This window comes from Echiichthys vipera (assembly GCF_963691815.1).
Source record: "Echiichthys vipera genome assembly, chromosome: 4".
NCBI classification, from domain to species: Eukaryota; Metazoa; Chordata; class Actinopteri; order Perciformes; family Trachinidae; genus Echiichthys; species Echiichthys vipera.
Window position 1 is genome coordinate 2400482 of NC_139829.1, and position 72089 is coordinate 2472570.

Consider the following 72089-nt stretch of genomic DNA (forward strand, 5'->3'; position numbering starts at 1 on the left):
AAAACAAAACAGCAAATAGGAAAACAAAACAGCAAATAAGAAAACAAAACAGCAAATAGTAAAACAAAACGGCAAATAAGAAAACAAAACGGCAAATAGGAAAACAAAACAGCAAATAGGAAAACAAAACGGCAAATGAGAAAACAAAACAGCAAATAGGATAACAAAACAGCAAATAAGTAAACAAAACGGCAAATAAGAAAACAAAACAGCAAATAGGAAAACAAAACGGCAAATGAGAAAACAAAACAGCAAATAGGATAACAAAACAGCAAATAAGTAAACAAAACGGCAAATAAGAAAACAAAACAGCAAATAGGAAAACAAAACGGCAAATAGGAAAACAAAACAGTAAATAGGATAACAAAACAGCAAATAAGTAAACAAAACTGCAAATAAGAAAACAAAACAGCAAATAGGGAAACAAAACGGCAAATAGGAAAACAAAACAGCAAATAAGAAAACAAAACAGCAAATAGTAAAACAAAACGGCAAATAAGAAAACAAAACGGCAAATAGGAAAAAAAAACAGCAAATAGGAAAACAAAACGGCAAATGAGAAAACAAAACAGCAAATAGGATAACAAAACAGCAAATAAGTAAACAAAACGGCAAATAAGAAAACAAAACAGCAAATAGGAAAACAAATCGGCAAATAGGAAAACAAAACAGCAAATAGGATAACAAAACAGCAAATAAGTAAACAAAACGGCAAATAAGAAAACAAAACAGCAAATAGGAAAACAAAACGGCAAATAGGAAAACAAAACGGCAAATAAGAAAACAAAACAGCAAATAGTAAAACAAAACAGCAAATAAGAAAGACAAAACAGCAAATAGGGAAACAAAACAGCAAATAGGAAAACAAAACGGCAAATGAGAAAACAAAACAGCAAATAGGAAAACAAAACAGCAAATAAGAAAACAAAACAGCAAATAGGAGAAAAGAACGGCAAATAAGAAAACAAAACGGCAAATTAGAAAACAAAACAGCAAATAGTAAAACAAAACGGCAAATAAGAAAACAAAACGGCAAATAGTAAAAGAAAACGGCAAATAAGAAAACAAAACGGCAATTAGGAAAACAAAACAGCAATTCAATTCAATTCAATTCAATTTTATTTATAGTGTCAAATCATAACAAAAGCTATCTCAGGACACACAAAAGTTATCTCAGGACACAAATTAGGAATTAATCAATTAGGAAAACAAAACGGCAAATGAGAAAACAAAACAGCAAATAGGAAAACAAAACAGCAAATAGGAAAACAAAACAGCAAATAAGAAAACAAAACAGCAAATAGTAAAACAAAACGGCAAATAAGAAAACAAAACGGCAAATAGGAAAACAAAACAGCAAATAGGAAAACAAAACGGCAAATGAGAAAACAAAACAGCAAATAGGAAAACAAAACAGCAAATAGGAAAACAAAACAGCAAATAAGAAAACAAAACAGCAAATAGGAAAACAAAACAGCAAATAGGAAATCAAAACCGCAAATAAGAAAACAAAACAGCAAATAGGAAAACAAAACGGCAAATAAGAAAACCAAACTGCAAATGTTAGCCTGTATTAGCAATTAGCATCGGATTTTATCAAACTTACAGGTTGATCAGTAAAAATCTGTAAGGTCAGTTCACTAATGTTATTATCCTGAAGTGTAGGTACAGAGCGTTAGTTTGTGATTATGTTTGCACAGCTAATGTATTTATAATTTATGGTTGTAACGGACTGTTACTGCCTGCAGGTCCAGAGCTCACAGAGTCAGTTACAGAGATATCAGTTAAGTAACGTTAACAGTGATGTTGGTGTGTTAACGTTAGTTTCTAAGGTTTATGGAGAGACTGCCGGTAAAGTTAATGAAGGGACAGATGCACCTAAAGTTACAGAGCTACAGTGTAGATTCAGAGCAAAAACATTACAACATACATTTACTCTGATATCCAGCATGAACTGTGAGCTGTAAATGTTCTGTAGTAAACAGATATATCCACTCCACTTACATGATGTAACATTAGTGTAAAATAAGTATAATGCAGTCAGATACTAGTCACTCTGACCTCAATGATAATAGAATATAATAATCTCAATGACATATGTTATGAACTCATCTCAGATAAAACTGGACTTATAAACTCCTCAAATACAATTCAACTGCAGACTCATAAAAACAATAAAGTTCAATAATCTCTAAAACAGTATGAACAAACATTATAAACTCCATGCATATAGCATTCATCGCAGGGCTCTTGTGTCAGAGTGGCAATGATCCCCTAATCTACACAATATAAGAAAAATCTTTTTTCTTTTTTAGTTTTCTACACACTAGATTTTATTTGTATACTATATTGTCTTTACTTCTGTGTTTCTTCACAAATGTTCAAATTGTGAACTGCATAATCTGCTTTTTCTCCAGGCTTCTCTTGGCAGTCCTGCTTTTTAACCATGATGGCAGCTGAGAGGTTGATGGACCAGTGATGCTGACGTCTGATCACCCTTTCAATGAGAAGCTGAATCACTGAATGTGATCTAAAACCATGCGTTTGCTTCCTTCACATTGGCCCTAACATAGTCACAGAGAGAGGACGACATCACATCATCCTCTCATCAAAGACTGCTGTACCAGAGAGCTGTGCTGCCTTGCCCTTTCCACATCCTCCCAAAAGATCACCGTGTAAAAGTTCATCAGTGTGAAAGTTTACTGCTTAAGATTATTATTATAAGTCAAAGTCAGATCAAAGTCTACAATTCATATGAATCAAAGGAAGGAATAAATGGGTTTTGTTTTTTTACCTTTTTCATTGTTCACTTTTGCATATAAAAAATGTAGCATATACGTATACGTATATATGTATCTCATGACTGTCTATGTGTGCATTTTGATTTTAAACAATTAAAACACGTTTCTAATAATAAAATAGCTAATTTAGGATTGCACAGTTTAAGTGAGTGCTTTCTAGTTTTAATTGGTTACATCTTTTTCTTTTTCCTTTTGACCATTTGGCACATCCACATCCATATTTTTAAAAGTTCTATTCTTGTATTTTGAGTTTTGGTGGTGCAGTTAACAAACTACATTTGTATTGCAGAATGTTTCTTATTGTTTTAACAGCATTTCCTGAATAACAATACATTAATAGTTTGTACTGTATATTTAGGGATGTTGGTTCTTAGTTTTGTAACTTCTGTATGCAGGCCCAACCATTAATGCAGTAACTGATCTTAACTGCATAAACAGTATACTGTATTTTATACAGTAAGACACTTTGGGATTCATTCTGTAGATTGTCACCCAAATGAGACATTTCATAAACTAAATTCCTCCTCTTTCTGGAAACTGTCACCTGATGACAGAAGACGTTAAGGGAAGGATTTTGTAATGTGCCACAGGCCGAGTAGACGACCTGCATCTTAGCTGTGTAATGATGGTGCCTGGTGAAAGGGACACAAGATCTACAGTTAATTATATTAACATTAAAAGTAGATATAGGTAGTGATGATAGTGATAAAATAGCACAGAAAATAACCCAGATTCAGTTTACATATACTCTTCACTTTACTGTTTTATTTATAGAATATCTTTTTTTACTTTACTATTTATCTATTTAGTTTAAGTATTTGTAAGTTCAAAGAAGTAAAGTCAACCTTACATCTGAAACATTAGGTATGGTACAAAACCAATGAGTTCTGGGTTTTAAAAGATGCTTAACACTCAGCATCAGTGTTTATGTTAGATTCACTTGGTCTAGAAAATGTGATTACTGAAAGTAAAATATAATAAAGGATTTCTCTCTCAAACAGCCTCTCACTCTCTGTCTGAGCTCGCTCTCCTGCGGTTCGTTACAGCCCCATAAACGTAGTGTGGACTTTAGGGGTGACCCCGAATAGTCGAATCGTCGCAAAATGCACAAAATGCACAAAATGCACAAAATGCACAAAATGCGGTTCTGAAACAATGGATTATTCCATTCTGGATCTGGGGGTGCTGAATGTCTGATTTGACATATAGATGCTTGGTTTCTCCCAATAAACCATGACACATAGCCTAATTGGGTATAAATATAAGCCTATTAATAAATACAGTTGCTAAAAATGCTAAAATAACTCCTGTGCTAAACACCTCCCCTTTTAGACTAAGTTGTTCTATCCAGGATCCAGCACCATCAGAGCCCATCTTGGCTGGGATTTAAATCTATCTGGCCGTCAGAAAAACAACAGTCTGCTCCTGTTTAACCATCAGCATCATTTACTTTGAATATTTGCCCATTTGTTGTTTTTCATTATAGAGGTTCAGTCGGACACAGTCTGACACAACGTCGTGAAAGTGAAACTACAGTTCTAAATCTACCGTCAGCTACTATCAAAGAAAGATACAAACTAAACACATTTATGTTCTAACAACAAATACTTTTAATAAGATGCTCCTATCAGAAATCAGAAATCTCATCTCTCAGTAACCCTCTGCCTGACACGCATGACCATGCAGCGCTGGACTCACGTGCACCCGTCGCTGTCTGCTTCATGTCAATGGCTCCACCCCGGATCAGAGGGTTTTTCATGAGCAAAAAAACAAAACTGATTCGACGAGTAGTCGACTATAGGCAAGCCGTGACCAATCAGATTCGACTATGAACATTTTTAGTCATTTTAGTCAATCATTTTTAGCAAGATATGACTGATAACATCACATGAATTATTTTGATGCAGGGCATACGTACACGCACTTTGAAGTCACGTTTGAGAGAAGCAGGGTTGTACAGAAAGAAAAACGATTCACATCTAGATGAGGTGAGAAGTGTCGTCCTTACAGAGCTGCATGGACCAGAGCAGCTACTGGGCTATCTGCTGTGGCAAGTACTTTAACAAAGGTTGCGTTTAACACGTAGCTAGTTTTTGCTGAAGTACTTCCCACATAGTCCGATATACTCATCCCGATGTTTAGGTTGGTTGACAACATATCAACTATCACACTGTACGGATGCCCTGCATCAAAAATAATTCTTAATAATAGCAAAAGTATCTTTGGAAATACTCCTGTTTTGAAAATAAGCTTTTTTCGTGTTTTCCATCTCTCCTTCCTGTTAAAAGACAGACAGTCCGTCTGTCCAATCAGGAGGGTCCATCCTCTGATTAGATAAGCCTACCTTTTCAGGTAGAAGTTGATGTTATTGTGTTTTAGGATTTGTTGAAGTGTTTTCCTATTTGCTATTTTGATTTCCTATTTGCCGTTTTGTTCTTTTATTTGCTGTTGTGTTTTTCTATTTGCTGTTGTTTGCACTTGAGTGCCACCGTATTTTCCTCATCTATTTTCACACAATTAATCATAATCAAAAACAGATTTTTAGAAATTTTAACAAAAAAAAATAAAAATCATGTGAGAAAAAGTTTCTGCCCCCCTTACTCAGTACCCTGCTGAAGCACCTTTGGAAGTAATTCCAACCTGGATTCCTTTGGGTATGAAGCTGCAGGCTTTACACATCTATCAACTTCACCACACTTTTTAACTGATTTCCAGGGACCCTTAGGGCGCACTCACACTGTCCTTCCGCACTGGGTTTTTTGGGTAAAGTCTAGTGCGTTTGACCAGTGTGAGTGCAACCGCTCCGCGTCTAGCTGCGGCCACTTGGCCGTCCACAGCCCGTTTGAGAGAGGTTGGCTTTTGTAGAGCGCGTTTGCACATGTACGAGCATGAGCGTGTGCACATGTACGAGCACGAGCACGACGCCTACGTCATTTTATGTGCGCCTGTTTGGACATAGAAAAAAAAAAAGACGGACCATGCGCGGACATTTAACAACAACAACAATAGTGGCGAAAGGATCACGTTGGTGTGATGCGGAGGTGGACTGTTTACTGCAGATTTGGTTGATGAAAATATTCAAAAACAGTCGACAAGACGCACAAAAACTCAGAGGTCTATGGAAAGATTTGTAAACAAAGCGACGCATCGCAATGACGTCATCAATGCGGGTGACGTGTTACGGCGTAATGACGTAAGGTCAGGCAAGAAGCATTTGCGCGAGGCCCAGGCAGTGTGAGTACAAACGGGCTGGCCAGCGGGGGGAGAGGGAGGACAAGTACCCTAAAGCCCGGGGCGCTGTGCGGTAGGACAGTGTGAGTGCGCCCTTATAGATACTGAAACCTCTCTGCATGAATCTCTATGAGAATTGAGGGTGGGACTAGACTCAGATGTTAATGACACTGGTACAGTATGGAACAGGTGGTTGGATAAACAGCAGTGAATCATCAAGGATCTGATGGATGAAGTGAGCCTGAAACCATCACTGGGTCACTCTAAGGGCTGAATCTCTGGACTGATTTTCCTCTTCAACTCTAAGGAAGAATTAGTCAGGAGAAGAAACCTGGAAAGTGACCCACCCACCTCCACTGCAATTTGTATTGTAATGCAATGTATGCAATGTATTTCAGAGTTTCTCAGCAAAATGTGTAATCGGACACTTCTTAATCTAACTCTCCCAACATTTTCATCTTCTCTGGTAAATATGGCTAAATCTACTGCTTCTATTTGTCATTAGCTCAGGTGTTAGTTAATGCTTTTCTCCAAGAAGAAATGTTTCAGAGGCACATTTCCAGACTACAGGAGATGATGTGTTTTACTTAGCCTTTCAGTGGAGTATAACCTTTTGTGGCAAAATGCATTTGCTGAGCAGACAATTTGGGTCATGTTTTCTGAAAGTCTAAAAAAAAGGGCTCAGACTGATTTCTGGAGTCCAGTATGGAATTTGTAAGGCAGCTCACCTGGTTGTCTGTATTGTGCAGGTGCCTCACAAGGCTGCTCATGTATAACAGATACACGGGAAGAGAGCAGCTCTTGGATATTCTCCTTCTTTGCCAAGTCTAGTGCACTGAGGCCACCCACATTCCTGTCACAGACATTTGCCCCATGCTGGAGGAGAAGCTTCACTACCTACACAACACACATACATTTCTTGTTAGGAAGTCGGACCTCAATGCTTCTGTGTTCACTGAAGGCAGTCTTGTTCAATATAAGCATCCAACAAGGCAGATGAATGGTCGCCCTTTCATTACAAAATCCAGTAAGTGAAAAACATGATCAAAACCACAGCTGGCGGGGCGGCCAGTGGCACATTGGTTAGAGCAGTCCCCCTATCTAAAGAGGCTGAAGGTCCTCGAGGAAGCGACTGTGGATTCGACTCTGACTTGCAGATTTTTGCTGCATGTCTCCCCCTCTCTCTCTCACCCAATTTCCAGTCTGTCCTATACAATAAAAGGCTTGAAAACTGCCAAAAGAATTATCTTAAAAAAACAAAACAAACACAGTTGGCAACCACAATGGTATGTTCAAAGTCAAAAGGGACCTCTTGCCCATTCCAACTGATGCTAAGAACACACATAAAGTTGGTGGTTTGTGGATCTGCTTCGACTGGTTGACTGACGGTGTAGATTGGCTCACACACACTAGTCACCAACGCCTCTTTAGCTTCAGGAATTCTCGCATTTTGGTTGAAATCACCTACTGGGGCGGATGGCCATCCACGGTACGGGGGGGGGGGGGGGCGGTTGGTTGGTAGGTGGGCAAAGCGTGCTGGTGAACACCGGCTTTAGCTGGGAGACGTGGGATGAATCCTGAGGGAAGAAGGCTTTAGCCAGATCCGGGAAGTGAACTGGGGACCCCGGTTCGAGGCAATGTCCAGAGAAAATGAACCATCTTAGAAAATGGTCAACGATAGTCATAATAGTGTCTTTACCTTGGGAGACCGGCAGACCGGTAACAAAGTCAAACGCGATGTGCGACCAAGGACGACTAGGCACAGGAAGAGGACAGAGAAGGCCCGCTGGAGGATGATGAGATGCCTTGCCTCTAGCGCAGACGGTGCAGGCCTGGACAGAATCTCGGGGTATCTTTGGTCATGGTCTTCCACCAGAAATGACGGTGAAGGGCGGCCACAACGCAGTAAGAGGGTAAGATGTGGTCCGAACCAGACTCCACCTCTTCGTCTGGTCCAAACGGTCGGGACAGGGCATCTGGTTTAATGTTCTTGCTGCCTGGAATATAGGTCAGGGAGAAATCGCCCGAAGGAGAAAATCCACCCGGCTTGGCGAGAATACAGTCTCTTGGCCGTCTACCATAAATTCTTGTTGTTCAGACCGCGGTAATCAATACATGTTCATAAAGACTTGTCCTTCTTGGCCACAAAGAAAAAAACAGCTCCAAGTGGAGAGGATGAAGGACAAATGATCCTGGATTTGAGAGAATTATTGATATAAGTCTCCATAGACACACGCTCAGGTCCTGACAGGTTACATAGACGACTGGTAGGGAAGGTTGACCCGGGTAATAAATCAATAGAACAATCGTATGGACAGTGAGGTGGCAAGAATAGTGCCTTCATCTTGCTAAACACCTCGGCGAGGTCATGGTAAACTGGCGGCACGGAGGACAGATCAGGAGGTTCAGACAACAAGGGTCTGGGGTCATTAAGGCACCTAGCTGGGGCCGAACGAAGAAAGGATGAGTGACAACTACTGCTCCAGCTCACAACCCTGCCTGTTACCCAGTCAATTAAAGGATTGTGAGCAAAAAGCCAGGGGAGACCAAGAACTACGGGGGCATTAGCAGAAGGCATGACGTGAAAGGCTATGGTCTCAGTATGATTACCAGCTAGTGACAGGGTCATGGGAATCATCTCGGCAGAGATCTGAGCTAGCTCCTCACCACTGAGACCATTAACCACCAGCGGAGTATCTAAGGAAACAGTCGGCAACTGACTAGTACGTACCAACTCGAGTCAATAATGTTAGTATCCGCCCCTGAGTCACAGAACACAGAGACAGTGAGATACTTTCTACAGCTGCATTTCTAGTTGTGATGAAACGGCAAAAATAATGTTTTATTTCCCTGATTCACTGCTTTGTTCTGGATTACGGCCGGTGCGTCCTCTCCTTATTCATTGTATTGCTCGCTCGACCCTCTCTCTCCGTCTCTGAGCCCCGCAAGAACACAAGCAGACCGTCAACGTCATTTTGTGGCCCAGGGCTGAAATCAAACGCACCCTTTCTCCTATAGTGGAGTTGAATCGAGTTGAAAACATCGCCACTGAGCTTCCATAGCACTGTATTGATTTTCAATCAAGATTCCAGCATGGAGGCAGTTACTGTCACGCCGCGGTGAGGTTTGTCCTGTCTTTGGGTTTTTTGTCTTGTGAATTTCCTGTTTTATTTTGAAAGATAACTCTCCTCTCGTTCCAGGTCATTTGCCCTTCCTCTTGTGTCAACGGTCTGACGTCATTCCCTGATTCCCGATCGTTTCCACCTGTGACTGACCCTTCCCTCATGTTCCGTGCCAGTTTATTTCGTATCCAGCGATTTGTTCCACAGTCTTGTTCTTGCTTTTGAGTTCTTTGTTTCATCTTTCAGGTTTTTGTACTCCTTGTTTTGGTCCAAGTAAGTTTTCCCTTTTTGAATTCTCTTGTGACTTTGTTTTTTCCTCCTGGTTGGAGCGTCTTTTTTTATTTAATTAATTATTTTGTTCACTTCCTCTCCGGGAACCATCACCTTATCGTGGTGGAGAGGTTTGTGTGTCCCTGTGAACCTGAGGGCTGTGTTGTCTGGAGCTTAATGCTCCTGGTAGGGTCTCCCATGGAAAAGTGGTCTCAGGCAAGGGGCCGGACTAAGAATGGTTCACAAAGACTCAATGGACAAACAACGAAGAGGAAGAGAGACCCTGCCCGGAGAAAGCCCGGGGCCCCCGTCTGGAGCCAGGCCCAGACGGAGGGCTCGCCGGCGAGCGCCTATCTCCTGGATAGGGGTTGGACACTATTCTTCTCTGGAGTTGCCCAGGGTGTGAGGCGCCGGGCGGGTGTGGGGATACTCACAAACCCCCGGCTGAGCGCCGCGGTGTTGGAGTTCACCCCGGTGGACGAGAGGGTCGCCTCCTTACGCCTGCGGGTGGTAGGGGGGAAAACTCTGACTGTTGTTTGTGCATATGCACCAAACAGCAGTTCAGAGTATTCGGCATTCTTGGAGACCCTGAATGGAGTCCTGCATGGGGCTCCAGTAGGGGACTCAATAGTTCTGCTGGGAGACTTCAACGCCCACGTGGGCAATGATGGAGACACCTGGAGAGGCGTGATTGGGAGGAACGGCCTCCCTGATCTAAATCTGAGTGGTCGTCAGTTATTAGACTTCTGTGCTAGTCATGGATTATCTATAACTAACACCATGTTCGAACATAAGGATGCTCATAAGTGTACGTGGTACCAGAGCACCCTAGGCCAAAGGTCGATGATCGATTTTGTGATCGTATCATTTGATCTGAGGCCGCATGTTTTCGACACTCGGGTGAAGAGAGGGGCAGAGCTGTCAACTGATCACCATCTGGTGATGAGTTGGATCAGAGGATGGGGGGAGATTCTGGACAGACCAGGTAAACCCAAACGAGTAGTGCGGGTGAACTGGGAACGTCTGGAGGAGGCCCCTGTCCGAGAGATCTTCAACTCACACCTCCGGCGGAGCTTTTCTGGCATCCCTGTGGAGGTTGGGGGCATTGAACCGGAGTGGGCAATGTTCAAAGCTTCCATTGCTGAAGCTGCAGCGGTGAGCTGTGGCCTCAAGGTCTTAGGTGCCTCAAGGGGCGGTAACCCTCGAACACCGTGGTGGACACCGGTGGTCAGGGAAGCTGTCCGACTGAAGAAGGAGGCCTTCCGGGATATGCTATCCCAGAAGACTCCGGAGGCAGTTGCAAGGTACCGACAGGCCAGAAGGGCTGCAGCCTCTGCTGTGTCAGAGGCAAAGCAGCGGGTGTGGGAGGAGTTCGGAGAAGCCATGGAGAAGGACTTTCGGGCGGCACCAAGGTGCTTCTGGAAAACCATTCGACATCTCAGGAGGGGGAAACGGGGAACCGTCCAAGCTGTTTACAGTAAAGACGGGACGCTGGTGACCTCAGCCGATGAGGTGATCGGGCGGTGGAAGGAGCACTTTGAGGAACTCCTTAATCCGACTAACACGCCCTCTTTTGTAGAGGCAGAGCTGGAGGCTGATGGGGAATCATTGTCAATATCCCTGGCGGAAGTCACTGAGGTAGTCAAACAACTCCACAGTGGCAAAGCCCCAGGGGTTGATGAGATTCGTCCAGAAATGCTGAAAACTTTGGGTTGGGAGGGGCTGTCTTGGTTGACACGCCTCTTCAACATTGCGTGGAAGTCTGGGACAGTGCCAAGGGAGTGGCAGACCGGGGTGGTGGTTCCTCTTTTTAAAAAGGGGGACCAGAGGGTGTGTGCCAATTACAGGGGTATCACACTACTCAGCCTCCCTGGTAAAGTCTACTCCAAGGTGCTGGAAAGGAGGGTTCGTCCTATAGTCGAACCTCAGATTGAAGAGGAACAATGTGGATTCCGTCCTGGACGTGGAACAACAGACCAGCTCTTCATTCTCGCAAGGATCCTGGAGGGGGCCTGGGAGTATGCTCATCCAGTCTACATGTGTTGTGTGGATCTGGAGAAGGCATATGACCGGGTTCCTAGGGAGATACTGTGGGAGCTGCTGCGGGAGTATGGGGTGAGGGGGTCACTTCTGTGGGCTATCCAATCTCTGTACACCCAAAGTGAGAGCTGTGTCCGGATCCTCGGGAGTAAGTCGGATTCATTTCCGGTGGGGGTTGGCCTCCGCCAGGGGTGCGCTTTGTCACCAATCCTGTTCGTGATTTTCATGGACAGGATTTTTTTGTTTTTTAGCTTTTTCCCTGTGCCACGTCCCTGTCGTCAAGTTAATAAATTCAGTGTTGATCCGCAAACCTCTGCATCTGAGTCCTCTTTCCTGCCTTGGTCTGACAGTTACTTTCAGCGAGGCAGCTGCCTCAAAATTTATAATGCAGAAATAACCCTGGTTTGTCTGGACACAGGTGGTAATGGCAGTATGTCTAGTCCAGGGGTTCCCAATCCTGCTCCTGGAGGGTCACTGTCCTGCATGTTTTAGGTTTTTCTCTGCTCTAACACACTTGAGTCTAACGATTTTTTTAAACCTGTCAAAGGCTTCAGCTGCTTGATAGCGAGCACATCATTAGACTCAGGTGTGTTGGAGCAGAGAGAAACCTAAAACATGCAGGACAGTGGCCCTCCAGGAGCAGGGTTGGGCAGCCCTGGTCTAGTCCAACCATGGCTGGAACAGCAGCACATCTTACATATTGATCCCAATACAAGATGATGATAAAAGAGACACAGATAAGTATAAGGAAAGAAAGGGACAATCAAATTATTTTAGTGTTGTAGTATAAATTCAATTTTGTACACTTTTGGCAACCCACTTGGACACTGGGTTGCTACAGCCTTTGACAAAAAGGCTACTCTGAAACATTGACATTTGGAAAGTGTTGCAGAAAACTACTTTACATCACCTCATAGTGTCCAGAGTACACAGCATCATGTAGGGGCGTGTCACCACCAAAGCTTCTAGCGTTAACATTAGCTCCAGCCTTCAACAGCTCGTCAACCACTGCCTGGCCACCCACAGCAGAAGCCTCATGGAGAGCTGTCCAGCCTGCCAATTTAAGTTAACGTGAGTTTTGTGTTTGATAGTAATGAACCGTTTCATGGACAAATATATGTCAGAATATAGAAGTGATCGAGTGAAAATAAAGTATCAGCTGTGACAAACCTGCATTATCCTCCATGTTGATGCTGATCGCAGCTTGAATAAGCATTTTGACTTGTGCTAGATCGTCTCTCTGGCATGCTTTGTGCAAAAGAGTCTCTCCCTTTCCATTTCTCTTGCTAAGTTGCTTCTTGGTGGGGGTTTTCACACATTGTGAGACCTTTGCTGCTTTGGAGATGAATAAGATCAAGATTTTTGAAAAAAATTAAAATAAAACATACAAATACAAATTAGAGGGAAAGGGCTTTTGGTTTCATCAGATTTAAACCCCATAGAGAATCTCTGGAAAGTCCTTGGCAACAGAGTAATATCTAAGAAACCCACTAGTTAGTGAACTGTGGAAGAGACTGAGTCAGAATGGACCAAGATCAAACCAGAGCAGTGTGAGAAACTAGTGATGTCCTGTGGGCGCAGATGTGCTGAAGTCATGTTACGTCCCAGCTCGTTTTGGGAAAGGGATGTACATAAAAAAAAACAAATGTAATTGGTATGTGCCAACTGCTGTTTTATACAGTTGTCAATAAGAAAATTGACAATAAAGGAAAACAAGTCAGTTAGAGAATGGACCAGATGGGGAGCTGTCCAACTCAAACAAAAGAGCTAAACTAAACAAATAACCTAAATATAATAACCTAAAACCCTAATTAAATAAGACTAGCAGAACAGATAAACAGTAGTAAACTTAGGGAAACTCTCTAAACAAAACCAAAAATACAAAAGGCAGTCTCCCGCTTTGCCTAGTGTTTCTAAACAATCACTTGCTCGGGTGTGTGCAAAGCTGGATCAGTATTTGAAGCTGGAACCCTGGCCCAGTCTACCGAGTGCCCCTGTAAAATACAACACGCTACCCCAGCAGTCTACCACAGATTGAGATCCAGGGGAAGAAAGAGCTCGAGAGACAGCAACTGGTCCACCCTAAATGTCGACTTCACCCCCACTGATTGGTCCCGTGCAGCAACACCTTGAGCACTGGAGAGGAGGAGGAGAGACAAGAAACAGAGCGGAACAAAAGAGCGGAGCTCCTAGGGCCGTAACAAGTCATTCAAAGCTGTGGCCTTTACACTTCCTGTTAATTTTTAAATCCTACAGCCCCAAGAAAACATTTTCTTCTCTTCTGACACAGTGGTTACTGTTCTCTAATTTTGCTTGTTTGTGTGCACAATGTAACACAATGTAACACACTCTCTCTCTCTCTCTTTAGAGAAAAAAGTGCTTTATTATGTGGCATTAACCCTCGACTGAACATTTCACCCACTTATTAGATAATACCGAAATATATTGTGTATCTCCAGTCAGTCTGTAGGTGCAACCAGCATCCCAAAGATGATTATTCATTTCTGGATTAATGTGAACTTTCAGTTTGATTATGAGAAGGCCTCAGCCTGATCAAACAAACGAAAGACTAGGCCCAAAAGCCTGGCAGCCTTTGTCCCTGAGCGCATGGTCACAGACAAAGGCCTGCCATGTACATGTAACTCTCCCCCAACAGGTCACACCAAGGTGTGAACTCTCCAAGGAACCCCAAACTGTCAGTCCATTGGCTGACCTGACTTCTAGTGATGACATCACCATCAGTGTCTATTAGGGGTGGAAAGTTTTTTATTTAGATTCCTACCCGTTCGGTACGCATGTCACGGTTTGGTACACGTGTGTACCGTGCGGTTTATGAGGTGCAATGTAGTGGAAGCCTTCATGACCGCTGTCCTTTCTTGTATCTCAGTGCTACGTCTCAATGCATCAAATCCCAGCGCGCTGGGAGACTTGCTCCATGCGCTCCCTGTAGGCACACTGGCACAACGCTACGCACGCTCCCACTACGCTCCCACTACGCTCTTCTTCGTGGGTTTCTGAATCCTCTTGGCAACAGCTCGCTAAGCTCCGCTCTGTTGTTGTTCTCAATCGTTTCTGTCTGGTTAAATCTGTGGTTAAATCACCACATCAATGTTTCTTTCTACTCTGAAAAAAAGAAAAGTTGTCACAGAAAACAGTCAGTTCCCCAGAGAACGGACAGAGAAGTTTTTGTTTCTGTCTCTGTGAAGCCTGTGTTTACTCTGCAGCCATATCTGAGTGTACAGAGGAGAAGTTGATAAAAATCATGCTACTCTGCATTTATGTTATGTTAATTTGTTTCAGTCCAGTTTTTGATGAATAAACTAATTTTTCATATGTGCTTGTAAGCCTGGTAATATAACTAGTAACTGAAGAAATCAGTTAAATGTAGTGGAGTAAAAAGTAGAATATTTCCACTGATTTGTAGTGGAGCAGAAGTATAAAGTAGCATGGAAATAAAATACTCAAGTAAAGGACAAGAGCCTCAAACTTTACTTTAGTCCAATAATTGAGTGAAAACCTCAAGTTCACAGGTTTGTTCATTCAACAAGGATTGTTTCTGACAAGCTTGTTGCTTTAAGGCCCAAGACTAATATTTACATTGATAAAATAAAGACAATATACTGTATGTACTCCTATGTCACTGCATTGTTTTACAATATCCATTAATGTGATGCTCATATTTTCCTGGCCCTTCAAATTATCCTTGAAAAGCCCTGATGTAGCCTATTTCAGTCAGTTCAGTGATTGCTGTTTGTGCGTATTTTAGTGAAAGAAAACCTATTTTCCTTATTTTTTCTAAGATTTGATCATGTATGTGTTTATATTCTTACCTAGAAGGCAAACAATTGTTTACCTTTTTGCCAACTAAATATATAAACGCGTAAATGCAGCAATGTCTCTCCTACTGTTTCAAAATATCACTTCACTTTCATTTAAGATTGTTACAGTAATGCCTAAGCATGCTGCCTCATGATTTCAGTTTGTGCATGATTGCATGACATGTCCTTAAGAATATCTGATTACATTTTTTACTATTATTAGGCTACAAATCTGATACATGGTATTTTTAGAATCTAAAAGAAATAGAAAAAAACAACCGAACCGAACTGAAAACCGAAAAGAAAAACTAAGAAAAGAACTTTTAAATCCTTCAACTGATTAAACTATTACATTTATCGGTGTTCAACACTTAATTAGTAGTTTAATATATTTAATGAGACTTTTATATTAGTTGTCACTCCATCTGTGACGGTGGTGCCCCGAGGAACTCTGGTTTAACTAGAGTAATTTTTATTACTATCTTTGATAATTATTGGTGATAACTAATATTTACTTGATTAACGATAAGTTTATTGAGAATACTCAATCTCAATCTGAACGTGAGTCAAGGCCCTTTTTAGTTTTTAATAAATTAAAGTTATTAATTGTTAGTAATTTTTCTTTATTAATTTTCTTTTTCATATATTTCATTTGATAGTCACATTTTTGATCCAATTAACCTAGAGTACCTACAAGTCTTAAAATACAGATGATTTTTGGTGCATATTACCCAGCCCTAGTGACAACATGAAAATAGGACCTTGTTAAAATGACAGCAATATACTGCTGTAACATGATGTTTCAGTAGTTTCTAACTTATAATTACCTGATGAAGATGCAGAATCAGCATGGCCTGCTGCTGACTGGGTTTTACCCTGTCTGGATATCCCTGGCTCAGGTGGTTTGAGTCGATTTATCTCCACCTCCACTTTCTTTTTCTGCTTTTTGTTGCCAATTTGTGAATCACCGATCTCCATGTCCTCAGCTGCCCCTCTACTTTGCCAGGCATTAAGATCATGCAACAAGCTTATGGAGTCATCGTCTGAAGTCGATACAGCTTCATCTCTCTCACTCTCATGCATCCGACTACAGCTGTCAACCATCTCCAGAATGTCTCTGGAAGAAAAATACAAACACAGAGGTGAGAGTAAGATAATGACACTTTGAAATTACTAACTGCCCCTACTTGCAGGATGACATAATTTGCATGGCTACTTCTATTTTTACTGCTGTTATTACGACAGCCGTGATTCACTAACCTGACTCTCACCAGATGAATTTGGTTCCTCCTTACTTCCCTCATCCATCTGGGATCTCTCGACTGGGAAGTGATTTTCGGAGGCTGGGCCTTATCAATAATCCTTGCATATGATTGGATAAACCCCTTGTCTGTCATTTTTATTGACGTGCTACTTAAACCGCTCACATGAAAACCAACCTGTGACGCTGATGAGAGCGACACAGGGAAAAGCCAAACAGCCGACATGGTTTCCACCAACAAAAGCCTTCAGAGCCGTTCTCTGGTGTTCTTTTAAAGAAGAAAGATTCTCTAGATTGGACAACACGGATGAAACAGCAGCATCCATGCTGACGCCTGCTTCCTTGAGTGGAGCTAGGCGGAGTCAAGACGGAAGCAGGGCGGAACGAAAGTCATCTGCCGCGAGTCAGGTTAGTGACATGGCCCCCAAAGGTTCTTGTCACCATAGTTTCTTAAACAAACAACATAGGCTGTCATTTTTGTGGTGAGGACAGTTAGGCCTGTGACAATTACTACATAATTGAATGTGATTATTTGAGCTGTCCCGGTCTCTTGATTTATAACTGAGAGTCTCCACTACATTACATTACAATTAGGGATGTCCGATAATATCGGCCCACCGATATCATCGGCCGATATTGAGTTAAAAATGTAATATCGGGAATTATCGGTATCGGGTTTTTTACAACCGATGTTAGTTCTGTAGGCTTCAGCATTTCCGAGTGTACCTGAATGCAACACGGGCCGTTTACAGGCGCGTGCTTGATGACGTATAACAACAACAACACGCTTCACTCGTAGGTTGCTAACCGTGGCTAACAAGCTTGCTCGCCCGGTGCATGAGATGTCCGTGGTTTGGAAGTATTTCCAAGTGTCACCTCCTAACAGTATATGTGCGCTTTGCAATGACTGCAAGGCGTTAGTTATGAGAGGAGGAAACAAGGCGTCTTCCTTTAATACATCACATTTGATCACCCACCTCAAGAAGAATCATGCGGAGTTAAACGCTACATCTGTGCAGCAAAGTGATGAAAAGAAGCAACAGCCGACACCGAGAAAAAACCTTTTTCTATCGTTCAAGATGCCGGATTCACCAAACGTGTGGAGTTCCTCGAGCCCCGTTATCTCGTGCCCAGGCGCAAGTGTTTCTCAGACCAGTGCTTACCCGAATTGTACAGCATTGTTTACTGTCACGTAGAGAAGCTAATTTCTGGTGCTGTATCCGTTAGATCCAATACAGGTTAGCATGTTGAGCTTAACTGCTAATTTATTGATTGTATTATTTGCCAAGTTACGGCTCTGTCGTTACTCAGTCTGGAAAAAGAAAACTAAGTTTGATTACTACTCTGGACTGAAGCTATGCATCTTCCTTGTTGTGATGTTGTCTGTAATTTAGTTTGAGGCAAAATATTCTCTCTAAAAACACAAACAAATAAGTGAATGGCACTTTTTTCAATAACTTATTTTGTACAGACTGTGTTTACATTTGAAAAGCCGTGTTGCATTTATGTATGCATCCATATCGGTATCGGGTGATATCGGTATCGGAAATTAAGGGTTGGACAATATCGGAATATCGGATATCGACAGAAAAGCCAATATCGAGCATCCCTAATTACAATACATTCAGTTAGCTGATACTTTTATCCAGAGACTTATTAGATATTTGCATTCAACCATGAAGTTACCACCCAGGTGCAGCGATGTGTTTACCACCTCTGGGAAAAGGTGTTAACGCTTCCATCCAGTTTTTCTAATAGGATAATTCACATCACAATGTTTGGATAGAAAAATGGTGTTATAAGAGCAGTGTGAGTGCTTTCAAGAATAGCTCCTTCTACATCAGTGCATTAGGTTATGGTACAACTTATTCAAAGCTACGTGCAGTAGAGTGAGAGGTGAAGCATTGTTCCAGCTATTTGAAGATTAATGGACACTCCTTTGCCAACTGTCACATCATTTTCATGTGCAGCCATTGATATGAACAACATGTATTTAGGCCTAATTGCCAAACACAACAGTGCTGCTGTGTGGTATAAACTGAACACAAGTAGACATTTAAATCATTAATTGCATTAATATTTATGACAATTAAAAGTAAACTAAAATTCATGATCTTGACAACCCTAAGGACAGTCTCTTGGGTTTATCCCCATGCACACTCTTTTTGTGTTACTGTACACTGTACAGTTGAGTCTCAAGTCCCCATCAGTGGAATAAAACACCATCAGGACCTAAGTTCTTCTCCCAACCTCAGTATTTTCTACATCAAATTCTGATGGAGCAGGAGGGCCTGGGTCCATGCTCCTATATGCTTATGCCTTCAGTTAACCCCCCACTGCTGCACCAAGTTCTATAAACGGATAGCATACACCAGTTTACTTCCATGTAAGTGCAAAAACAGGGAGCTACAGGCTGTGTCGCGATCAATTAAATTGACAGGCCCGAAGTGGTAAAAACAGTGAAACTAGAGAACATCTGGTGATGGGCAGTGGCCCCTTCCCTACTTCTTACGCACCAACTTCCAGCCTTCTCACTCGGATCACACCCATTTTCAAACTTGGCCTTCATTTTGATATGTGCTCCCGCCTCCCTAAACACGGTGAATCATTCAAATCTTCTACTCAGCTGGGGTCCGATGGAAGGATGAAGGATGAAGCCGGTCCAGCAGCCAGTTCTGATAGACACTGCTAGATTGCTTCATTTTTTGCCTTCAATCGTTGACTGTTTGAGGCTGAAGAGTGGGAACAGAACCCAGGTTCTGATGGTGTATTGAACAGGGACCTGAGGAGTCGGCTGTACAGCGATGAAAGAAAAACTTCACAACTGTGTCACAACACAGTATTAGTCTAAAAACAGATTATATATCAACTGTTCAAGGACTAAATTATTTACCTGACAGAACTTTGCATAACTGTTGTCAGTGATGTCTGTGAAGGTCTCCATTCTTATCAATCATCAAATACATTAAGACTAAACAGATGTTTAGACAATATAGGAGCAATAAGAAATATTCACTTTGAATGACCAGAATTATCTTGATTATCTGAGGATCAGTGCCACACAGCCTCAGACAGTTTACCTCGAATCTGGACTAAAATTACCACCACCAGGGAAAGATCAACTGCAGCGATTGAGACGTGAGACCCACCAAGTGGTCAAAAACAGAATAGTGATATACGTATGTGCACAGCATGCACAGTCCTTATTCGTCTTTCACCTCCACACCTGCAAAACAAAGATTTGTTCTATGATTTAGAGTACAGAAATAACAAATAAATATCAGTGCTGAAAGTATTGAAACTAGGATCCCTGAAAGATTTTCAAGTTGAGGGGATATTTCAAATATTCTGAAGAGAGGTTGTATGAGGTAGTTATCCATAGTCCATTGTTCTACCTACATGTATCCAGCAGCCGAATCACGCTGCTTCAGGAATTTGATCGCTGACGGCAAATGATTTTAATAATAAATAATTATTTATTAATTAACAGAGGAGATTGGTCTCCGTCCGTGTCCTAACAGCACGCCAGCGTCAGTCTATCGTGTCTCAATGACGTTCTCTGTCCACACTTATTCATAGAATGTGTGGAACAAGCTGTAAAATATTCCCCTGGAAAACAGGTACATGTCCTGTACACTGGGGCCCCCTGGCAGGCACACAAACAGTGACACTCATTTCCTCTACATTTATCTGGCCTGTTGAGCTACAACAACACATTTTTTTAGGTTTTATATAGGGGTGAAACAGTTCACAAAATCCACGGTTCATATCACGGTTTTGGGGTCACGGTTTTCGGTTCGGTTCTGTTGTGTTTTTCTATTTTTTTTAGATTCTAAAAATACCATGTATCAGATCTGTAGCCTAATAATTAAAAAAAAATGTCATCAGATATTCTTAAGGACATATCATGCAAAAACTGAAACAATGAGGCACAATCTTAAATGAAAGTGAAGTGATATTTTGAGACAGTAGGAGAGACATTGCTGCATTTATGCGTTTATATATTTATTTGGCAAAAAGGTAAACAAAAATTGTTTTCCTTCTAGGTAAGAATATGAACACTTATACATCTTAGAAAAAATGAAGAAAATAGGTTTTCTTTCACTAAAATACGCACAAACAGCAATCACTGAACTGACTGAAATAGGCTACATCAGGGCTTTTCAATTCATTTGGAATTGGCATCACATTAATGGATATTGTAAAACAATGCAGTGACATAGGAGTACATACAGTATATTGTCTTTATTTTATCAATGTAAATATTAGTCTTGGGCCTCAAAGTGCAACAAGCTTGTCAAAAAACAATCCTTGTTGAATGAACAAACCTATGAACCAGAGGTTTTCACTCAATTATTGGACTAAAGTAAAGTTTGAGGCTCTTGTCCTTTACTTGAGTATTTTATTTCCATGCTACTTTATACTTCTGCTCCACTACAAATCAGTGGAAATATTCTACTTTTTACTCCACTACATTTATCTGATTACTTCAGTTACTAGTTACTTTACCAGTCTGACAAGTACATATGAAACATTAGTTTATTCATCTGAAACTGGACTGACACAAATGAACGTAACATAAATGCAGATTAGCATGATTTTTATCAACTTCTCCTCTTTACACTCAGATATGGCTTAAGAGTAAACACACAGGCTTCACAGAGACAGAAACAAAAACTTCTCTGGTGAACAGGTGTCAATCTTTTTTTTTTCCAGAGTAGAAAGAGACATTTAACTACGGATTTAAAACGATTAAATCGAAAAGATTAAGAACAACAGAGCGGGGCTTGGCGAGCTGTTACCAAGAGGATTCAGAAACCCACGAAAAGAGCGCAGCGGGAGCGTGCGTGGCGGGAGCGTGCGTAGCGTTGCGGCCGTGTGCCTACAGGGAGCGCGTGGAGCACATTCCGCCTGGCATAGCAAGTCTCCCAGCGCGCCGGGATTTGACACCCTGAGACGTAGCGCTGGGACGTAGCGCTGAGACGTAGCTCTGAGATGGACACGAGAAAGGACAGCGGTCATGAAGGCTTCCGCTACGTTGCACTTTATAAACCGAACGGTACACACGTGTACCGAACCGTGACATGCGTACCCAACGGGACGGATTTTGTAGTAAAATGAGGAGGACTTGTTTAGATCATTCATCATTTCAACTTCATGAACCACCTGTTTTTGGTCCATCACAGCGCTTTCAACGGTGGCGACAGGAATAGATATAAATAGGTCGCGCTCACGGCCAGTTAGCGAAATCAAAAACAATGTACCAAAACTAATTTTTATAGGCTGATGCTCGCTCGTGTCACATGCTGTTACAACACGATGCGTCTGCTGATCACAGATATTATCATTCGCCGATCTTAATATCATAACCAGACATTTAATGCATTTAAAGTATTTTGAACTAATGTTCAGAAAAAAATACATTTCAAATCAACTGAGGTTCCAATACTGCAATACATCCTACTGTTGCTAATGTCATAAACCACAAATGCAATCAATTCTAAGACTATATAGGGCTTTTCAATTCATTTGGAAATGGGGCCGGTTGACGAAAATGATCCAAAATAATGAGCATCACATTAATGGATGTTGTAAAACAATGCAGTGACATAGGAGTGCATACAGTATGTTGTCTTTATTTTATCAATGTAAATATTAGTGCAACAAGCTTGTCAAAAAACAATCCTTGTTGAATGAACAAACCTGTGAACCAGAGGTTTTCACTCAATTATTGGACTAAAGTAAAGTTTGAAGCTCTTCTCCTTTGAGTATTTTATTTACATGCTACTTTATACTTCTGCTCCACTATAAATCAGTGGAAATATTCTACTTTTTACTGCACTACATTTATCTGATTACTTCAGTTACTAGTTACTTTACCAGACTGACAAGTACATATTAAACATTAGTTTATTCATCAAAAACTGGACTGACAAAAATTAACGTAACATAAATGCAGAGTAGCAGGATTTTTCTGAAAATGCCTTATGTAAACACAGGCTTCACCGTGACAGAACCAAAAACTTCTCTCCCCAATCTCTGGTGAACTTGTGGTTTTTTGTGCATCAACCTTTCTTTTTTTCAGAGTAGAAAGAGACAATGATGTGGGGATTTAACCAAAGATTTAACCAGACAAAAACGATTGAGAACAACATTTAACCACAGATTTAACCAGACAGAAACGATTGAGAACAACAACATTTAACCACAGATTTAACCAGACAGAAACGATTGAGAACAACATTTAACCACAGATTTAACCAGACAGAAACAATTGAGAACAACAACATTTAACCACAGATTTAACCAGACAGAAACAATTGAGAACAACATTTAACCACAGATTTAACCAGACAGAAACAATTGAGAACAACAACATTTAACCACAGATTTAACCAGACAGAAACGATTGAGAACAACAACATTTAACCACAGATTTAACCAGACAGAAACGATTGAGAACAACAACATTTAACCACAGATTTAACCAGACAGAAACGATTGAGAACAACAACATTTAACCAGATTTAACCAGACAGAAACGATTGAGAACAACATTTAACCACAGATTTAACCAGACAGAAACGATTGAGAACAACATTTAACCACAGATTTAACCAGACAGAAACGATTGAGAACAACAACATTTAACCACAGATTTAACCAGACAGAAACGATTGAGACCAACAACATTTAACCACAGATTTAACCAGACAGAAACGATTGAGAACAACATTTAACCACAGATTTAACCAGACAGAAACGATTGAGAACAACATTTAACCACAGATTTAACCAGACAGAAACGATTGAGAACAACAACATTTAACCACAGATTTAACCAGACAGAAACGATTGAGAACAACAACATTTAACCACAGATTTAACCAGACAGAAACGATTGAGAACAACATTTAACCACAGATTTAACCAGACAGAAACGATTGAGAACAACAACATTTAACCACAGATTTAACCAGACAGAAACGATTGAGAACAACATTTAACCACAGATTTAACCAGACAGAAACGATTGAGAACAACATTTAACCACAGATTTAACCAGACAGAAACGATTGAGAACAACAACATTTAACCACAGATTTAACCAGACAGAAACGATTGAGAACAACAACAATTTAACCACAGATTTAACCAGACAGAAACGATTGAGAACAACATTTAACCACTGATTTAACCAGACAGAAACGATTGAGAACAACATTTAACCACAGATTTAACCAGACAGAAACGATTGAGAACAACAACATTTAACCACAGATTTAACCAGACAGAAACGATTGAGAACAACAACATTTAACCACAGATTTAACCAGACAGAAACGATTGAGAACAACAACATTTAACCACAGATTTAACCAGACAGAAACGATTGAGAACAACAACATTTAACCAGATTTAACCAGACAGAAACGATTGAGAACAACATTTTACCACAGATTTAACCAGACAGAAACGATTGAGAACAACATTTAACCACAGATTTAACCAGACAGAAACGATTGAGAACAACATTTAACCACAGATTTAACCAGACAGAAACGATTGAGAACAACAACATTTAACCACAGATTTAACCAGACAGAAACGATTGAGAACAACATTTAACCACAGATTTAACCAGACAGAAACGATTGAGAACAACATTTAACCACAGATTTAACCAGACAGAAACGATTGAGAACAACAACATTTAACCACAGATTTAACCAGACAGAAACGATTGAGAACAACAACATTTAACCACAGATTTAACCAGACAGAAACGATTGAGAACAACATTTAACCACAGATTTAACCAGACAGAAACGATTGAGAACAACAACATTTAACCACAGATTTAACCAGACAGAAACGATTGAGAACAACATTTAACCACAGATTTAACCAGACAGAAACGATTGAGAACAACATTTAACCACAGATTTAACCAGACAGAAACGATTGAGAACAACAACATTTAACCACAGATTTAACCAGACAGAAACGATTGAGAACAACAACAATTTAACCACAGATTTAACCAGACAGAAACGATTGAGAACAACATTTAACCACAGATTTAACCAGACAGAAACGATTGAGAACAACATTTAACCACAGATTTAACCAGACAGAAACGATTGAGAACAACATTTAACCACAGATTTAACCAGACAGAAACGATTGAGAACAACAACAATTTAACCACAGATTTAACCAGACAGAAACGATTGAGAACAACAACATTTAACCACAGATTTAACCAGACAGAAACGATTGAGAACAACATTTAACCACAGATTTAACCAGACAGAAATGATTAAGAACAACAACATTTAACCACAGATTTAACCAGACAGAAACGATTGAGAACAACATTTAACCACAGATTTAACCAGACAGAAACGATTGAGAACAACAACATTTAACCACAGATTTAACCAGACAGAAACGATTGAGAACAACATTTAACCACAGATTTAACCAGACAGAAACGATTGAGAACAACATTTAACCACAGATTTAACCAGACAGAAACGATTGAGAACAACAACATTTAACCACAGATTTAACCAGACAGAAACGATTGAGAACAACAACAGAGTGGAGCTTAGCGAGCTGTTGCCGAGAGGATTCAGAAACCACAGAAGAAGAGCAGAGCGGGAGCGTGCGTTATGGCTGCGTGCCTACACTGAGCGCGTGGAGCAAGTCTTCGAGCGCCAGGATTTGACATTGAAACAGATACGAAAAAAGGACAGCGGTCATGAATGAATTTTTCACACAGGCTTCTCAAAGGGCCAGGAAATATTGCTTTGCGACCGCCAATTGAAAAGCCCTGCTACAGTATATAGAGTGTTGCCCATTTTGTTTTGTTGTTTAATTTTGTAGTGATAATTATTGGAAACTGTGTAGTAGGCTCAAATCGCCAATTCAATTCAATTGTATTGACAGTGCAATATCATACCAAAAGTGATCTCAGGACATTTAACATGTAGAGTAGGTAAAGACCACACTCTATGACTTCTTCATGATTTACACCACACAATACAACATAAAAAGAAGCACAGAACTGATGGTCACTAACCAAGAGCTAACATCATACATTAGACCTAACAAATAGTACAACTAGACCTCTGCTGGATAAGAGCCGTGAAAATAGGGTCATACGTTCTTGCCATTTGACACACTATAATATACACTGATATTGCACACATTGTGTATACACATAACTGTGTATATTTCAATTTGATTCAATTCAATTTTATTTATAGTGCCAAATCATAACAAACGTTATGTCAGGACACTTTACAGATTAGGTATAGACAACACTCTATAAATATTGTAAATATAATTTAGTATTAATTAAATAATCAGTTAATAATTAAATCATTTAGTTTTCCTTTTTATTTCTTCCTTTAGTACTATTTTTATTCTATCTTATTGCCCATCTTTTTTGTTTATATTTGATTATCTGGCAATACATTTTCTGTGTGCGACATGGTGGAGGTTAATACATATATTCACTGTCCCTACACTGTTTTTTATTTTCGCTCATGTGTACTTACATTATTTCTTATTCAATAAGAAAACTCAAATTGTGTGAGTTGTGTCAAAGTGTAATATTAAACAGAACAGATGGGTAAAGGCTGAATCACACAGCCCACACATGTGTTTATGATGTTGTTTTGCTACCTGCCTCTCCAAATACACCGAAGTCACCACTGTAAAGAGAACAGCTACGGTACTGTTCCTCGGAACAGCTAGCATAAAGTCACTAAATAGGACAAAACATTAAAAGCTAATGAGGTCACAACGTGTTTGGCAGTAAATCATTTTTGCTACTTGCCTTACCTTTCTGGGAAAATACCTTCATGTGCTGTGTTGTTTGTTTATGTTTTGCTAGGAGGCTAATGTTGGAAAACAAGGAGAAAGAAAGGCGGGCAAAACCTTCCTAACGTTACCAACTGCGGTCAAGCCAGCCGACCCAGGTTTTTGCTGTACGTGTATATGACAGCCATTACGGTAACAGCGTCTTAGAACTGGTTTCAAAATAAAAGCATTTCTCGGGTATATACCGAAAGACGGGCAATAATAAATAAATAAAATACTAATTGGAAATGTACAGACGTTGTGATATGTACTTTCAAAATAAAAGCCCAACTAATTGACACATGTAAGCTAATGCCAATAGATTTTATTTGAATTTTGAACAATGCTCTGTTTTCAGACACTAATTCAAAATTAGGGTTATGTAACACAACCCCCCATAGTGTCACCCAGGAAGTTTCAAGACATAATGATGTGTAGTTTCAAAGTAAAAGCCTACTAGAAATTCAAATCTGAGACATATTACATTTGATTTCTGATTCAATTTTAAAGGAAACGCTCTGTTATCACTGACTAATTCCACTTCAGGGTTATAGTCCATGACCCCCTAGGGTCACCAAGGAAGTTTCACGACATTCTGATGTGTAGTTTCAAAGTAAAAGCCCCCCAATTGTTCAATTATGAGACATTACATATGATTTTGGATTCAATTCTAAAAGGAAACGTCCGGTTATCACTGACTTATTCCACTTCAGGGTTACAGTCCATGACCCCCTAGGATCACCCAGGAAGTTTCAAGACATTCTGATGTTTAGTTTATGAGACAAATCAGAAAGATAAGCATGTTCAATATATTTATATATATATATATATATATATATATATATATATATATATATATATATATATATATATATATATCCTTCCTGGGTATATAACATATATTCCTCCCATTCCTCCACCAAGTGGGCTTCATTGCTCTTCACATGTTTCTCATGATCTCATCTCATCATCACATCTTCATCCGCTCATCCGGGGTCAGTGTGGAGATATAATATCTCCACCTGGTCCTGGGTCTTCCCAGAGGCCTCATAACAGCTGGACGTGCCTGGAACACCTCCCTAGGGAGGCGCCCATGGGGCATCCTTACTTGATGCCGAATACTCTGAACTGCTGTTCGGTGCATATGCACAAACAACAGTCAGAGTTTCCCCCCCCACCACCCGTAGGCGTAAGGAGGCGACCCTCTCATCCACCCGGGTGAACTCCAACACCGCGGCGCTCAGCCGCGGGTTTGTGAGTATCCCCACACCCGCCCGGCGCCTCACACCCTGGGCAACTCCAGAGAAGAATAGGGTCCAACCCCTATCCAGGAGAACGGTTCCAGAACCGAGACTGTGTGTGGATGTTATCCCTACCAGATCTAACTGGTAGCGCTCCCCCTCCCGCACAAGCTGCAGCTCCTTCCCCGACAGAGAGATGACATTCCACGTCCCCAGAGCCTCTGCTGCCCGTGTCTGGTCCGTCGAGGCCCCTCACCTTCACTGCCACCCGTGCAGCAGCGCACCCGACCCAAGTGGTTCCTCCTGCGAGTGGTGGGCCCACAGGATGGAGAGGAGGGAGGTGCCACGTCACTTTTTCGGGCTGTGCCCGTCCGGGCTCCGTGGCAAACCCCACCACCAGGCGCTAAAGTGCCCTCTTCAGTGGCGAGGAAGCTCTATACAGTATGTGCCCTTTTTTTCTGTTTTCACCCCTGCCCTTCAAAAGTCTGTGCACGCCACTGGCTGATCATGAATCATTGTAGTTCAACAGGGATTGTAAAACAAAACACAGTTTTTTCCTCATAAATGTGTTACTTTTTTCTTGAAATATTATCCCCCTCCACCGGGTCCATATTTTTTTTTTTCATACATGGCCCTATAATACGCTGTTGTAAGCAAGACATGAATGAACTAACATTTTTTAACGTAACACATACATTTTGCAAGTAAAGTCTTGCTTGATATACATAATAATCATATATATATATATATATCATTTTTTATTACTCTGTAAAGCTGACATTTTGGTCATGAGATAGCTTAATCAAAACGGACAGGGTTCAAAGTATAGAAATTAAGAATATGCTCACCGAATATCACGGTATCTGCGCAACAGATTTTGAAATATTGTGCAGAAGACAATGTTGTGCTGCAGTGTGACTGCACCTGTGAACAGACGCTGTAGTGCAGCCTGAGGAACACAGCAGGGCCCAGTCTTTTAACACTCTGTATACTGTTGAACAAACACCTTTGACAACACTAATGTCTTTATATGTTCCAGCAGCTTCATCACTGCGGCTTCGTTTTCTTCACAAACCACTTCACCTGGACGAGAGGAGACATCCAAGCAGTCGATGCAGCAAATGCAGTCCACTAACAGGCTTTTGTTTCACTCTTTCAATCAACTTGATGGAGGACAGAAATTCCTCCAGGAATCAGAGTCACACATAGGTCTGGCATAACGAATAATGTGGTGCTGCTACACTGTTCACACATAATTTCTTTCCAAATCCCCTATTATCATTCAAGTCATTCCCATCACTACTGCATGTTGCTGAAGTGAACTCCTACTGCAGAAGGGTAAACCAGAGTGGGACGCCTACCTTAGGAACAATGTCTATTTTATTTTAAATAAATACAATTTGAATCTCAACATAATAGCGGTCTACCCCATAGACATATAAAGAGTAAACGCCTCATCGAACGTTGGGCCTATTGGCGCTGACGAGCGGTGGGGCCGCCATCTTGGACCGGTCGCCCGCTCCACTCAGTGTAAGGACAGGACACGGTTCGGCGTATTTTAATATTCATAGTGGGATTAACAGTAACAGAATATTCTGATATATGATATATGTGATGTATGATAGGTGTTTTGCAAACACTATAAATATAAACACAACAATAGAAATCATTTATAGAGTATTAATAGGCTATATTTCATACATGAATACATAAATCTCTCTCACTCACTCTCTCTCTTTCTCTCTCACACACACACACACACACACACACACACACACTCAGAGAAAATTAAAATACGTATAAATCAAGAGTATCAATACAATTAGGTCAGAGAGAGAGATGACATTTTGGACACAACTAAATACAAGTCAAACAGACACACTTCCATTTAAAGCACTAAAAAAAAAAACAAGAGCCGAACCCTATATGTTAATGGATATTCAGAAATGATCCATGCTCTGCCAGTCGCATAGTCGTGGCAGTGGAGAGGAGAGGGAGGGTCCACATTTGAGCGAGTGTGTGTGGTATAAAAATATATATAACATTTTGTTAAATCGATCATTTTCACACTGTTTTGTTCTTGCACAATTACCAATTAGAGTGTAGCTCTAATTGGTAAAGACAGTGATGTTGTAGGAGTACTTTGTATAGTATCTAAATTGACTGTGTCCTTGTTTTTAGGCAAGGTCTAATTATGTGAATGTCTTCTTTATTACATATTTTAATTATGTAGTAATTGTATTTAATGTGCAAACAAAAGCACGGGGCATAGTTCAGTAATATCCATTTTAAATTATACAAACGATTTAAGATTTTTCCTTAGTTAAATAAATTTATGATTTTTTCTTTTCAGACTGTTTCAACTTCTGTGGTACAACTGAACTAAAAAAGCCTGGACTCATCAGTTCTGCTTTACAAACATGTGACGTTCGTCCTGCTTTCAAGTGGAGATGTGGAGAACCAAGTAAAAATGTATGGAACATTTAGTTCAGCTGTGAGAATATCGGGCACAGAGTGGAAATACATGTTCACGCTTGCCTCGTAAATCTCTAATTCATTCTTTATAATAAACCCCACATCATGTTGCTCCTGTTTGATGAAACAGTTTAACAGCAAAGGATATTGATCAGATTCTGCCACTTCTCCTTTGATAGTCTAAACTTTAAAAAAAAAAGTGACATGACATGAAAAATTATCTCATAATTCATGTAAATGTCATGTTCAATATTTAAAAAAACAAAACTGAGAATATCTGAGGTGACCTGAGATGAACTGTCTCTGAAGTGTCTTCCTCTCATGAAACCACAGCACATCCTCCGCTGACCTACTGCTGGAAATGTGCAATCCATTTACACTAGACCACATGTACGACAACCCCTCTCCTCCCTGCTTCTCCTTTCATATCTACACAGGCATGCACACACACATCTGGCCGGGGGGTGAATTAACTAACATTCCCACAGAGGCTAATCTCCACGCCTCTACTGTGACGAGATAATAATAATATAATAAGGGACAGCAGCTCCTCTGGCAGCTAAATATGTATCTACCTGCCACAGCCTGAGGGAGTCACTATAACATTCAAAAATGCATGGATTTATGTATAATTGTTTAAAATTGTACTGTACCGTACTGATTATGAATTGTAATATTGTAATATTAGATTAGAGCAGGAATACGCTGCACAGTGCTCTGGCATCTTGTTCCTTCTGCTGCTCAACTCATAGGCTCAACTAGTCAATCATAGAACTGATCTGGGAGAATGACCGGTCCAAGATGGCGGCCGCATTTCTCGCGGCCCAACGTTCGATGCGGCGTCTACTCTTTATATGTCTATGGTCTACCCTACTGAAGTGTATATTTCACTGTTTTGCTTGTCAAATGTAATTTGGCCTGATGGTGGCACCAGAGTACAGGTAAAGTCTTAGGAATCAGCCTCTGGGTGATGGAATCCTCATTTAATAAATCCTGACGGTTTAAAAAGTGGTTGTTATGATGGTAATGGTGGCCAAAGACAGCACCATAAAAAATATTTAGTCTATTTAAAATCAAAAATATCAGTCCATCAGCAGGAACCTTATAGGAATAACCAGGCCTTTAACTCAGTCCAAACTGAAGTGTCATGCTGCACATATAATTGATTTAGTCACAACCGGTTGTCTACAGTCTGGATCTTCTTCATGATTTGACTCTTTCACAGAAAACATTGGAAGATGATTGCTTCTTCTTGGATGGAAACAATTGGCTATTACAGTATACGTATATTCATTTTATTCACTGTCACTGTTTGCAAGTGCACTTCCAGGTCCATTTGAGTTTATTATTAGCAAGAGTTAAAGGTGGAATAGCAGAATCTTTATTAGATGCTATATGTTTCTAAAATAATACACCCACAGGGTCCATAACAAAATATATTAAGTCTGAATTAATACTCAAATATTTTTGATGGGTTTGACAATGACATTCTGTCACGTTCTAGCTGTCTGTGAACAAACCTCAGTGTCTCCATCTCTCCCTCTGCCTTCAGCTTCGCTGTCTTTGCTGTGGAAGCTGCTGCTCTGCTCACGCCCATCAGGCTACAGAAACAAGGAATCATTCTGAGTTGAAAGCTAGCTAATGGATTCCACAGCACTCACAGGAAGACTTCAGTTGAAGACTGGCTAACGTGAAATACTGTTGTAAATTAACTGATTAGTCCAAATGAGTGGTTCCCCTGTTTAATTCATCACTGACATGGAGCAGGCTGATCACTGACACACTCAACAACAAACCAGGCAACCTGTATGCTGGAATTCTTTTTTGCTGTTGTGACCACGATCTTGAGACACTAGATGGTGCTGTTCTGCTCATTCTATCTATGTCAATTTCTTATTAACTTTTATAAAACAATATACAACATACAACAGCAAACCCATAGTTGAAAAATATACCATGTCATCAGTGGTACAACCTTTATATTGTTTATTTTGTACAGAAATGTTTAATCCAACTTTATGTCATTTTGGGCCCATACACTTTGGTAGACTGGTTCTACCCTGTGATGTGTAAACACATCTCTGAGGGGCAGTTTCTGCACTCGGTTGGTGGATTAGCTAGTGAACAAGTGTCCAGCCTTGAACCTGAATTGCCCTCTTACTCAGATATATGTCTTTGAATAAACAAAACAGAAAGGCCATGAAAGATCTGAACAGGCTGTTCCATGAATGTTGGGAGAATCCAAACCCCGAAACAAAGTTGTAGTCTGTTATGATTTAGTCACCCTCTAAATATGTTTCGTTAAGCAGTTAAGCATATTTCTTGTGTACATATTATATTGTTATTCAAATTGAAGTTTATTTTAAAAGAAGACATTGTTCTTAAGGGGGGTGTCTTTATTGTAGTACTGTACAAAATGAAATAGATTCTTTAGAATGAGGAGAACATGGAGAACACAGGAGGAGTGCTACAGTGCTAACCGCAGCACCACCGTGCTGCCCAGGAAACACATTAAGCAACATAAAATGTAAACAAAAAACAAAAGAACAGCTCCAGGGTGACATCTCCACTGTGCATGTGTGAATATGTGTGTGTGTCTACATATGCACTTAGAAAGCTCTAATGCTTCTTACTATATGATCTGGATACAATTTATTCCATTTTTGCATTTGACTTCTTGTACCACGCTTGGTGCTCTGGGGATTTAGCTTGTTTCCAGAGTCTAGTCTGTTTCAATGCCATTGAGCGAAGCATTTAAACATGTGTCTACTCCTAACATTGATTTCTACATTTGTATTCATTTCCGTTTACCCTAACTTGTGGTCTATTTCTAACCAAAAATATGAAAAACACGATAGGCTAAAAAATGCTTTCAGGAAACAGGTTTCCACCTATACAGGCCTGTCTATGTCTATGTCGCCCATACTATAATTCCTCATTTTTTGAGAAACATTTTGTACCCAATATTATGTAATGTATACTAGTATTATTATAATATTTACAATGCGATAACAAAAGTACAAGAGAAATCACTCCACAGTTAAATTGATCCATAAAGCCCCATCCCTCTCCCAGGAGCTCGCCCCCTCCCTCAGAGGCCATAGGCTCCCTGTGTACCCTTCACAGTCTGGGCGGTGGCGAGATCAGGCGTCCTCGCTCTGGCCATGCCCCGTTACCGCCGTCGCCTAGGAAACGGGGCGTGGAGAACGCGTCCGTGAAGCAGGTGACCGACGCGATTGGCTGAAGCGTCGCATGATGCAGAAGCGTGCCATCGTTCCATCGGTCCTAGTGAGCGGCGTGACGGGGAGACCGGCTGTCTGTGCTGCACCGGGAGGCTGGGAACAAGTCACCATCACACCTCCGTCTCAAGATTATCCTGTCACCAATCCAAGGTAAGTCCGCTTTATCCCCTCAACACAGTACCTTTAAAGAGGCTTGTCAGGGCAGCACTGACGACAGCATCCAGACCAGGACGCGCGTCGGTGGGGGCGAAAGCCGCGACAAAGCCGCTCCAGTGAGCCGAGTGCGGCTTAGATCCTCCTGTAGGAGACTCAGATAATTTACCAGCGGGAACAGACAGCAGCATGGGTGTTTCTCTACCCCCATAAAGTCATCTCAATCTTAATATTTACAGCCATTGGAGACTTTTACCTCCAGGGTAGCTACTAGCTAATTAAGAATTTATCAAATTAAAAAGAATATTGTTGTGGTTGTTATTATGATGTTTCTTATGGTGTTTCTCTGTAGAGAGCGGAGTGAGTCACCACAATACTTTCCAGTGGTTAGCTGCAATCTGTTAGTTCTTCTTCATTTACACAGTTTAACAATATTTCAAGTACTAATTAACTAAATGAATCACCTAGCCTGGTTTAAAGAAAAGTCAACTTTTAGTAATAAAGTAGGCCGAAACATTCATGAAACGTATCAGTTAAGAATTATATTTCATGATTCCTCTGACTTAAATTGATGATTAGGCTATAATGAGATTTTTCTAAATAGTTTATACAGTGTTTTTGTTTATTATTATTATTATTATTATTATTATTATTATTATTATTAATATTATTATTTTATTGGTTTAAATTCAGCTTCTGGTTATTTCTTGAAGCATACTTGTGTTGGAAATCGAGGAAATCAATTCTGCACAATTGTTGGCCTGAAAGTAGGAAGAATAGGATTGATTTGGATACAATTATTACATTTTAAACTAATAAACCATAATCCATCATTAATGTGCCACATAGGATTGTTAGTGCAGTAAAGAAACTTTAAAGCCATGTTTTTTTTGCTTAATATTTTTTGGTGGTTACTGTATTTAGGCTTTGGGCAGCATAGGTGTCTTTCTGTGTGTAATGTACTTCCTGGTGTGTCTATGAAAACGTCGTCTGTAACAGAATGTTCCAATGGTCTTTACCCACCACACCACTTTATTGCAAGTGTTTGAAATGAGCAACAGTTGGAAGTATAGAGAATGTGGGGGGATTGGATTGTCATTCACTTTCTGGCAATACAAATGAAAACAACTCTCTAACATCATTTATATGAAAGAAATGAGAAGTACATCGATTCGAGAGGGAGGTTCATCTCTGATTACAAAGAGTCAAAATACTAAATGTAATGGCAGAATAACTGAATTACACAAGAACACATCAAATAGATGGTCTGTCCTGCACTGGAAATTACATTTATGTGAAAGCTGAAAGCATAATAAAAGATCAGAATAATAATACATGATAATAAAAATAAATAAAAGTAGGTATTCATTATGTAGAATAGCCCAAGGATGATTTAGTTTAACTGGATTATTATTAACAGGAGGTGCAGCTACATTGTGCTATACATTGTTGGATGGTTTAAACAAGAAAAGTATATCATATTTCACAAGATGATTGTAAGTTTTGTTTGAAAGTGATAACTAACTGACTGATGAGGTTAAAAGTGCAATATTTCCCTTTGAACTGGACTTGTGGAGTGTAAAGTAGCAATCTTTATCTCTCATCTTGATAAATATAGTTGAATAACTGTAGGGAACCCTACTTGCCAAGCCTCTTGTTGGTTTTCTGTTTTTTTTGCTGTTCTTTTTTTTTACTTAATGTATTTCAACTGTAATTGTTTTCTTCTCTCAACATGTGCTAAATAAATAAAAATGAGATCAAAATATCAAGTAAATACTATAAACATACTGATTTTTGATTCCATTGTGGTTGTGTTTCCTATGATCACCCCATGACTTGCTCACGTTATGAATGCTTTAGTTTTCCACATGTTGTTATGTAAAGGTGTGCAGCTTCTCCCGTCTTACGTAACCCCACTGTGTTATTCTGTAGCTCTGTTTCACCATGCTGACCCGTCTGTTCCGTATGCACGGCCTCCTGGTGGCCTCCCACCCCTGGGAGGTGATCGTCGGCACAGTCACCCTCACCATCTGTATGATGTCCATGAACATGTTCACTGGCAATGACCAGATCTGTGGCTGGAACTTTGACTGCCCCAAAACAGAGGAGGTGAGTGAATGAGATGTTCAACAATATGTTATCCGTAGTAGAGTATCCACCACACAATGTAAAGTAGGTCACTGACCTATTTGAAAGAGCCTCAGGACTGTCCTCCCACTTGCAATTCAGATTATATGTTACACTTAAGTAGTGACAGTATTTCAATATTTTTACTAACCCCACAGCTCTGACACAATGCCTTTAACGCCATTAAAAATAAAATGCATTGTCATGAGCAATAGCTATAAATCCTAAAGAACATCATACATTTTTAGCAGCAGTGGAGTCATGATTCTGGTGATAGATAGAAGTCAGTCAGCTAGTCAGTCCACTACTTTGCTGCAGACAGAAATATCTCACCCTCATGTTCTGGATATATTCCCATGAAACTTGGTACTGATATTAAGGATGTGTCCACATAACTTTAACAGTCTGACTTCTCATCTGGCACCTTATCACTTACTGGCGTTTTCACTGGTTGCCTGGAAATCTTGTGACAACAAGACTACAGAAAGTTACTGCTCCCAGTCAACAAAGAGTCTAGCACATCAGAACAGACTAGAGTGCACTGTATTGTACATCATCCTGGTCCCAGGCCAGTACGACAGCTGTGAATCCAGTAAGATCACATTACAATCAGTCTCTGAAAATAGCATTAAGCACCATCACTGTAATATACTTAACAAATACAAAATGTTGAGCTTTGACAACTTAATCATGTTTTCAAATATCCGCCTAATGCATAAAATCATCGACAATGCAGCACCCCCCCCCCTGAAAAACTTTGTGCAGCCTTGCTCTGAAGCTCTCGATAGAACCCTAAGATCAGTAACACAGGGGGACTGCAGCGTTCCAAAAGGCAAAATTGCTTTCTCCCATTCAGCATTCTCCTGCAAAACCATTAGTGAGTGGAATAGACTTTCAGAGCACCTCAAAACACCACTGACTACCTCTGTGTCACTCGTAACATCAAATACTGGATTCTGACTCAGCAGTCGTGCCAGCACTGAGTCAGGGTACATAGGATACCAATGTGGGTAGCCTCATTCTTACAGAGCATTCTCATCCTTGAAATATAGTGCCAGTATCAAACTGAAACTGCAGTAGGCTACTGTGGTGGGTACCTCCAGGGATGGGGCTACCCTCGTGGGTGGCTCCATCCCTGTGGAGCTTGACTTAGGCCCTTTAGTCCCTCTTAAATACTAATTGCACTGAACTATAAGCACTTTATGTTAAATCCTACGTACTTGAATATCTGTTTTATTTGAAATATCCAGACCATGTGCACTTTAGGTAGGCATTATACGTGTTTCTGCCCTTTATAAAGTGTCCTATGTACTTGAATAGTCATTTTAAATATTCAGAACATCTCAGCGCACCTTAAGTAGGCTTTGTAATTAACGTGTTGTTTATTTTTAATTGCCATGTTGTCACAGTCCCTGTTGTATTTTATTGTACCTATCTTACCTTGTTTTATTGTACCAAGGACTACAGATGGAAATTAGCGGCTCCGCTAAATCTGGTGCAGCCATCTTTTTATTTTCTTTTAATAATTAATGCCACTGCACACTGTCCTTATACCTAATAAATAAACAAGGTTAATGTCTAACCGTAGCTGTCTGTGAGACATTTGCAAATCTTTGGTTACCGTCTAGACACAAACCTGTTTTAAGTCTTAGTGTTAAGCTAAGCTAAGCTAAGCTAACCAGATGCTGGCTGTAGCCTTATATATGTGAATGGTTTCAATCTGAACATCTGACTCTCTGTAAGAAAGTGAATAAGGATAGTTTCCAAAATGTCCTTTAAGTTTGTCATTGAGTTGTATGCCTTACCTAACCATGCATGATAAATATCTGTGACCTTTACACTGATCTCATTTTCCATTCTTTTTACAGCAAATTCTGAGCAGCGATATCATCATCCTTACCATCACACGTTGCATCGCCATCGTCTATATTTACTTTCAGTTCCAGAACTTGAGACAACTGGGGTCCAAATATATTTTAGGTAAAATACTTAGATGTGTCTGAGATGTCAAATAAGACTAAGATGCTGTTAACTAGCCAGATTAATCTAAAATGTACCTCATCTACTCTTTTGCAGGCATCGCAGGCCTTTTTACCATATTCTCAAGCTTCGTATTCAGTACCGTGGTTATTCACTTTCTTGATAAAGAGCTTACAGGCCTGAAGTAAGGACACCCTCTGCATAATGTCATGTCTTACCAGTATCTCTGTTTAAAAACTCCAGTTGATTGTTCTGTTTGCTCCTCCAGTGAGGCTTTGCCGTTCTTCCTGCTTCTCATCGACCTCTCCAAAGCATGTGCTCTTGCCAAGTACGCCTTGAGCTCCAGTTCTCAGGTATGAAGAAATATTCTCATCATTTTGCAGCATTTCACGTGATATTCAACAGTAGCCCTGACTAGTATATTGTATTATTACTTTTTCAGGATGAAGTGAGAGACAACATTGCTCGTGGCATGGCAGTACTGGGACCTACATTCACTCTGGACGCCCTGGTGGAGTGCTTAGTGATTGGGGTGGGAACCATGTCAGGTACCTGCTGCCATTTAAAGTATTTTTTGTGTCACTACACACCATCACTGTCAGTGTGGTTACAGAGGTTACACAGGCTTTCAACAAGACACAACAGTGAAACACTATTTCCTGTTAGCTGTTACTATAAGTTACTCTTTAAGAACCTGTAACCCATGTTCCGATTGCTTCATTTTGGTGTCACAAATATGGTAGTAACAACACTGGTGTTGTGTGTTCTGTTATATTAAAGTTGGATGAGACAGAACAGAGCTTTAAGCTGTCGGTATGTTTTAAAGAAAATGCTTGTCTGATTGCCAAACAGCGTTGTAAGGCAGACAAGACAACTTGGAGCTAATGGTGACGAAGAAGAACTGTTGTGTTTCCTCACGTCACCTGTGTCTTGCCCGGTGTGGCATTCGAACACACCGCAAAGATTACAGCTGACAATCGACTAGCACGTCCGTTCTGCGCCTGCATGAGAGGAATTAACTGTCGATACTAGAAGGCAGCAGTAGACTGGTATCATCATAAAAAAAGGGAAACACGAAGGCCGACAGGACGGATTCAAGATGCTAACCAGTTAGCACATTAACAACACAGCTTGATATTGAAAGAACAAATAATATGCGTATATTCGAAAATGATCTCCACAAAACAATTTGCTTGGTGTGTTGAGGTGGGAAAGTTTGCAGGGTATGAATCCTTTTTCCTGTCTAACCAGTCCATCGTGTCTCTATGTCCCGCCCCTTGCTGTGACAGCAGACTTTGATTATCTGTCATGTATCTTTCAGGTGTGCGACAGTTGGAAATCATGTGCGGCTTTGGCTGCATGTCTGTCTTGGCCAACTACTTTGTGTTCATGACTTTCTTCCCTGCGTGCGTCTCACTGGTGCTCGAGGTGAAGTTGCAGTGCATCATGTAAATGTACAATGTATGTACGTGTGTGTTAATGTCACGTTAATTGATCATGTTGTGTTTGCTTATGAAGTTGTCCCGTGAGAGTCAGGAGGGCCATCCTATCTGGCAGCTGAGCCACTTCTCCAGAGTGATGGAGGAGGAGGAGGACAACAAACCCAACCCTGTAACCCAGAGAGTCAAAATGATCATGGTAACACCCCTCTCACTTTCTTAGTTTCCTTGTTTCCATTTGAACATGAGTGTGATTTATAATCCCTGCTCTCTGTGCAGTCCCTGGGCCTGGTGATGGTTCATGCTCACAGCCGCTGGATCGCTGAGCCCTTGTCCATCAACACCACAGTGGGCATCCCACGGGTCGGCATGGAGCTGGACCACCTCTCACCCAGGAGGATTGAGCCAGAGAAACCACTTTGGCACTTCTACCTCACCAGGTGTGGCTCGTGATTTACATGCTTTTAACTTGGTGTTGGCGTGTGCGTGCTACTCTGCTTTTTCATGCAGTGATTCAGAGCATTGGCTGTCCTCTGAAATTAACGCTATGCACTATCCACAAGACACAAGACACAATTAAGCTCATGAACAGTGGAGGCTGTAGGTCAGGATGCAAAGTAAGAAAAGGTACAAGCAACACTTGTGGTACGACTTTATAGACCAAAGATTACCTTCTCTATTTCATGATCTCTTAATTATCTTAAAGTGCAATTCCGACATAAAGCCATCCCACTGTCTTTATCGACACTTGCTTACGTCAAATTGAGGTGTTTTTTTTTTCCGTTTATGACCTATTAACGGAGAAATCCGGTAACAGCTGGAACGCGGCTAACACTGATTAGCTCGGTGCAGTACGGTGAAGGCATTAAAAAGTCTTTTTTAACCACTATTTCTGCTCAAAACTACTAAAACAGCCAACCTCTGCAGCAGCATGAGAAGAGTCCCTACACAGAAAACAAAGCACCAATGGGCTCCTTCCTTTTGGATTGACTTTGGTAATCCACTTGAATGGACTTTACTATGAGTAAGTTTACAATAAATTTTACTATAAGTATAGGACATGATGTTACACACCGGCTAGTCTGGTTTAACCCATACATTGTTGGGATTTATTCCTCCTCTTGCTCCCCTTCCGCTATCTGCATGTTACCATTCTTCAAACCCCTTCATTGCGGTAAATAACAACAGCCTCTGAGCTAGCAACCTACATTTAGTTAGCCAGCACTAAGATAATAAGACATTTAAGCTGTGTTCCCAAAAGACAAAAGTGTTGGTGTCAGAATGAAACGTATCTCTTATCGGTTCCTCCTGATGTCTGAGCACATCAAAGTGTATATGTAAGATAAGGAACCATAAAAAACATCAAAACAATTGTTCAACCAAGGCCAGCCTTTGCTTCTGAAATCCGAAATAAAACTTATTTATCATTGTTGTTTTGCCTCTTCCCCTGCAGGATGATAACCATGGACATAGAGCAGGTGATCTGTCTGGCCTTGGCCCTGCTGTTGGCTATCAAGTACATCTTCTTTGAGCAGGTTGAAATGGAGTCTACGCTGTCACTGAAGAACCCCATCACCATGTCCGCCCCCGCCCTGACCACACGACGGCCTGTTGAGAGCTGCTGCAGGAAGGAGCCGTGCCCTCCCCGACCCCTCCAAGCCCAGAGTGAGGCTGCCCCGGCACCTGCCAACAATTCAGAGCGAGGTGTGTTTGCGCTCCGTGATGAAGCTGTAGCAGATGTTCTTGTGTAGCACCGTGATACCCAACTCTTACTTGTTTCCCTAGATGAGGTTATAAGGCCCTTGTCTGCCCCAACCGCTGATCCCCAGCCAAAGAGCTTCTTTGTCGTGGGGGAGGAAGAGGAGGGGCTCAAGTCTGAGACCAATCAGCCGAGTCTTCCCCCAAAGCCCAGAGACCTGGACGAATGTGTTGCCGTCCTCAACAACCCTGAAGTAAGACGCTGTATAGAGCTTAGTCACTCCACTCTCTCTTTGAAGCTGAACCAATTAGACCATGATGCCAATAGTAAAGACACTCACACTGATTCCACTGGGTCTGTGTGGCCCCACATCTACTCAGCTCACCACTTTGTTGGACAACACTGCTGCTGCAACTGAAGATTATTTTCATTATTAATTAATCTGTTCATTATTTTTCTCATTTTAAAGAGTAGTTGTTTGGTTTATGAAATCAGGAAAAATGTGGATCAGTGTTTCCCGAAGCCCAAGACACGTCCTCACGTGTCTTTTTTGGGTCACAACTCAAAGATATTCCGTTTACTTTCATAGAAGAGGAAAAGAACCAGAAAATATTTTCACTTAAAATGCTGCAATCAGAGAATTTGGAGATTTTTTCTTAAAAGATGACTCAAACCGATCCATCAATTGTCAAGATACGGTAGTTGGTGATTCATTTAATGATTGACAACTAATTGATTAATTGACTTATTGTTGCAGCTCTAGACAGAACAAAGTGGTCCCCATCATATGCCAGTTGAGGATCTAGTACAGATGCCACAACAACACGTGAAGTAGAGCAGACACTTTTATCCAGTGGTGAAGAAGAACTCAGCACAGAAAATGATCTGTGCACAAGCATCTTTGCACCGGCTTGTTAAAATGAACGCTGCAGCAGCCGGGGTGGATCTGACCTGTGGTCCTTTGCTGCATGCTCCCTCTCTCTCTGTCTCTGTCTCTCTCTCTCTATCTCTCTCTTTCTCTGTCTCTGTCTCTCTCTCTGTCTCTCTCTCTCTCTCCCATTTACACACAAAAGCATACCGTACTGCACACCGTACTGCAAGCAGGGTGACAGACAGGAGTCTGTCAACAAACAACGCCCAGAATTTTCAAGGTGGAATGTTTTCTTTTCATGTCACTTGTACATAAGTTAAGTAAAGTAAGTAAATCAAACTACAACTATTATGCATTTCTCACTAAGAGGAAGACCGACACACTGTATCACTGATCAGCTGATTACCTGTGATCTAAACCCATTCAGAGTGATACTTCACCTCCAGAGTCTCCTAAATCCCTCTGGGGCTTTTTTTTTGTAATGAAACACAGAGAGTGAACAGACATTTGAGAGGGCGGGCCCTGAAACCTTACTACCAGCCACATTTTACACTAATGGAAACACGCCTAATAGTGAGTCCCTGCCTGATTGTGTCTGCTGCAGCTGGGGGCTCGTTTCCTGAGTGATGCTGAGGTGATGCAGCTGGTCAACTCCAAACACATCCCTGCTTACAAACTGGAGGCTGTGATGGAGAGACCAGAGAGAGGAGTGGCCATACGAAGACAGATGATATCTGCCAAACTTCCCTCTCCTTCTGCCCTCTCCACCCTCCCGTACATCGACTATGACTACTCCAAGGTGAAGACACACACACACACACACACACACACACACACACACACACACACACACACAAATTGCAGTTCTCTTGGTAGTAGGACAGAATGATAAATCGCATTCACACTGACATTACGATGTAATCAAACGGAATTTTAAGCGACAGTTATAGTTATGTTTTTTGATGCTACACAATCATGCTCTTCAATGTTTCTGTTCTTTTGGTTTTCCAGGTCATGGGCACCTGCTGCGAGAATGTGATTGGCTACATGCCCGTACCAGTAGGTGTGGCTGGACCGCTGCATCTGGATGGGAAGCAGTTCCAGGTTCCCATGGCAACCACAGAGGGCTGCTTAGTTGCCAGCACCAATCGCGGTTGTAGAGCAATCGCTGTGAGTTATTATTATATTATTGTTCAAAGACTCAGTTATTACAGGACAAATACTAGGATGGACAAAATTATGAAAACAGTCATCAACATATGAATAGTTAATATCCAGCCTTCTTTACAGTTGTCCACTGTTTACTTCATTCTGACACATAAAGTATTGCTAACTGGCACTGGGCTGGAGATGAGGCTCTTTTTATCCACTTCTGACTTACAGTTACATTTTTTTGTTACAATTACTGATGTGGAGTAGTAGCAGTGCAGAATCCTCAAAATGTTCAATCCGGACTGAAATTGCATTAGATCCTGAATAGACATTAATGTTTAAGCACACTGGAGTGGCTTTTTTGAAATGGTTTTTAAATGAGAGCGAAGCCTTTTGCTCTTTGTGTCCGGCAACAGTTATGTCTGATCGGGGCCTCAGTGAGCAACAATAATTTAACTTTGAAAAGAAAAACATATCTAGCTGCCTTTTCTATTAATTTAGAATCCTCTGCAGTACTGTGAATACTCTTCTGATAATGTGTTAACATGTACTGTATCCTACTTGTGCTGCTGTAGTTGGGAGGCGGAGCCAGTTGTCGTATCTTGGCTGACAGCATGACTCGAGGACCCGTAGTGAGGCTGCCTTCCGCCTGCCAGGCTGCTGAGGTCAAGGCCTGGCTGGAGAGCACAGACGGTTTTCAGGCCATCAAAGAGGCCTTTGACAACACCAGCAGGTAAAACATGAAACCTTACATGGGCAGAGCTAAAATTTTTGGACTCAGTGTCCGTTGTGTGGCTGCATGTTTCATTTGTGTGAATGAGTCTGTGGTTACTGTTGGCAGGTTTGCTCGGCTCCAGAAGCTACTGGTTGGTCTGGCTGGGAGAAATCTCTACATCCGCTTTCATTCCAAGACTGGAGATGCTATGGGGATGAATATGATCTCTAAGGTTACTGTTTAATAATGACTGTGTGTATGTGTGTGTGTGTGTGTGTGTGTGCGCGTGCGTGCATGCATGCGTGCGTGCGTGCGTGAGAGAGAGTGTGAGTAGAGATTGTTTTATACCCCTGGGGCATTTAAGATAGTCCTAATGTCCTTAAGGACCTTGTTTAACGGATAATTGTTCTGCCTGCAGGGTACAGAGCAGGCTCTGAGCAGACTGCAGCAGCACTTCCCAGAGCTGCAGGTGGTGGCTGTCAGTGGAAACTACTGCACCGACAAGAAACCAGCTGCCATCAACTGGATTGAAGGCAGGGGCAAGTCTGCTGTCTGTGAGGCCACCATCCCTGCAAAAGTGGTTAGAGAGGTAGGAAGAGCCAGGGCTAAGAGAGAGCAGCTCACTGTAGTGGCCTTTAACAGAAATCTATAGTAATTCCAAACCAGGGGGTACTTGGGCACTGCTGTTTCTTATGTGACATTTATGTGAAAACAAGTTAGCAAGCAAGCACAGAATTTCACTGTAAACAAAAGTTATGAATAATGGTTGAAATGGTTAGCTAAAACTAATGGATAAATGGTTGAAATAGTTAGCTAAAACTTATGGATAAATGGTTGAAATAGTTAGCTAAAACTAATGGATAAACAGTGAAAATAGATAGATAGATAGATAGATAGATAGATAACTTTATTTATCCCAGAGGGGAAATAAGTTAATCGTAGCAACGGTACAAAGCAATCAGAAGTACACAAATAAAATAAAATACAAAATATGAACTACAATAAAAGTACAGTATTGCAGATAAACACTATATTACAATTTACTATGTAGATTTTAATGTGCAAGAGAGAGAAAGGTGCATTTCAGTGATATGTAACTTCGAGTAGTGTGAGTTTATTCCCTGAGCGCTGTGCAGCGTTGCCGTGCAGCGTTGCCGTGCAGCGTTGCCGTGCAGCGTTGCCGTGCAGCGTTGCCGTGCAGCGCTGCCGTGCAGCGTTGCCGTGCAGCGTTGCCGTGCAGCGTTGCCGTGCAGCGTTGCCGTGCATGCCGTGCATGCCGTGCAGCGTTGCCTTGCATGCCGTGCAGCGTTGCCGTGCAGCGTTGCCGTGCAGCGTTGGCGTGCAGCGTTGCCGTGCAGCGTTGCCGTGCAGCAACGCCGTGCAGCAACGCCGTACAGCAACGCCGTGCAGCAACGCCGTGCAGCAATGCCGTGCAGCAATGCCGTGCAGCAATGCCGTGCAGCAACGCTGCAGTCTGCTACAGTCTGATGGCAGCAGGAAGGAATGATTTTCTGTGCCGTTCTTTAAGGCAGGCAAATACCGGTTGTTAGCTAAAACTAATGGATAAACCCGAAATAGCTTAAACTAAATGATACATGGTTGAAATAGTTAGCTAAAAGTAGCCTAGTGGATACATGGTTGAAGCATTCAGTTTCACTCTTAGTAGTAGTAGTAGCAGTAGTAGTAGTACTGAACCAAACGTTGCTTGAAAATGAGCTTCATCTCATATTAACTCAGAAAACTCATGTTGGCTCGTTTCTGTGTTTCAGGTTTTGAAAACGACGACAGCAGCGCTGGTGGAGGTGAACATCAGTAAGAACCTGGTGGGCTCTGCCATGGCAGGTAGCATCGGTGGATACAACGCACACGCAGCCAACCTGGTGGCTGCCATCTACATAGCCTGTGGACAGGTGAAGTAGCTCTGAGGAAATACTATGCATCTCTTTATTTCGATGTATTCTTGTATTCATGTAGTAATGATGCGTCTGTGTGCACATGTGTCCTCCAGGATCCCGCTCAGTCAGTGGGCAGCAGTAACTGCATTACCCTGATGGAGGCGTCAGGGCCAACAGGGGAGGACCTTTACATAACCTGCACCATGCCCTCCATAGAGCTGGGCACTGTAGGAGGAGGCACCAACCTGCCCCCCCAGCAAGCCTGCCTCCAGGTACACACACACACACACACACACACACACACACACACACACACACACACACACACACACACACACACACACACACACACACACACACACACACACACACCAGACACCTTTTTTAAGGTGGGGTTGTATAAGGTAACTATCAATAGTGTGTTACCTACAGTAGATGACGGTTAGCACTCCACCAGTTTGGAGAAATAGACAGGAGCACTGACAGAAGCTGAGCTATGCGCTGCTATGGACGGGGGCAGCAGTTTGCTTGAGCAGTGGCAGCTGTCTCGATGGCACTGCTGCAGCTCGCACGCACCACACCAGCAGCAGTTGCTGCTGCAACCCTGCCTGCCTTTCTGCATTGAATTTCAATATGATAATGGTCATAAATAATAGCCCTGCTGCTGCGTGGAATCTGGCCCTGGCTTTAGCCACCTAAAAAAAGCAGACCTTTAAAAAATCCACGAGTTTAAATGTTCTGTATTTAGAATATATTCAAAGCTCTACCTTGCTGTCAGATGACTTTCCTCCAGTTTCCACAGAAGTTTCCCCTCCCTCTCTTCCAGCTGTTCAGTGTCCCTCTGCAAAAGTTCTTCTTTTGTATACTCCGGCTTATGAAGGATCCTCCTGTCTACACAGTGAAAGCATTTCACCGTCACTGTCATAATCACTCTACAATTTTCTTGTATTTGTTTATTAATAAACCGCAGAAAGTTTGAAGCAAACAGCTGATCTTTGAGTGACCCAGCTGTGCTCATGCACAGGAATATGTTGAGAAAATGTAGTGCCAAAGGAAAGAGCTGCCTGAAGGTAAGGTAAAGCAGTGATTTAAGTATGTTTTGCTACCCCCATCCACAGCAGCTTCTGTGTCACTACTCCTGTCTGCTTCTGCAAACTGGCAGCTAACGGTCATCTACAGTGGGTAACACACTGACTATGGATAAGAACCTCATACAACCACTCTGCAAAATAGCTGAACCGTCTCTTGTATGTAATTGTTAATTGGCTTCATTTGTGTGTGTGTGTGTGTGTGTGTGTGTGTGTGTGTGTGTGTGTGTGTGTGTGTGTGTGTGTGTGTGTGTGTGTGTGTGTGTGTGTGTGTGTGTGTGTGTGTGTGTGTGTGTGTGTGTGTGTGTGTGTGTGTGTGTGTGTGTGTGTGTGTGTGTGTGTGTGTGTGTGTGTGTGTCTCTGTGTGTGTGTGTGTCTCTGTGTGTGTGTGTGTGTGTGTGTGTGTGTGTGTGTGTGTGTGTGTGTGTGTGTGTGTGTGTGTGTGTGTGTGTGTGTGTGTGTGTGTGTGTGTGTGTGTGTGTGTGTGTGTGTGTGTGTGTGTGTGTGTGTGTGTGTGTGTGTGTGTGTGTGTGTGTGTGTGTGCGCAGATGCTGGGTGTGCAGGGAGCCTGTCAGGACTGTCCAGGGGAGAATGCCCGGCAGCTGGCCAAGGTTGTGTGTGCCACCGTGCTGGCTGGAGAGCTCTCACTGATGGCTGCTCTGGCTGCCGGCCACCTGGTCAAGAGTCACATGACACACAACAGGTAAGTTTAAATTACAGATTCACGTAAGTAATTTTGTCTACACAGACATCAGAAAGATACGCCAAAGACAGAAGGGTCATTACAGACACTGTAATGTTTTTGCCATGTACAGTACTGTGCAAACGTTTTAGACTACTGAGGTGAGGTTGTGTAAGACAGTTTCATGTCACAGGTCATACACCATGGCAAGACTGAGCACAGCAATAAGACACAAGGTAGTTCTACTGCATCAGCAAAGTCTCTCCCAACACAGATTTCAAAGCAGACTGGGGTTTCAAGATGTGCCGTTCAAGCTCTTTTGAAGAAGAACAAAGAAACAGGCAAGGTTAAAGGTTGGTAGACACAGTGGTCGGCCAAGGAAACTTGTGTAGCATATGAAAGACACATCAAGCTTATTTCCCGTCCAGTAGTGCCATCAGCTCAGAACTGGCAGAAAGCAGTGGGACCCAGGTCCACCCATCTACTGTCCCGAGGAGTCTGGACAGAAACCAGTGGGACAGGTCCACCCATCTACTGTCCTGAGGAGTCTGGACATAAACCAGTGGGACCCAGGTCCACCCATCTACTGTCCTGAGGAGTCTGGACAGAAACCAGTGGGACAGGTCCACCCATCTACTGTCCTGAGGAGTCTGGACAGAAACCAGTAGGACCCAGGTCCACCCATCTACTGTCCTGAGGAGTCTGTACAGAAACCAGTGGGACCCAGGTCCACCCATCTACTGTCTTGAGGATCTCTGGACAGAAACCAGTGGGACCCAGGTCCACCCATCTACTGTGCTGAGGAGTCTGGACAGAAGTGGTCTTCATGGAAGAGTCTCAGCAAAAAAGCCAAACCTACGACGTGGAAACAAGGCCAAGAGACTCAACTGTGCATTAAAACATAGGAACTGGGATACAGAAAAATGTCAGCAGGGTCTCTGGACTGATGAGTCCAAATGTGAAATATCTGGCTGTAGCAAAAGGCAGTTTGTTCACCGAAGAGCTGGAGAGCGCTACAATAATGAGTGTCTGCAGGAAACAGTGAAGCATGATGGAGGTTCATGCACGTTTGGGGCTGCATTTCTGCAAATGGAGTTGGAGATTTGGTCAGGATTAATGTTGTCCTCAATGCTGAGAAATACAGAAGATACTTATCCATCATGCAGTATTATCAGGGAGGCGTGTGAGTGGCCCCAAATGTATTCTGCAGCAGGACAACAAGCCCAAACATACAGCCAATGTCATTCAGAACTATCTTCAGCGTAAAGAAGAAGTCCTGATGAAGTGATGGTGTGGCCCCCACAGAGCCCTGATCTCAACATCATCCAGTCTGTCTGGGATAACATGAAGAGACAGAAGGATTTGAGGAAGCCTACATCCACAGAAGATCCTGGGTTAGTTCTCCAAGATGTCCGGAACAACCTACAAGCTGAGTTCCTTCAAAAACTTTGTAAAAGTGAACCTAGAAGAATTGATGGTGTTCTGAAGGCAAAGAGTGGTCACACCAAATATTGATCTGATTTACATTTCTCTTCTGTTCAGTCACTGCATGTTGATGATTGATTGCAGTTTTTCACGCCTGCCTAAAACTGTTGCACAGTTGTGTATTTTGCGTATGGTGAGTTCTATCAATACTACAAAGTGTTGCAAATAAGCTCAGAGATCATTGTCCCAGAAAACATTGATATCCATCTCTGCAAATGTGTTTTTTTATTTATGTGTCTTTACAGGTACATTGACATATACACTGTACTTAACGTAGGATTTCAAGCTTTAGCTCATTTACGTTTTTCTTTTGAGGTTTTGAGAGAAAGCTCAGCACTGGCTGTAAACTAAGATACACTATAATGCTTGGGATGCAGGTGCATTTATTTATGGTGCAGACAAAGACTTGCCAGTCCTCATGGCCCAATGCTGGCTCACATCCTTACAGTGTGCTTTGCTTTGCAGGAGGCCCAGAATACAAGCTAACGTGGGTTAAAGCACGTGTTTAAGCCTTATTCAGCTGTGCTCTTAGCTTCCTGAACGCTCCGTCTAAGTGAGCTGCAGCAGTGAGGCCCTTCTTGAATCCTCGGATACTTACTTTCAAGTCTAATGTTTGTCTCATTATACCATTTACAGCCTTAGCTAAGTTGTCATACACAAAATAAATAAGTGTGTATTTGACATGATGAAATCTTATCCACATGTTTGTCTGCAGATCCAAGGTGAACCTACAGGAGACTCCAGGAACGTGCACCAAGAAAGCCTCCTGAGAGGCTGAGAGCAGCTCGGCCTCCTTTAGTCAGCCCAGTTACTGGACGGAGCAGTAAACCCAGAAAGATATGGACATTATGAAACTAATCATTCATGAAGAAAGCAGACCTCACATGTCTTCGAGTGCTTTCAAAGTGTCACTGGAGTGACCAATCTCTATGCTGGATATAAAAAGCTAATAGACTATTCATCTTCTCTTTGTGTTGATGGGGCTGGCCAGGAGCAATTAAATACTAACTTCTTTTATTTCCACATTTAAGAATGCTGTCAGGGTTTTGGGTTCAACTGAAATATCTCTGCTGTCATGTTGCCAAATGAAGCAATGTGAACACAGACACAATGAATGTGTGTGGCTGGGCTGAATTTAAGAATAAGGGCACATAGTGTCACAGCTGTGAATCAGCCCACACAGCTCAACAGCACTGCAAAGCAGACTCCTGGTTCAAACACAGCAAGACAGAAAGATTAACCATGACTTAGTAAAGGAATAAATGAAGAAGGGAATGATTGACTATCTGAATCAAATAGGCACTTTAATACTAACAGCAAGCCTCACTTAAAGGCTGAGTTCATCTCCTGCATGGATGTACAGAACCGAACAGGTGATACAAAATCCTGTTTGTGTCCCTCAAAGAAGGAGGGAGGATGAATAAATAATGCTTCAGGTGCCTGCACTGCTAATGGGACCATGTATCTGTTGGGATTACACTGTATAATTAAAGTAGAGAAACAGAACCAATGGCTCAACTCACCTCTGCACTGCATGTCCAGTACCAAAGAAAAACACTTTGACGATCAGTTTTTAAGCCCATTTACTGCAGATATGTGTGCACGCTCCTGTGGCGCTCCTTTTAATAACAAGGTCATGTGGTCACTGGTGTTGCAGTGACGGACTCTTTTAAAGTGCATTACCAAGCACCCTTCAAAATGTAATGTACTGCAGATGTGGTGCAGGTTAAATAATTCAGTTATAGTAAGTCTTCCTGTTGGACCAGTGGATGGCAAATATTTTGGATATATTTTGTAATAAATACAAAAGGACTTTACAATGAGCAGTTGTACTGTTTTGATTAATGCTTTACCATGATTTGCACATAAACAGTAAAGGCACAGTTGACACTGAAGAGCTAAGGTTTGTGTCCAAGGGTGCAGATCTAAGGATTGGGGGACACACAAAAGTGTTTTGCCCATATGCAACTCATACCATGCCATCATAAATCACAGCCTCGTAGAGGCTCATCATATCATTCAAAAAGTTCTGAACATGGAATCATTTACTGTTCATACTTTTCTTGTTTATTTGTCCTTAACCTTAACTGTTATATTAATATATCACCATTTTACTTAACTGTTATATTAGTAAATCATAATTGTACTTAACTGTGATATTAGTAAATCATCTTTTTTAGGGTCTTTAAAGGTCATGTTGTCATGAGCGGTACTGGGAGATACACAGAGAAACGGGACACAAATGCAGACACGGAAACAGTCAGGTTTTAACGAGTCTTTAATGACAAGTGCTATGTACAAGTGTGTGAGCAGGCGAAAAAGGAGTGGGGTCCAGAGGAAGGTGCTGCTATTCAGAGTCCAGTGAAGGTGAAGAAACAAACGACAACAAGATGATCACTGGAAAAACACGAACGGGTGGTAGGCAAACAGACAGGGAAACAGAATCACGGGAAACTAAAACAAAAAGAAACAATGATCAAAAACATGGAACTGAATATCAAGGAACAAAGTGGAGCCAACGAACGAAACACGTTACCACGTATATGATGAAACGATCTGGTGCCGAATGCGTACCACATCCGGCTTCTTAAACTGCAGGGGAGGTGATTAGTGTGATTGGATTCAGCTGGTCCAGAACCACGCCTCCCATCTCCAAACAGATAAACACAGAGAGGGGAGACACATACAGGGAAACACAGAAAGAGGGAGACAAACACAAGCACAAAAGGAAAAGGGAAGGACTGCCAGGACGGTATCCTGACAGTACCCCCCCCCCCCCTCCTCAACGATCGCCTCCAGGCACTCCACCAGGCCTCCCAAAATGAGCCAAGTAGAAATTCTTGATGAGAGATGGGTTGGGAATCAGGGACCGGGAGACCCAACTTCTCACCTCAGGGCCATATCCTTACCAATTGACTAGTTACTGGAAGCCACGCCCTCTGCGTCGCATGTCCAGGATAGAACTGACCGTGAACGCCGAATGGCCATCCACGGTCCGGGGTGGGGCCCGTGGGGGGTGGGTGGTGGGACACAGCTTACAGCTAGGGCTTATGAGCCCTTAGCTATGTTGTTATTTTTAAGCTGATTTTGTTCTGCTTATTGATGCTGCTATAGGCCTAGTCTGCAGGGGTATAATACTTTTCCTGATCCTCTGCGCTTTTCTCCTCTCTGTCTGGATCATTCATGTCTCATCAGTGCATGTTACTAATTCAACTTCTTCCCCGGAGTTGTTTGTGCTTTGTCATCTCTCAGGTCTCTGCTGATCGTAGTGGTGCCTGCTGCCTTGGTCCTGCATGACGCTTCCTGCTAGTATTATAACTATTAGTCATATATACTATCACTAGTCTTATAAACTATAAAATGTGTAGCCATAAAAACACCATCAGTGGTATGTCTCGCTGTATCGTAGCAGCTATTGCCGCTACTCATCATTGATCATGTTTGCTGCCATAATTGTTATAATTTTCATATTCTATCACCTTTGTCATATTCACATTACTATATGTGGCGATACCAGATGAAATGCGAGTGGCAGATCTAGAGAATCAACACCGACAACGCCACCTTAGGACTTGCACCTAAAGAGTATACTCCTTTAACTTTAATTTCTCTGAGGGTTTCCCAAAAACCACCCATACACAGGTTCCTACACAAATGAATACAGGCACAATGTAAAATAATTTAACAACCTTTATAACTCACAATAAAACAATTTCATTCATCAAGTTATGTCTCTAAAACATTTAAATCATTATTTTCTTTAATCTCTATCAGGTGATGTTCCACCTACACCAATACAGTGGTTCAGTCAGGAAGTAAAAGGCAGTACACCGCGGCTGTTCGGGCAGAGGTCCCTGCACTCAAATAATTCAAAAAGGAGAGAACAAAACAATATATTAACGCACTTATCACTGCAACTCAAAACGGAAGAGGGAAAACCATACAAAAAGCTATAAATGTCGCAGGTCCTCAACTATAGCTGCTGCAGTAACCCCTCCCACCCCCATTGACGTCTCACAATCGGATTGGGGCGAAGCACAAGTGAACTCAACTACAATTTAGAGATTAAGAGAATGTATATACGACGACGGAACAACTGTTTTCCTAATTAGCAAGGCAAGGCAAACAAAGAGAGAGAAGTTAGAGGCAAGGCAGGGCAAACAGCAGCCTAACGCCAAACAAGCTTTAAAAGAAAGAGTCAACTGTTAGTGACAACATCTAACCACACTAGAAGACAATAGCATTTAGCTTATAGCACTGGTTACCTGGATCCTGCACACATCAGTGCTTGTAGCTGCTAGCGGCTACGGCGGCAACAGCAGCTAACTGGACAAGGACGCACACAGCACATACACACCATTCCGGCCCGACGCGTCAACCTACAACAGAGGACTGTCAGCACAACATCCTATTACCTCTTCACATCAAGAGACTATGCTACATACCTGTAGGACGCACACGGCACATACACACCACCCTGGCCTGACGCGTTGACCTGCAGGACGCACACAGAGCTCCAAGCCGGCCGAAAGACTAAACGACCGGGGGGGTATATAAACCGTCACGCATTAGCGGGTGAGGAAAAGGCTGCACTACAGGTGCCAGTACATCTGCTCCTCGGACTTCTTTCCAAATTCGGTTAACCCTCCGAAGATGATGTTGAACAGAGGGAACTGCTGGGCAGGAAAAAGAGGAGGTAAGTACCCTAATTAGGCCTCAGAGGGGATATACATGTGGCGGAGCAGGTGAGCGAACTGTGAGAGTATTCCACCCAGGACAGTTGAGATGACCACGATGAGGGATTCTAGGCACAAACACAGCAAAGCGCGGTTTCCAGATCCTGGTTGGCCCTCTCCGTCTGTCCGTTTGACTGAGGGTGGTAACCCGTATACAGGCTGACACTGGCCCCCAAAGCCTGGCATAAAAGCCTTCCAGACTCGGGACATGAACTGAGGGCCCCGGTCCGAGACGATGTCCAGGGGGATCCCATGGAGTCGAAACACATGGTCCATCACGAGGGATGCCGTCTCCATGGCTGACGGCAGCTTTGGCAGGGGGACAAAATGAGCCATCTTAGAAAAGCGATCAACAATGGTCATAATCGTGTCGTTACCTTGGGAAACAGGCAGTCCAGTGACAAAGTCCAGTGCGATGTAGGACCAAGGACGACCGGGCACAGGAAGAGGACTAAGAAGACCCGCTGGAGGACGATGAGAAGCCTTGCTTCTAGCGCAGACGGTGCAGGCCTGGATGAACTCCCGGGTATCCTTAGTCATGGTCCTCCACCAGATGTGACGGTGAAGAAGAGAGAGGGTCCTGGTGACTCCGGGGTGGCAGGCAAGATGAGAAGAATGTCCCCACTGGAGTACCTGGGAGCGAACACTGGCGGTAACAGTGGGTCACAGGTTCAGTACGTTGTGCCTGTCTTACCATTGTCTATATATCCCAGGTAAGGGCTGCCATAACGCAGGAAGGAGGTACGATGTAGTCCGAAACAGTCTTCTCCTCTTAGGCTGATCCAAACTGTCAGGACAGGGCATCCAGTTTGCTGTTCTTGCTTCCCGGAATATACGTTAAAGTGAAGTAAGAGAAGAACCGTCGGAAGAATAAAGCCCACCAGGCTTGACGAGAGTTCAGTCTCTTAGCTGACTGAATGTAGGACAGATTCTTGTGGTCAGTCTATACCACGAACGGGGTCACCCTCCTTAATCCGGACCAGATGGTATACGTTGCGGAGATCCAGCTTAGAGAAGAAGGTGGCACCATGTAGCGGTTTAAACGCAGAGTTAATAAGTGGCAACGGGTATTTGTTCTTGACCGTAATGTTGTTCAGACCGCGATAATCAATACATGGTCGTAGAGACCCAGCGGAGAGGAGGAAGGATGTATAATCCCAGACTTGAGAGAGTCATTATTATATGTCTCCATTGACTCACACTCAGGTCCTGACAGATTATATAAACGACTGGTTGGAAAAGTCGCCCTGGGTAACAATTCTATAGGGCAATAGTAGGGACGGTGAGGTGGCAAGGAAAGAGCCTTTGTCTTACTAAACACCTCGGCGAGGTCGTGGTACACAGGTGGCACGGAGGACAAATCAGGAGGTTCAGGCAACGAGGGTCTGGGGTCACTGAGGCACCTAGCTGGGGTCGAACGAAGACAGGAAGAGTGACAACTGCTACTCCAGCTCACAACCTCGCCTGTAACCCAGTCAATTACAGGATTGTGAGCTATAAGCCATGGAAGTCAAAGAACTACGGGAGCATTAGCAGAGGGCATGACGTGAAAGGCTCAGTATGGTTACCAGCTAGCGACAAAGTCATGGGAATCCTCTCGGCAGAGATCTGGGCTAGCTCCTCACCACTGAGACCATTAACTACTAGCGGAGTATCTAAAGGTACAGTAGGGTACTGGCTATTACGTACCAACTCGGAATCCAAAATATTGGTATCCGCCCATGAATCAATTAAGGCTTGAAGGGGGTAATCTCTGTCTTCACAGCTCAAAACAATGTCCACGTTAATACGTTTCCAAGGAATAGCAGGTACAACAGATCGACTCACCAGAACCCTGTCTGCGACTAGTGAGCCTGGAAGTTTAACCAAACCTGGCAGGAGGCCAGTTGATGGTAAGGGGCCCCACAGTAAATACACAACCTCCCTCTGAAACGACGTTGGCGTTCTGCTGGGGTTAGGTGGCTGCGACCCAGATGCATGGGTTCCTCCGTGGAAAGAGCGGAGGACTGAAGAACACTGGAGTTAGCTGGGGTGCTATGCCGACTGATAACGGGGTTGAGCATTAATGCGAGTGGGATAGGAGATACGGAAGGTAATGGCCGACACTCACGGCGTCTCTCACGGGGATGGTTGTCGATCTTAATGGCTAATTCAATGAGCTCCAGCAATCTACTGGTCTCAGATCTACACACTAAACAGTCCTTTACCTACTTGTTTAGCCCCTTGAAAAAAATGCTCTGTAATGACCTATCATCCCACCTTAACTCCGCCGCTAGGGTACGAAAGTCCACAGAATAATCCGCTGCACTGGCGGAACCCTGGCGCAGGTTGAGCAGCTGGTTGCTGATATCACAGTCGGAAACAGGTTGATCAAACACTGATCGCATTTCACTAGAGAACTGCCGAAAAGTAACACATTGCGTCGGAGGATTATGCCAAAAAGCAGCTTCCCAGGCACGGGCCCTACCGGTGAGCAAACCCTCGAGCAATCGCTAGTGTAAGTGAGTGGCTGTTGACTGTACACTAGCACTGGAACAGGAAATTTCTGCACTCACCCAACTTTCCATCATAACGCTCAGGCGCAGGTACATAAGGTTCGCAGGGCAGGGGATTATTCACTGGGGTAGCAAGCGGCACAGCATTAGCAGAAGATGCTAGGGGAGGACTAACCTGTCTACCCTTGATACGGGAAACACAGGCGGACAGCTGACTCAGGCTTTCCTGGATACCTTGTAATTTCTGCGCATGTTGACTGAGTAAGACTCCTTGAGCGGAAACAGCTTGGCGAACGGAAAATCCCTGAGGATTAGTCCTAGTGTCTGCGGGGTCCATGTTATGGCCAGATCGTTCTGTCATGAATGGTGTGGGGAATGACTCCGAGGAGTGGGACCCAACTGTAGACACAAACACCGAGCAAGATTTAAACAAATATTTAAATATTTAACATAAGGAAAACGAGAAACAAACAGGATCCAGGGAACGGGGAAAACAGGTACAGGGTCTGGCTGAAGACGAGAAAAAACCAACGCCGGGATCAGGAGACAAACACGAACGTGTTGTTAAAAAAACAGGAACTCGGTAAACTATAACAAAAGAAACAAAGAAACAATTAACAAGAAACAGCGTAACACCAAAAGAGAACACGATCATAAGTAACTGGTAGCCAACCAAGAGAGACACGAACCACGCAAATGCAACAAAGGTCTGGCGCTGAAGGTAAGCCACATCCGGCCTTTATCCTCCTGCGTTGAGGAGTAGATAATCCACAGCTGGGCGGGACCATGCTACCAGCAACGACATACAAACACAAAGGGAAAGACACAAGGACTGGGATCCTGACAGTTTCACTATTCATAAATGATTAACACTGATTGCATTCATAAACGTAAACATTAGTGGGCACTTTCCCGCTGGGCAAGTGGCCTGAGCTGGGCCCAAACACAACAGGTTCACGTGGCCATAATAAGGTGAGAGGTATATTATTTATTCAGCTGATGCCCTGTCTTGTAAAGGGGTTCATCTTGTGATGGGATCACACCAGCCATGACGCAAAATCAGGCCAGGTAAAGGTGTAAAGTGGTAGGGCAGTGGTCCCTTTCCTACTTCCACCGCCCTCGCTCGGACCTCAGGACCTCTTCAATTTCTGCTCTTCTCTCTCAGCTACACACCTGTAAAGTTTCGTTACTCCATCTGGCATGGTAGTAATGCTATTGCGAAAATTGTGCATGTGTATTGGGTGTAAAGTGTATGTGTGTGTGTGTGTGTTTGTGTATGTGTGTGTGTGTGTTGGAAGGGGGCTTCCCTACTTACTACCTGCCTACGTCCGCTGCCCCTTGTAACATCCATCTTTAAACTCTGCCTTCGTTTTGATTTCAACTACACACCTGTAAAGTTTTGTGACTGTATCTCTCTATCCAATGCTATAGCAGTGACAAAATCTTTCCACAGACAGATAGACAGACCTGGCAAAATACACTAATGCACAAAGTTTTCCAGTCTGAGGGCACGGTTTACACATGGCTCTTTTTTTTTCTCGACTTACACGTAGTTTTGCATGGTGTATCTCATTTTCTACACATAACATTTCTCAGACTTAAATGGTCATTGTGTGATTCTGACTTTTAAAACCAGTCTGTATTTAAGTACTGGAACTAATGTCTAATGACTGTGAGAGAGTGGAGAGGGAAAAAATAGTCTCCATACATATACTGTAGTATGCTTTGGGAAATGGTAAGCAGGAATGCAACTCTATGAGTTTGTTTTTTCATATAATTATCAGTAGTAAACTGAAGAAAAGGAAAAGAATCCACTCCAGCCAGCATTAAGATCTTAAATGTGAGTGTTAGGATCCTGCAGGTGACCTGCTGTGCTTTAATATAGATCAGTCTAATCAATGAATGACACTTGCAGGTCAGGGAAAGTTTCACTTCTAATGAGATTACACAGTCTTAACTTTCTGTGCTTTCCCTCACATCCTGTCCAATGGATCTCAGAGCAGAGGTCCCATTCAGAAATCCTCCACTGATCTCTCAGTGCTCACTCCTCACCAGAGAAGCTGCCAGCCAATCAGAGGAGGGCCCAACACATCTCACCAGTTGTGAGTGGACTGATTGGCTCATCCCTGGTAGGAAGGCTGCAGATCATGAATAATGCCTTGCTGCAGTAACAGAACAGGCACATATCTATTCTCCTCTCTAACAAGGTACATGCATTAGCACTTGTGACACAGCATGCATGGAAATATGTATGTAGTACTTCATAGGTTATTGTCATTAAAGGTGTAAGGAATGCACAAGAGTGAAGAGTATCTCACGCATGCTTTGACAACAAAAAACATGAAACTGAACATGAGCTAAGGAATTGCTGTCATCATTATTACTGATTTATTAAGTATGCTCAGTATTCTACACACTGCTGTGCAGTAAAACAAGTGGCCGTACTGCACAGAGCATATGCAGGACACTGCCATGAATTGCCCCAAATTTTATGGTGCTACTATTTATTGTGTACACATTCTTATACACTATTATATATTATTCAGTATAAAATTTAAATGCTTGTTTTAATAGTTGCCTTCATGACAATACATTGTAGGGTAAGATGGGGGAAAGCGCCACCACTTAGTTAACTTATTGTAAAACTAAAACATATTTGGATGAGTTTAGAATGTGCAAGATGATGATGCATAAACTAACACACTGTTGTGAGACAAACATTGGTAGAGTAACCAATTTTGTTGTAATGGAACAAAAATGAAAATCTTGAAAAGGGGCAAGAGACCCCCTGAAGTTAGGCTTAAGCTAGCTAATTGTCTTTATTCTAGGGACTGAATGCACCTGTGACCAGAGTGGGACAATAATCGCAATAATAACAATAACAATAATAATTAAATAAATAATAACAACAACAACAACAACAACATTATAAAGGCTGAATTCTAGTCTGTCAACTACGGAGTAGACTAATATGGCCTCTGCTCTGAGATTTTGAGACTAAAGTCATAATATAATAGGTTGCTTCAAGTCATCTTATTATTGTTACATTTTAAATTGTTACCTGTGTTTTCCTTTACAGAAATAAAAATATTTCAAACATAAATTGGTGCATAAAAATTCACCCAGTTGCAGGAAATTAAGTGTTTAATGCTCAAAACTTTAAGGGGGAGCTCTCCCAGACCCCCCACTTAAAGGTTGAATATGTAGAATGAGCAGAACAGCACCATCTAGTGTCTCAAGATCGTAGTCAAAACAACAAACAATAATTCCAGCAGTCGGGTTGCCAGGTTCGTTCAGCCTGCTCCATGTCAGTGATGAATCAAACAAGGTAATGACTAATCAATGAATTTGACAACAGTATTTCACGTAAGCCAGTCTTCAGCTGGAAGTCTTTCTTTGAGTGCTGTGGAATCCATTAGCTAGCTCTCAACTCAACATGATTCTTGTTTCTGTAGCAACAACAGACAACCCTGGCAACCAGCAACTCCCAACAGTATTGGCTGCTACAATGGAAACAGAATGGGACAGAAAGTCATTGTCAAACCTGTCAATTTTTTTGGAATATTAATCCAGACTATCAAGTAATATATTCCTCAAAAGGCCTTGTGGGTGTATTATTTTGACTTATTTTTTATTCGACATATTCATCCTTTAAAATCGGTGCCCCCCAAAGGAAATCTTGGCCCTTGGCAGCAATGGCCCAACCTGAAGGGTCTTGAACAGTTTTGCAGGCCTTCGCCTCAGCTCTCTCCTGGGTGACAAAGCCACACTAGTGCAGTGCGCAGCTCCGCCCGTACAGCAGGGGGCAGCATGGACATAGCACGTGTGTTTGCGGCTGGTCAATAAACACGAAGAAGTGGAGGCAGCAGGAGAAGAAGACACTGCGGTGACCTGAACTATGCTTCGCCTCACCAAAACACCCTGTATTTATCCGCAGATATGTCACCTGGCGAACACACAGCTCAGCCTGGTGGCACCGCAGAGACTCGGGAACATACTTAAGCAGGTAGACAAGTCCACGGGAATTGGCGACCCACCGCGGGGTTATGGAGCTAACGTTAGCTCACGTTAGTTCGCTCGGTAGTTAGTTAGCTGTTGCATCATGTATCATAGCTCGCTAACAGTGAGCTAACCATGGTGTTCAGTCTCATACTAACGTGTTTCATGTTCCAGCGCAGGGGCTTGGCTCATCTCACGGGGGTCAGTCCGTTACCGGCGCTTCATCCCGTCCGTCCACCGCGACACACCGTAAGTTCTGCTGCCACACTACACTCAAGTTTGACACTCACAGGGTTTATTCAAAGGACATAAAACACGGGACACGTTGTATGCTATCTATCTACCTTATGTTGAAAAAAGCTGAGCGAATGAGACAGGTATGATGAAGTTTACGGTAAAGGTCAAACAGTGCAGAGGAAGAGTGAAGAGAAAAGACTCCACAGTGCCTTTAGATTGTGATGCTCACACTAACAGTGACCCCAGTGTGTCTGTGTCAGTGGTTCGAGAGCAGAGTTGATGGAGACAGGTGGAGGAAACACATCCATCTGACGTCACCGAGGCTGGAGAAGCCCGCCCCTGTGCAGACAAGGTAACCCACAGGTACTTTCTTTTCTAAGCAGCACCACTGGTCCGGTTTGTATGGTTCAGCTAGTATGTGACTTTGTGTCTCTGTCTGGAAGAGAGCTGTCTGAAGCAGCGTATGAGAAGCTGGCAGAGGAAACATTGATCGCGCTGACAGATTATTTTGAAGACCTGACGGATGAAGCTTTTACTGGAGCAGACTATGATGTTGTCTTCTCTGTAAGTATTCCCTGTTCATCTGACTGCAGTACATGCTATTTTATTTATTATATAATATGTTTTAGTTGATCATGACACAAGGTGACCGTGGTTCTCCTTTTTTTTTACACATTGTTACGGTACGGAAGATTAGTAATGAGAATTGTACAAAAAAGCAGCCACTTCACATTAGGCAGTTTATCAGATTTAACACAGCTTTCTTTAGAGCCAAAATTAAGCAATATTTCAGGAGAGGGAGTAATGTTGTGCTGAATATCAGCACTGGTGTGATCCAGTTGTAGGCATAAAGTTCTACAAACACATTTCATGAGTTAAAACAGTAATAAGCTACAAGATATTATGATTTGTATGTTTATTTAATCATTTATTTGGCTCTGTCAACACAAATCGTTCTGCACTTGCCAAGCAACACAAACATTTCCTACTCCCTTCCTACTATTTCAGTGGTTGTTTATTGTGCAACCACTGAAATAAGAGTCTGATGACAGACACATTGAGTGATTTCTGATGAGTTAACAGCTTGATCAGACAGCACACAAGCACACAAGTTCTTGTTTAGATATGTATATGTATATTTATTTTATGTGACACATTACCTATGAATCCAAATTGACATGGTAGTTTGTGTATGTTTATATAAAGCGTCTCACCTATGCCAACTCGCTGCCATGATCTCCCTCAGACAGTTTCTGTGTGGCAGATTTACCCAAGTCTGAAGGCAGTTCAGAGCCCAGGTCTGCCCTACAGTGTTAGCTTCTTTTTTCTCTTCTCTAATTTGTCGAGGTCAGCTCTTCTGATGGCCATTCATAATTTAGATCAAATGTTATTTGTGGAAACATGTCCATCTTTGAGTTGCAAAGTTTGATTTAATCTAAGATGGTTAACAACTGATGTAACGTTAATTAACGGTTATTAGAACGCCTCTACAGTGGATTGATAATGTCTATATCAGTACTCGTGGAATGTCTCTTGGCCAATCAAATGACCTGGTTGGAACTAACTATTGTATAAAAGGCTTTATTCTACTTTTTCACATATGCATTAGCTCTCCCCAACACTGTGTGGATCATCAGTGGATGTCTCCTTTACCCATCCTTAGACTTCAGTGTTGACTGTACAGTAAAACGTTTGTGCTAGTAACCTCGTTTACTGTTTTTTCTTATTTTTTCTATTTAACCTTTATTTAACCAGATAAAAACCCATTGAGATCAGGATCTCTTTCAGAAGGGCGACCTGGCCAGGAATGCAGCAGCACATGTCACAGCAGCATTACATGATAAAGTGACGGTTTACAGACAATAAGTTAAAGGAGAACAACAATTTGCGATGTGCACAATGATTTACAGATAAAGTGCACAATCTAGACCATGGAGTACAAATCAGAAACATAGGCACTGTCTAATTGTCTCGCGTATTTTGTCATTTAGAATTGAGCCGAAGGATTCAAGCGAAATGAGATCCACCATTTTCAAGTCATTTTAGAGAAAGTTCCTTGCGGTGGGGGAAGCAAAACTACTTTTCCCAAGCTCAGTTCGAACACGAGGCACAGACGGATTAAAGACATCACAGGAACGCAAGGCATAGTGGCTTCTCGGTCTTCAAAGAAGAATGGATATTAACATACCCTGGAGATCAAAATTAGAGAAATCAGAACAAGTTATTAATACTATTTATCCTCTAGTGTGTTTGTTTTTTATTGTTCAGAATTTGATAGAATATCAGCTGTGGATATACCACTGCTGTACTAGCATGTTTTTTTAAATAACCCAGGCACTTCAACAAAAACCTTTGTTTTGTGAAAAAAAAGTGAGCAAAATTAGAGAACACTTTACTTCATTGTTGGACACACCCTATTTATCTGAAGCTCTCCTTGTTACTTTGTAAGATGGAAGCTGCTCTAAGGAGACTAAAACCCTGAGACAGCAGGTTGTCCAGATGAAGGCCAAAGGGATGACCCTCTCAGCCATCAGAGAGAGGGTGGGCGTTCACAGCCTGGGATTTCAAGAAGATTGAAACTTTACAAGGACACAGATTAATTTAAGTCCCTCAAAAAGGCCGGTCGTGCACGTAAACGAGAGGACAGGGTTATGAGAAGACTCAGGATCCCCCAGTTAGAGCTGGTTAATGTGGCCCGATAAAGGGAAGTTTGGGGTCCCCTGCTGGAGCTACTGCCCCCCGTGACCCAAACCTCGGATAAGTGGTTGAAGATGAGTGATGATGAGTGAGATTAATTATTAATGAATTAATTTTGATTAATCAAATTAAGATATCATTTTTTATTCCTTCTCGTTAAGGGGCACCACGCCGATTTCAACAGGATTAGATTAAACTTGGGCGAGGGTTTAATACCTGTAAATGTCTTGGATTTGAATAAGAAATGAAGTCGCTAGTTTAGGCTACATCTCATAAACTGAAGATCGCTCCTTCTGATAATACAGGGCTCACACCTTTGCAAAGAAAGAAAGATTAATCACAGACATCACTTGGTTTTGTAATTTTATTTGACTAACAAGGATTATAACATAACATGAATAATATGCAACATGAAAATAAGGAAAATCATATTTTGAAAGGGCGTTGCGTCACGTCTTAACAACCGGATAACCTGTGGGGGATCGTGTTGTAAAAAGTCATCCTCCTCTGTCCTTCACAGAAACATCTCTGTTGGAGCCATCTGGGTGTTTTTTGGTTTACTTTTTTGAAAGCTTAAATAGGAGACTTTGTATTGGTATTCAAGATTCAAGAAGCTTTATTTATCCCGAGGGAAATTATTGTGCAACAGTTTCAATACAAAGATGAAAGGATTAGAGTCACAATAAGCTAACGTAAATTGAAATAAAATAAGTACAAACTAAATTACTGATAAGGAGCAATAAGTGATAACAGTGTTAAAAGTGTAGTAGCATTTCTTACTGAACTAAGGTACAGTACAACTAATAAAGTGATGTAGTGACGATATAAAGTGATATAAAGTGACATTTTCTCAGGACACAGTGGCCCTCATTTATCAATCTTGCTTGAAAACGGGCGCAGATCTGAGTGCAGAATTGGTTGTAGGACAGGACCCACGTGTGATTTATGAAACATTCGTATCTGACCAATCTCAGCGTACGAATGAGCGGGCCTTGATAAATGCGGCGGCTGAATTCGATCGTCATTAACATGTTACGCCCTTAAATATTCCTAGTTCGGAGCCCTTGCCCACTGAGGTCAAACATGGAGAGAAGAAACACTGGTAAGAAAACAAACAGAGACACACAGATCGGCATCCTGACATCCGAGATGGAGCAAAATAAAGATGTGCTTTTTGGCAGTCTTAAGAGTGGAATAAAAGGGGCCCATAAAAACGCTGTATGGAAAAGAATAACGGAGGCAGTCAACCCGAAGCAGCCCTCCACTGTGACCCGTGTGCGTGTGTGCGCACTGCTGAACCTGCGCTCCTGCTCTGTAGCGGGGTTTGCCAGCGGGGTTATTAGGTATTATGTTAGAGGATAACCTTTGTCCCCTAGAAGAACCATACCAAGATGTTAATCATCTGATACCTTGTTTGATTTAATGCAATTTATCGAGGATAGCCACTAACCAAGGAGATGACTTTGGCTCTGCAGTGCGCTTTCCTTTTCATTCATTCATCTTCAACCGCTTTTCCCTGTCAGGGTCGCGGGGGGCTGGAGCCGAGCTGTTTTGAAATATCAAAGAATCGTGTGTGTCCCCCCCTGGTCACCTGGCCACCACGTTTAAAAGCGATAGCTTGGCATCACAAATCACCTGTACATTTATCGAGTGGTAGGTTTTCGCGATTGATGAATGCGCAATCATTCATGGATGGTGCCTTCAGACGCACATGAGTACAATCAATTGCTCCAACCACAATTTTTTTAATTTTTTTATTCGTTTTAAGAATCCGTTTTGATCTGTTCTTAATATGTGACTGCTTATGCTTAATGACAGCTGAGGTTTGTTCATTATTTTCAGCCAAATTTTGCTGTGCTGCACCGCAAATACACAGGCATAAGTTTGCGTACACGATCTCAGACCTGACGTGAGATTTGATCGTACCTCCTGCTCACGTCCAAATTGATAAATGCCGAAGTTTGCGTGGAAATGGTTGTACGCATGTTTTTCAGTCCTGAGCCCTTTCATCAAATCTATTGAAGAACAGATTCAGCTCGTTGGCACGTTCAGTACCACCCCCTACTGTCTGGCTACCAGATGGTTTGTGGCCAGTGATGCTCCTCATGCCGCTCCACACGTCCTTCAAATTGTTCTGCTGGAGTTTGTGCTCCAGCTTCCTCCTGTAGCTGTCTTTGCCCTGTTGAATCCTCTCCTTTCGCTCCCTCTGGACCTGCCTCATCTGCTCTCTGTCCCCATCTCTGAATGCCCTCTTCTTGTTAGTGACAACAGCTGTTCACGGGTGTAAACAATGGTCCCCCCTCATTGTTGCGTCCGGAAACAGACGCGGTCGGCAAAAATAGTCCCAAAAATAAGACAAACGGACAAAAAACATGTGAGAAAGTTCACAAACATTGTTGGCTAAGGTTAGCATGACTTACAGGAAAAAAGCACTAATAAAAGACAGTAATAAGATAAAATAGCTGAAAAGAGAGAGAGCAACTGTTGCTGGCTGCCGCTCGACAAGGCCGCGGTAACTTGATGGTGATGGTTGCCGTCCCCTAATTAAGTGATAAATGACACAGGTTTGTGGTGGGAGTGTTCGTGAACGGCTGAGAGAAAAACAGTTCTTTCCGCATGCACATACGTAACTCAAAAGGCAGAGTATTAATGATTAACACAATGAATAAAAACAAGAGATAGTTTAAATTATTTGCAAAATTACTAGCACCTCAACAAAAAGCAGAGGACTGAAGAGGCAAGTAATAAACACACAACTCAAGGTATACGCTTCAAGGACACAATCTTACTGTTCAACACACCACTATGACTATTAGCATAGGGCCAATTAGTCACCGCAATCTTGTTCGTCTTTCGACGCTGCTGTCTTTAAAGTTCCTCATCAACCCTTTATAGACCACACATCAGCACATACAGTATACATTGGTGAACACTTTCTAACTTGGTAAAACCTGTGATTGCATTCCATCTTCATTCATTAATTTTCAAGGACAATGTATACGAATCAACATGACTCTAAATGTGCCAGTGTTAGCCAGCCGCCTAAGTTTCAACTTTAGTCCTATAGTGTGATGTTTTGAGACCAAGGCAACATGAAACAGCAAGACATTAGTACAGTGGCCACACAGAGCTGACTATATCTGATAACACACATGGGACAAGTTAGCTGCAGGTTAGACAGTAGTAATGGAATTCCCATTTGATTAAAATGGTAATTGAGAGACTACAGCAGGGACTGTGGGTGTGGGCCTTGCACAGCTCCATTAAGGTGTTTAGGATGTGACTTGTTTGGCTGCTAGGCTCTGTTGCCTTATTGATTTCTTGCCCAGTGGAATCAACACACTTGGAGCTTGTTTTTCTTGCTGGCAGGAACCTCCAGTATTCTGGAAGTAATCATTTGAGTTTGCAGTGCGTGTGTGAAAGGGGCTCTAGTGAACTTTAGAGGTGCTAGTAGGTGTATTTTTGAGCTTTGGACAGAGCCAAGTTGGCTGTTTCACCCTTTTTCCAGTCTTTACGCTAAGCTAGGCTAACTACATCCTGTCTCCAGCTCTGTACTAAACACACAGACACTGTCCAAAAGAAAATATTTTCCAAAATAAATAATAACATACTAAATATATCAAATAGACACAACGACTGGGTAAGGCAGAGTAGGAGGTAAAAGCAGATGAAATGTGTGAAGCCTCATTTTAATGCAGTATATTTGTATAACTTAAATGAAAGGAAATAAACCATTTCAACCACAAATCTGTCACAAGAAATGTGTTAACGTGTTTCTGCTCTCTTTGGTTCATGTACAGAGTGGTGTGTTGACAGTGAATGTGGGCAGGGACCATGGCACCTACGTCATCAACAAACAGACACCAAACAAACAGATCTGGCTTTCTTCTCCCACCAGGTAAGACTGGAGAGTCGCACCACACTTTTCTCCAGCCCCTGATGATGTGGAGAAAAGGAACATGTGAACCAGCTGTCTTTGCCCACAGTTTAATCCCCACTGTATGTGAGACTCATCACACCATCGCAGAGTGGTTCTCAGACACCTCAGTGCCTTTTGTAGGAGGAAGTACCTCTACAACACTAACATCTGTCTGCAGCTGTCCATTCTGCTGACATTCTACACAGAGCTGTCCAGACTTCTGCAGATCGCTGCACAGCAGAGCCACTTCTGGATGGTCATTTTAGACTTAGGGTCTTGGGAATAATGGGAAAACAATAATAGGAGTAAAGCTCTGATTGAGCCTCTGTAGGTTTAAAGGTTCACATTTGTTGCAGAGTCCGAGTGCAGTGAAGTCTAGTGCAGTAGTTTCAATTCAAAAAGCTGTTACACCAGCGTTTATTACAGTCAGGGGTTTTTCCTGCCATTATATGGCTTAGGCGTACCGCCTTAGTGTTGCACGGTAAACCCATACTAGAGAGGTACCCAGGTGCCCTGCTGTTAAAAACAATACTATTTCAAGTTTTATTATTATCAGTACTTTATGAACTTTGTGTTGCAGCGTGTCTGTGTGCTGCTCCTCTCTGCTTCATCACTGCCTGCAGATAGAGTGGGTGTGGTTTCAGAGTGACAGACAGTCACAGAGACAGACGCACAGAGCGAAATAGTACGTAGCTGACAGTGAGGGCAGGCCCACGGACACCACACAGCCCGTCTGTAAATTATGCTTTAAATCAATACAGACCGAGGATGGCACGACCAACCTGGAGAAACTTCAAGCTGACAGACATGAGGACTTGCTCAAAGAGTTCAGAGAGCTGCAGGTTAGAGATAGATAACATCGATATCTCCCGGATGTAACATTAAAGTGTATTCTGGCGTATTTGCATTCCATGGTCTTTTTCGGCATTCATATACATAAATAAGCCATCAAGACAGTTTTTTCTTTGTTAATCACCTATTAACAGAAAATCAGGGAGACTCAATAACAGTCAGACATGGCCAACACTGAGTAGCTTGGGGCAGAGCACTAAACCATCCAAAACTGCTTTTTTTAACCATTAATACTGCTCAAAGTCGCACCAAACCTCTGCAGTAGCATTGCAACAAACGGAGCACCAACAACGTAGTAGATGAACCAGGAGTTTATTAAAAAAGACAGTTTTACAGTGCTACAAACCTTAGCAGCTGACTATGTCCATATTGAGAAGCAGTCCACACAAGTCGATTACCAAATGCACTGGAGTTCAGTTCAAGGACGAAAGTATTGAACTGATGTCTTATTTGATTCCTGCTGAAAAAGACCATGGAAAGCAAATACGCAGGAATTACACTTTAAGTCAAGCAGGTGTTTATTTTGTTACAAGTGAACTTTTTTTCCCCATCAGAGTTGGAGGAGGCAGTCAGGGCTTTAGCTAACTGTTTAACTGTCTGATGTGGTTCACACATCTCTGTATGTAACAGTTCACACTGGAGACAGGAACTTTACCAGAACATGAGCTGGTGTTCACAAGGATGATCAACAACACCACTTATATAATGATCTGTTTTTCATATTAGTAGAAAATGGTCTGATTAGAGCACAGCCCTCCACCAGGTCTGGGTCATTTATGTTGTACTTTATAAGAAGCTATGAAGCTCAGCAGCTTTTACAAAAATATGTTTTAATTAATAAAAATAAAGAAATAATTTTAAGTTCCACATGCTGTCATCTAATATTTTATTCCATTACTTTTGATGATGTTTTAGTTTTTTTTCACTGTGGTATCCTTTCAGTATCAGTATTGAGATATTTTCGACAGGTATCGTACCAAAGTCATCATTTTGGTATTGCGACAACATTATACAGCCTAAACGTTTTTGCAAGCCGATGCACAGGCTTATGCGTCTGCTGTAGTCAGTAGGGGGTGGGCGTGGTTTCTGCCAGTGTATTGCCAGTCCTTAGGCCCGCTGGTCATATTTACAGTCTCCCTTGCTGCAACCGACAACCACTAGGCTTTATGCAAATAACTATGCAAATGAGCGTCTTTTGGCCAAAACATATGGAATGCGGGGTGACACTGCTACCGTGGCATCCCCGTAGCACAGAGCGTCCATTATATCCAATTGAAGCTGCTACACGCACCTGTGCGGGCGCCTCAACTCTTTTTACACCTTTAACAATTTTTTGTTCACGTGGCTCATCTATTTCTTTCTTGCTACCTGCACCTTTGTGGCCTTCACATTGTTAAAAACTACGTAGAACTGAGTAAAAAACAAATAGTATTATTAAGATACGTACCTCATTGTACCAGAGGCGATGTGAGGCAGCAGGCAACCTTGTGGGCCTTTTTACATTTCACACTAACATGAATAAATCAAATCAATGTTTATACATGAGCCCGTATTTGACACAATATTCTGAATTCTAAACCCTGCAGAACCAACTGCATTATCATTTGACCAAAGTTCTCTTAAAACCCAGGGACAACCCTGACAGTGACATTTTAGACAGAAACTGACACTAACAGAAGCTACTGAGCTTTGGCGCACATTTCTAATTTGATGAACTTACCATGGTGATTAATTTTGCACTGATCACCAACTTCAGAATGTCTCGACAGTGTTGACCTTTACTGGAACAAAAAAACAAAAAACAAAGTCAGCGTACTAATTCACACTTAGCAAGCCATCTAGCTTGGTTGGCAGTAGGGCTGAAACAGGGATCATTTCACACTTAAAAAGAAGTCAACAATGTGATCGATGATTCAGCATCTGAGCTGAAAGCAGCCTGTTGTTAACGGCACTTCACCGAGCGCAGCTGTTCAGGTTTAAGGGGGATGGTTGCCGTGGTTACGGAGAAACAGGAAGAGAATGGGTAACATTAGCTGTCCTTGAGAATGCCTCAGTTTTTCATTACAATGTTAAACAGAACGTCACCTCCCTGATCAGTCTTTATAGTTTTGTTTGAGTAAATGTGTCAGTGGAGTTTTGTTCGTTGTTTGTTGTTACAGTAAACAGGAAGAGAGTAAGTCACTCTTCCTGAATATATCTATCTCTAATTCATTTATAAATGAATCTGTTTTTTTTTTTAAATCTGTTTGCGTAAACAGAGAGAATTTTATGCACCACTTTAAATTGTTTAAATAGTAAAATTATTCATGGTAAATTGCGAGTGTATTGCCTTCAGCACACACAAGCATCTCATCTCTCTCTCCTTCTTTCTCTCCCTCTCGCACGCGTGCACACACACACACACACGCACACATGCACACTTGCACACACACACACACACACACACACACACACACACACACACACACACACACCACCCACCCACCCACCCACCCCTGTTAGGTTACCACACCAAATATGCCTACCCCAGACATAATATATTTTTTGTTAGTAATGGTTAATAATAATAATGCAAAATTATAATATTTTTTTTTGCATTTTTTTTAATCCGATTAATCGATGGCATAATCAGTAGAATACTTGATTACAAAAAGATTTGATAGCTGCAGCCTGAGGCCTAGTCCACACGAACATGGGAATTTTTAAAACCAAAATTTTATGGCCCCTGGTTAAAAAGAATTCCCGTCCACATGAAACGGCAAAATCCGCCTCCGTCAGCTGGTCATGTATAGAGTGCTCCACAAGTCTCCATGGATACAACTGAATGTTTACCGTAGCACATTGGGACGTCAAACAATGTTGACAAGACATTGTGGTTTTCCTCACTTTTCTGTCCACACATGACTGCTGAGACCGGACTTTTCCAAAAAGTTCACCCCGGACTGCCGTTACAAAAAACTCAGTTGTCAGGAGCAACAACTGCGGTTCCGTGTGGATGAAAGAACAAACCATGCAGAGGAACACACGATTTCAAAAATACCCATGTTCGCGTGGATGGCCCCTAGTTGGCAGAATAGTGCTTTCATGCTTCATGTCATGACAGTAGTAGCCACCTAGCCCTGCAGGGTGTCACTGTCACCAAGCTTCCAGCATCAGCTATGTTGTGAGGGGCACTGACTGAATGCAGTGTGACCAGGCAGTAAACGAAGGCCTCCGTAATCAATTTAGCTCATGTAAGGTACATATTTGTCCATTGCAGCGATTTGATGATCAGACCATATTTTGAGGATGTTTTAGGCATAAATGTAGGTCATTCCAAAGGGTTCACTTTCTTTTTCTTGTCATTGTAAAATTCTGAACAAATGTTTTCTTAGAAATCTGAATCCGTCAACTCAGCCGATTTTCTCGCTTCTCTTTTTTTGCAGTGGACCAAAGCGGTACGATTGGACAGGAGAACGCTGGGTGTACAGTCATGATGGGATGAGCCTCCACCAGCTGCTTTCTAAAGAGTTTTCCATCATCTTCAATAAAAACATGGAACTATCTGAACTGCCCTATTCCTGAGGTCACACACCTGCAGATGAGCAGGCTACACAAACTACTGTGACTCATGAAGCAACTAATAGATCATATGGTAGCCAAAGACACAGAGCTGATATGTATCACTCCACATAGCATAGCAACATTAGCCCTTAGGAGAGCTGTTGTGTGTGTGTATATAGTGAGTGATCTGTATGTGTGAGCTCGTCTGTTGATATCTACAGTATATGTTCTATTATAATGTATTGTTTTAATTTCAATAAATATTGGAAGAAACATGCAGATGTGGAATTAAGGAAAATTCAGTCTCCATAGAAATGTCTCAGTGTGGCTCAGTGGTTAGAGCAGGCGCCCCATATACAGAGGCTATAAGTCTGGGCCACAGTGTTCCGGGTTCAACTCCAAGATGTGGCCCTTGCTGCCTGCATCCCTTCTCTCCTCTGTTTTCTGTCAGTCTTCAGCTGTACTGTGTAATAAAGCCATGGAAAGGCCAAAAAAATAACTAAGAAAACAAAACAGTATACCTCCTCGCAGTACATAACACTAAAAATTCTCATCTTCATGGTTGTTGACTATGAATCCTAGATCATTACTGTCACCTGGTAGAATTTGCCCATTTAGGTTGTAGATATTAATGGATTATGCATGTACAGTGGAGATCATAATTAGAGAACAAAGTATTCTTGATTTATTCTGAAATATTATTTTTTGTTGTTCAGAATTTAATAGAATATCCACTGTGTCTATACCACTGCTGCACTAGCATGTTTTTTAAATAACCAAGGCACTTCAACAAAAACCTTTTTTTAGTGGAAAAAAACAGTGATGCAAATGAGAGAACAGTAACCATTGTGTCAGAAGAGAATATTTCAACAATGTTTTCTTCTATAAGATTAAAAAATAAACAGGAAGTGTAGAGGCCACAGCTTTGAAGGATTTCAGCACATCTGCGCC

At 42.0% G+C, this 72089-nt stretch overlaps 2 protein-coding genes across 3 annotated transcripts; both read left to right on the plus strand.

Moving 5' to 3' along the window:
- The first annotated feature begins 33439 nt into the window (after positions 1–33439).
- On the plus strand, positions 33440–50306 carry hmgcra (3-hydroxy-3-methylglutaryl-CoA reductase a). The gene is made up of 20 exons (XM_083911833.1): positions 33440–33524; positions 35460–35636; positions 37523–37634; positions 37731–37818; positions 37903–37987; positions 38077–38182; positions 38956–39062; positions 39153–39272; positions 39353–39513; positions 40527–40777; positions 40859–41025; positions 42248–42442; positions 42655–42813; positions 43371–43528; positions 43637–43742; positions 43929–44099; positions 45280–45420; positions 45519–45677; positions 47042–47196; positions 49376–50306. Exons 2-20 carry the CDS (start codon positions 35472–35474, stop codon positions 49428–49430), a joined length of 2661 nt encoding a protein of 886 aa, XP_083767959.1. The 5' UTR covers positions 33440–33524; positions 35460–35471; the 3' UTR covers positions 49431–50306.
- A 9449-nt stretch (positions 50307–59755) lies between these two features.
- fxn (frataxin) lies at positions 59756–71483 on the plus strand. Of its 2 annotated transcripts, none has more exons than XM_083912080.1 (6): positions 59756–59897; positions 60065–60139; positions 60388–60479; positions 60571–60691; positions 66625–66722; positions 71021–71483. In XM_083912080.1, exons 1-6 carry the CDS (start codon positions 59790–59792, stop codon positions 71157–71159), a joined length of 633 nt encoding a protein of 210 aa, XP_083768206.1. In that variant the 5' UTR covers positions 59756–59789; the 3' UTR covers positions 71160–71483. The 2 variants fall into 2 exon arrangements, with proteins under 2 accessions (XP_083768206.1, XP_083768205.1); XM_083912079.1 differs by having other exon boundaries at positions 59760–59897; positions 60070–60139; positions 60374–60479.
- Positions 71484–72089: the final 606 nt, after the last annotated feature.

What these genes read in the sequence shown, in the direction of transcription:
- hmgcra (XM_083911833.1), top strand. Translation starts at nt 35,472, where the DNA reads ATGCTGACCCGTCTGTTCCGTATGCACGGCCTCCTGGTGGCCTCCCAC. An exon ending in GCGTCTCACTGGTGCTCGAG is followed by an intron (nt 39,063 to 39,152) that starts GTGAAGTTGCAG and finishes TTGCTTATGAAG; the next exon opens with TTGTCCCGTGAGAGTCAGGA. An exon ending in CCGTCCTCAACAACCCTGAA is followed by an intron (nt 41,026 to 42,247) that starts GTAAGACGCTGT and finishes TGTCTGCTGCAG; the next exon opens with CTGGGGGCTCGTTTCCTGAG.
- fxn (XM_083912079.1), top strand. Translation starts at nt 59,790, where the DNA reads ATGCTTCGCCTCACCAAAACACCCTGTATTTATCCGCAGATATGTCAC. An exon ending in ACTATGATGTTGTCTTCTCT is followed by an intron (nt 60,692 to 66,624) that starts GTAAGTATTCCC and finishes GTTCATGTACAG; the next exon opens with AGTGGTGTGTTGACAGTGAA. An exon ending in TGGCTTTCTTCTCCCACCAG is followed by an intron (nt 66,723 to 71,020) that starts GTAAGACTGGAG and finishes CTTTTTTTGCAG; the next exon opens with TGGACCAAAGCGGTACGATT.